The sequence below is a fragment of the Myotis nattereri genome (assembly GCF_964212035.1).
Source record: "Myotis nattereri genome assembly, chromosome: 2".
NCBI lineage: Eukaryota > Metazoa > Chordata > Mammalia > Chiroptera > Vespertilionidae > Myotis > Myotis nattereri.
In genome coordinates this window covers 104,801,398-104,868,583 of record NC_138076.1, presented here as the reverse complement: position 1 = coordinate 104,868,583, position 67,186 = coordinate 104,801,398, and the positions used below count along the sequence as shown (strand labels likewise).

The 67,186-nt window shown below is 38.5% G+C and overlaps 1 protein-coding gene and 1 pseudogene across 3 annotated transcripts; both read right to left on the bottom strand.

Annotated features, from left to right (window-relative positions):
• Positions 1 to 27,357: 27,357 nt before the first annotated feature.
• Positions 27,358 to 47,332, bottom strand: UFM1 (ubiquitin fold modifier 1). 2 transcript variants are annotated; one of them, XM_081083502.1, is made up of 7 exons: positions 47,280 to 47,332; positions 47,150 to 47,206; positions 37,633 to 37,690; positions 34,060 to 34,099; positions 31,355 to 31,387; positions 29,720 to 29,782; positions 27,358 to 29,053 (listed from the first exon to the last, which is right to left on the bottom strand). In XM_081083502.1, coding segments are annotated over exons 1-7 (369 nt in total). In that variant the 5' UTR covers positions 47,282 to 47,332; the 3' UTR covers positions 27,358 to 28,937. The 2 variants fall into 2 exon arrangements, with proteins under 2 accessions (XP_080939628.1, XP_080939629.1); XM_081083503.1 differs by lacking the exon at positions 29,720 to 29,782 and having other exon boundaries at positions 27,358 to 28,921.
• On the bottom strand, positions 43,061 to 43,426 carry LOC308513437 (transcription and mRNA export factor ENY2-like; annotated as a pseudogene). The gene has a single exon. The product of its transcript is annotated as a transcription and mRNA export factor ENY2-like (transcript).
• Positions 47,333 to 67,186: the final 19,854 nt, after the last annotated feature.

Below are 67,186 nucleotides of genomic sequence, written 5' to 3'. Positions count from 1 at the left end.
TGCAGCCGGTCCAGGTGAAGCCGTCCCGGATGCCTGTGGCTGGCCAGAGGGAGGGGATCCTGGGTGCCTGCAACTGGCCAGAGGAAGGGAAGCCCGGGTGCCTGTGGCCAGCCAGAGGGAGGGAAGCCCAGGTGCCTGCGACCAGCCAAAGGAGGGAATCCTGGGTGAGCGGTGAGGCAGAGGCTGTTAGGGGCAATCAGGCCAGCAGGGGAGCAATTAGGGGCGATCCAGCAGGCAAACAGAGGTGGTAAGGGGTGATTTGGCAGTCAGAGGTGGTTAGGGGTGATCAGACAGGCAGAGGTAGTTAGGGGCGATCAGGCAGGCAGGCAGAGAGGTTAGCAGTGATCAGGCAGGCAGGCCAGCGGTTAGGAGCCAGTGGTCCCAGATTGCTAGAGTCAGTCAGATATCCCCCGAGGTGCAGGCCAGGCTGAGGGATCCACCACATGAATTTCATGTACCAGACCTCTAGTATACATATATTAATATATACACTTTCAATTATTATTACTTTCAATTATTATTTTCTATTTTTTATTAGTTTTGTTTTTTACTTTTCTTCTTATATACTCATTCTCTTTCTACCTCCTCTATCCTGAATTGTGGCCATTTTCCCATTCATTCAATTCATTTACCTTATCTTCTGGAAATAACCTCTGCCTCATCAGGTTCAGCTTCCCTCCTTCTTTTCTGGGTGTTTGTTTGCGTTTTTTGGATTAGTTGTTTGTTTTTTGGAGTTTTCTCCCCATATAAATATATTTTCCCCTTCTTTCTTCTTTTCTCTCTTACCTTTTTTTATTTTCTCAATATAATTTGTGCACTCTTTTCTCTCCCCTAATTCTTTTTTCTCTGGTGGTCACCTTTACTTGGGGTTATTGGTGTTGTGAATACATTCGTATTTGGTGCCCTCTGTGTTGTGTCTTGTTTAGTTGCATTTTGTGCCTTTTAAGTCAATGTAGTGGAGTGAGCCACATAAGCACACACCCTGAGAGGATTTAAAATAGGAAGTCAAAGAAACAACCCCCATACAAAAGGAAAGGAGGAATCACCAGAAAAGGAAGCAAACAAAATGGAGGCAAGCAATTTGTCAGAGAAAGAATTCAGAGCAATGGTCATAAGGACGCTGAAACAGATGGAAGACAAATAAAAAACACATGTAAGAACCAAGAGGAAATGAAGAAGAACCAAGAAATGAAAAATGAAATAGCTGCAATAAAGAACACAATAGAAAGCATCAACAGTAGACTAAAAAGAAACTGAGGACTGCATCAGTGAGCTAGAAGAAAAGGTAGAAAAAAATACCCAAGATGAGCAGCAACTGGAAAGAAAACATAAAAAGCAAGAGGAGAGTCTAAGAGAGTTTGGGAAAACATGAAATGAAAAAACATCTGCATGATAGTGGTGCCAGCAAGAAGAGAGTCTAAGAGAGCTTTGGGACAACATGAAATGAAAAAACCATCTGCATGATAATGGTGCCAGAAGGAGAGGAAACTGAGCAAGGAAGAGAAAACCTGTTTCAAAAAATAATAACAGCCCTAACCAGTTTGGCTCAGTGGATAGACCATCAGCCTGCGGACTCAAGGGTCCCAGGTTCGATTCCGGTCAAGGGCGTGTACCTTGGTTGCGGGCACATCCCCAGTAGGGGGTGTGCAGGAGGCAGCTGATCGATGTTCCTCTCTCATCGATGTTTCTAACTCTCTATCCCTCTCCCTTTCTCTCTGTAATAATAATAATAATAATAATAATAATAATAATAATAATAACAGAAAACTTCTCTTATATTTGGGGGGGAAAAAACCACACAAATCCAAGAAGCTCACAGTCCCAAACAAGAAGTACCCAAAAGACCAACATCAAAACACATTATAATTAAACTGACAAACACCAATGACAAAGTAAGAATCTTAAAGACTGCCAGAGAGAGGCAGAAAGTTACGTACAAGGAATCTACCACCAGACTGTCTACTGATTTCTCAACAGAAGCACATCAGGACAGAAGGGAATGGAATGAAATATATAAAGTCATGCAAAACAGGGATTTGAATCCAAGAATTCTATACCCAGCAGGGCCATAATTCAAAATTGAAGGAGAAATCAGGAACTTCACAGACAAAAAAAAAAAAAAAAGACAAAGGGAGTTTATTACTACCAAACCAACAATGAAATAAATGCTAAACAGATTGCTGTAAAGAAAAACAAATGGAGGAGGAGAAGGAACACAGACATAAAGACTAAATATGGTGACAAACAAGAACTTATCAATAATAACTTTAATTGTAAATGGATTAAATACCCCTATCAAAAGACATATGGTACCTGAATGGATAAGAAAACATGACCCATATATCTGCTGTCAACAAGAGACAAACCTCAGAACAAAGGACTCACAGACTGATAGTGAAGGGATGGAAAAAGTTTTTTTCAGGTGAATGCAAATGAAAAAAAGCTGGGGTAGCAACACTTATATCTGACAAATTAGTCCTCAAAGTGAAGGCCATAACAAGATATAAGAAAGGCCACTTCATAATACAAAAAGTAACAATTCAACAAGAAGATATAACTCTGGAGAAACCAAGAGAGCAGCATAGGCAAACATCAGAAATTGCTGCCTTGCACAACCACTTCAAAACTACAACTAAAAGACAAAACGGACATCATCCAGAACCACAGGAAGGCTGGCTGAGTGGAAATTCTACAACTAGAAGGAAAGATAAAAGCACACTGAGACTCAGAGGAGGTGCAGAAGTAAAGTGCAGAGGTACAGAGGCGCATGGGAAAGGGATGGCAACTGAGGACGTGGTTGTCTTTTTCAATCTGGAGGGAGACACAAGCTCCCGACTGCTCTGAACTCCAGTTCTGGGCAAGTCTCTGGGGACCCAGACTCATACAGGAGAAACTGGACTGTCTGACATCGGGCAGAACTCGAGGGCGGCTTTCTCTCAGAGGTGCTTGCAGCGATTACCGTGGGACACTGAGGCACGGGGCCTCTTAGGGCATGACTGAGGATCAGCCACAGCTGTTTGCTCCGCCCTGTTGATTCCCTGAGACCTGGCCCAACCCAAGCTATGTGCAGAGGCTTTTGCATATGAATGGCCTGGCTCTTTGCAATCTAAAATTACCTAACAAACTGCAGCTGGGTCAGAGAGACCCAGAACATCCAAAAGAAGGCCCAAGGCCCCTGCATTGCTTCACAGCTGGGCGTCATCTGGGCACCTCCAAACCCCAAACAATGAAGAGGAATCTGCAGATCTCTTCATAGCTCCTGCTGGGTAGCCTCAGGCAGAGGCTAAATTAGCACCTCATTAGAGATCCAAGAGCCAGTGTACCCAGTGGTCAGAGTGGGACCATCCAGATTACAACTCCTCAGATCCATAGAGACACACTCAAGGGGCAGAATCAGTGAGCACCAAAGCCCCACTGAAGCAAGTCTTGCCCCATAAGGGTGTCTCCAGCAGAGAAGTTCTCCCATGTAGACACAGCTGATTCTCACAGCCAATTGGCCTGGAGGTCAATTCCTCCCAGTGATACCAACAACAATCAAGGCTTAACTACAACAAGACTATGCACAAAGCTCACAAAGGGGTGCACCAAGAGTGTCCACCTCAGGTAATTGGGGAGGCTGAGCCACTGGGCCCTATAGGACACCTAGCACACAAAGCCACTCTATCAATACAGGGAAGCAGCCAAAATGTGGAGACAAAGAAACAGGTTACAAATGACAGAAATGGAGGAAAGCAAACTACTGGATATAGAGTTCAAAATCACAGTTAAAAGGTTTTTCAAGAATTTTCTAGAAACTGCCCATATATTTAGTGAGACCCTCAATAAATCTAGTGAGACCCTCGAGGATATGAAAAAGGACCAACTAGAAATTAAGCATACACTGACTGAAATAAAGAATAATATACAGAGTTCCAACAGCAAACCAGAGGATCGCAAGAATCAAGTCAAAGATTTGAAATACGAAGAAGCAAAAACAACCCAACTGGAAAAGAAAAAAGACTCCAAAAATATGAAGATAGTGTAAGGAGCCTCTGGGGCAACTTCAAGTGTACCAACATCTGAATTATAGGGGTGCCAGAAGAAGAGAGAAAGCAAGATGTTGAAAACCTATTTCAAAAAATAATAATAGAAAACTTCCCCTACCTGGTGAAAGAAATAGACTTACAAGTTCAGGATGTGCAGAGAGCCCCAAACAAAAGGAATCCAAAGAGGACCATACCAAGACACATCATAATTAAAATGCCAAGAGCAAAAGATAAAGAGAGAATCTTAAAAGCAGCAAGAGAAAAACAGTCAGTTACTTACAAGGGAGTACCCATACGACTGTCAGCTGATTTCTCAACAGAAACTATGCAGGCCAGAAGAGAGTGGCAAGAAATATTCAAAGTGATGAATAGCGAGAATCTACTACCAAGATTACTTTAGCAGCAAAGCTATCATTCAGAATTGAAGGTCAAATAAAGAGCTTCACAGATAAGAAAAAGCTAAAAGAGTTCACCACCACCAAACCAGTATTATATGCAATGCTAAAAGGTATTCTTTAAGAAGAGGAAGAAGAAGAAAAAGATAAAGATAAAAATTATGAACAACCAATACATATCCATCAACAAGTGAATCTAAAAATCAAGTGAATAAAAAATCTGATGAACAGAGTAAACTGGTGAATATAATAGAGTCAGCGCCATAGAAAGGGAGGGGACTGACAATTCTTGGGGGGAAGAGGTGTGGGAAGAGACTGGACAAAAATCGTACACCTATGGATGAGGACAGTGGTGGTGGGGCAGTAAGGGCAGAAGCATCGGGTGGAGGGGAACTATGGGGGGAAAAACTGTAATAATTTGAACAATAAAGATTTATTTTAAAAAAAGAAGAAGATATAACTCTGGTAATCATATATGCACCCAACACAGGAGCACCCAAATACATAAAAAAATCTGGAAGATATCAAAGGAGAGATTGACAGCAATACAGTCATAGTAGTGGACTTTAATACCCTGCTAATACCACTGGATAAATCATAAAAGAAACATCAATTGTAAATGACACACTAGATCAGATGGAATTGACATCTTCAGAACATTTCACCCAAAAGCCACAGAATATACATTCTTCTCAAGTGTACACAGATCATTTTCATAGATAGACCACATTTTGGGACACAGGAAAAGTCTATTCAAATTCAGTAAGATAGAAATTATATCAAGCATCTTCTCAGATCACAATGGCTTAAAAGTAGAAATCAACTACAATAAAAACAATGAGAAAAAAAAAATCAAACACCTGGAGGCTAAATAGCATGCTAGTAAACAATGATTGGGTTACCAAAGACATCAAAGAAGAAATAAAAAACATCCTGGGAACAAATGACAATGAAAACACAACACTCCAAAATCTATTTGACACAGTGAATGCAGTCTTAAGAGGGAAGTTCCTAGCTCTACAGTCCTACCTCAAAAAAAAAAAAAAAAGAAAGAAAGAAAGAAAAAAAATGGTAATAAATTATCTAACCCTACAACTCAGAGTTAGAAAGAGAGCAACAAGAAAAGCCCGGCACAATCATTAGGAAGGAAATAATAAAAATCATAGCAGAAATAAATGACATAAAGACCAAAAAACTATGAAATATCAACAAAACCAAGGCCTGGTTCTTTGAAAAGGTTAACAAGATTGATAAACTTCTAGCCAGGCTCACCAAGAAGCAAAGAGAGAGGACCCAAATAAACAAAATCAGAAATGAAAGAAGTAAAGTAACAACCGATCCCACAGAAATAAAAATGATTATGAAAAAATACTATGCACAGCTCTATTCCAGCAAAATGGACAACTTAGATGAAATGGACATATTCTTAGAAAAATACAAGCTCCCAAAACTCAATCAAGAAGAAGAAAAAAATCTGGATAGCCCAATAACTACTGAAGAAATTGAAGCAGTGATCAAAAATCTTCCAGTAAAACAAAATCCCTGGTCCAGACCACTTTACAGGGAAGTTCTACTAAGCATTCAAAGAAGAACTAAAACCTATTCTCCTCAGACTATTCCAAAAAATTAAAGAAGAAGGCACACTTCCAAGCCCTTTCTATGATGCCAGCATTGCCCTATTTCCAAGACCAGATAAAGACACCATGAAAAAAGAGAACTACAGGCCAATACTCTTGATGAACATAGATGCTAAAATCCTCATCAAAATTGTAACAAATTGTACCCAGCATAACATTAGTAACATCATACACCATGACCAAGTGGGATTTATTCCAGGGATGCATGGCTGGTACAATATCTGTAAATCAATAAACATGATAGAGCACATAAACAAATTGACAGACAGAAATCACAAAATTGAGAGAAAATGGCGGAGGTATAGACGGACCTGTCCCGTGCCTTGTCCTGGAGCAGATAAGGGTGAGCAGCTGAAACGGGTTACATACAGCCCGAATAAGCAGAAGATATTCAACTGGGAGAGAGTTTGCAGCCAGGAAAGAAAGAGGACTCCCAGGGAAAGGGGATGGTTGGAGACTGCAGCTGAAATCTCTTCCCGAGCGCCGGCTCAGCCGCAAAGACCGCGCCATCTTGAGTGGCTGTTATTGGAAGCGTATATATCCAAAGCCCTGGCATCCAATGCATCCAGAGATCGGCTACTAACCCAGAAACAATGGATCTCAAGCAGCGCAACTACGTGGACTTAGAGGAACTCTGCTTCTCCTCACAGAAAGCAGAAAGAGAACTACATAACCAAACGCCTGGAGAAGAGAGATCATAGTGAGACAAAGAACCAGCGCACATATAAAAGAAAAACAGGCATCACCAGAAAAGGAAGAAAACGAAATGGAGGCAATGGAGGTAAGCAACCTATCAGAGAAATAACTCAGAGAAATGGCCATAAGGTGGATGAAAAGAATTGAAGACAAATTCAACAATATGTGTAAGAACCAAGAGGAAATGAAGAAATCCAGGAAGAAATGAAAAGTGACATCACTGCTATAAAGAACTCAATAGAAAGCATCAACAGTAAACTAGAAGAAGCAGAGGACCGCATCAGCGAGCTAGAAGACATGGTAGGAAAAAATACCCAAGCAGAGCAGCTTCTAGAAAAATATAATTAAAAAGCAGGAGGAGAGCCTAAGAGAACTCTAGGACAACACGAAACAAAACAACATCCGAATAATAGGGGTGCCAGAAGGAGAGGAAAATGAGCACAGAAGAGAAAACCTGTTTCAAAAAATAATGACAGAAAACATCCCTGATATAGGGAAGAAAAAACTCACACAAATCCAAGAAGCTCACAGAGTCCCAAACAAAATTAACCCCAAAAGAACGATGCCAAGGCACATTATAATTACATTGGCAAACACCAAAGACAAAGCAAGTCTCTTAAAAGCAGCCAGAGAGAGACAGAAAGTTACCTACAAAGGATCCCCCATCAGACTAGTGACTGATTTCTCAACAGAAACACAACAGGCCAGAAGGGAATGGAATGAAATATACAAAGTCATGCAAAGGATGGGTCTGAATCCAAGAATACTGTACCCAGCAAGGCTATCAATCAAAATTGACGGTGAAATCAGGAGTTTCACAGACAAAAAAGGTCTACAGGAGTTTATTACCACCAAACCAGCAATGCAAGAAATGCTAAAGGGTCTGCTGTAAAAAGAAAAAATAGGAAACAAAGAAGGAACACAGGAGTAAAGAATAAAAATGGCAACTAACAAATATCTATCAATGATAACTTTAAATGTAAATGGATTAAATGCCCCAATCAAAAGACATAGGGTTACTGAGTGGATAAGAAAACATGACCCATATATCTGCTGTCTACAGGAAACCCACCTCAGAAAAAAAGACGCACACAGACTGATGGTGAAGGTATGGAAAAAGGTTTTTGAGGCCAATGGAAGTGAAAAAAAAGCCGGGGTAGCAATACTTATATCTGAAAAATTAGATCTCAAAGTGAAGGACATAAAAAGACATAAGGAAGGCCACTTCATAATACTAAACAGAGCAATCCAACAAGAAGAAATAACTCTAGTAAACATATACGCACCCAATATAGGAGCACCCAAATATGTAAGAAATCTTCTGGAGGAGATCAAGGGAGAGATTGACAGCAATACAATCATAGTAGGGGACGTTAACACCCCATTATCACAATTGGACAAATCCTCTAAACAAAAATACAGCAAAGAAACATCAATCCTAAATGACTCACTAGATCAGATGGCATTAATTGACATCTTCAGAACATTTCACCCCAAAGCCACAGAATATACATTCTTCTCAAGTGCACATAGGTCATTTTCAAAGATAGACCATATATTGGGTCACAGGCAAAGTTTCTTCAAATTCAAGAAGATTGAAATCCTATCAAGCATCTTCTCAGATCACAGTGGCATAAAACTGGAAATCAACTACAATAAAAACAATCCCAAAAAAATCAAACACATGGAGACTAAATAGCACGATATTAAACAATGACTAGGTTACCAGGGAGATCAAAAAAATAAAAAAACATCATGGCAACAAAATACAATGAAAACACAACATTCCAAAACCTATGGGACATAGCAAAAGCAGTCTTGAGAGGGAAGTTCATAGCTCTACAAGCCTAATGCAAGAAACAAGAAACAATGAGAATAAATTACCTAACCCTACATCTCGAAGAGTTAGAAAGAGAGCAACAAGAAAAGCGCAGTGTAAGAAGAAGAAAGGAAATAATAAAGATCAGAGTGGAGATAAATGACATAGAGACAAAAAAAACAACACAAAAGATCAACAAAACCAAGAGCTGGTTCTTTGAAAGGATAAACAATATTGATGAACCTCTAGCCAGGCTCACCAAGAAACAAAGAGAGAGGACCCAAATAAACAAAATCAGAAATGAAAGAGGAGAAATAACAACAGACCCCACAGAAACACAAATGATTGTTAGAAAATACTATGAACAACTCTATTCCAACACACTAGACAACCTGGAGGAAATGGACATATTCCTAGAAAAATACAACCTTCCAAAATTTAATCAGGAAGAATCTAAAATTCTCAATAGGCCAATAACTATGGAGAAAATTGAAGCAGTAATCAAAAAGCTTCCAGCAAACAAAAGCACGGGCCAGATGGCTTCACAGGGGAGTTTTACCAAACATTCAAGGAAGAACTAAAACCTATCCTCCTCAGACTATTACAAAAAATTCAAGAGGAAGGAACACTTCCCAGCTCATTCTATGAAGCCAGTATCACCCTAATACCAAAACCAGATAAAGACAACACAATAAAAGAGAATTATAGGCCAATATCCTCATGAAATAGATGCCAAAATACTCAACAAAATCCTAGCAAATCGGATCCAGCAGTACATCAAAAAGATCATACACCATGACCAAGTAGGATTTATCCCAGGGATGCAAGGATGGTACAATGTCTGTAAATCAATAAATGTAATACATCACATAAACAAATTGAGAGAGAAAAAACCAGATAGTCATATAAATTGATGCAGAAAAAACATTTGACAAAACCCAACACCATTTCTTGATAAAAACTCTCAGCAAGATAGGAATAGAAGGATCATACCGCAACATAATAAAAGCCATATATGACAAACCCACAGCCAACATCATAATCAATGGGCAAAAACTAAAACCATTCCTCCTAAAAACAGGAACAACACAGGGATGCCCCCTCTCACCACTCCTGTTCAACATAGTACTGGAAGTACTAGCCGTTGCGATCAGACAAGAAGAAGAAATAAAAGGCATCCAGATTGGAAAAGAAGATGTGAAACTGTCCTTATTTGCAGATGACATGATACTGTACATAGAAAACCCTAAAGACTCCATCAAGAAATTATTAGACTTAATAAATGAATTCAGCAATGTACCAGAATACAAAGTTAATGCCAAGAAATCCATGGCATTTCCTTACATCAATAGTGAACTTACAGAAAGTGAGACTAAAATAGCAATCCCATTTACCATCGCACCAAGAAAATTAAGATACCTAGGAATAAACTTAACTAAGGAGGTAAAAGACTTATATGAAAAAACCTACAAGATACTGAAAAAAGAGATAGAGGAAGACCTAAACAGATGGAAGAACATACCGTGTTCATGGATTGGTAAGAATCAACTTCATCAAAATGTCCTACTACCAAAAGCAATGTATAGATTCAATGCAATCCCCATTAAATTACCAACGGCATATTTCACAGATCTAGAACGAACGTTCCAAAAATTCATCTGGAATAAAAAAAGACCCTGAATAGCTGCTGCAATCCTGAGAAAAAAGAACAAAGTAGGTGGGATCTCAATACCAGATATCAAACTGTATTACAAAGCCACTGTTCTCAAAACAGCTTGGTACTGGCACAAGAACAGACATATAGATCAATGGAATAGAATAGAGACCCCAGAAATCGACCCGAACCAATATGCTCAACTAATATTCGACAAAGGAGGCAAGAGCATACAATGGAGTCAAGATAGTCTCTTCAATAAATGGTGTTGGGAAAATTGGACAGATACATGCAAAAAGATGAAACTAGACCACCAACTCACACCATACACAAAAAAATAAACTCGAAATGGATAAAGGACTTAAACGTAAGACGGAAAATCATAAAAATACTAGAAGAATCCACAGGCAGCGAAATCACAACCATATGCCGAAGGAATTTCTTCTCTGATAATGCTCCTAAGCAATGGAAACTAAAGAGAAAATAAACAAATGGTACTACATCACAATAAAAAGCTTTTGCACAGCAAAGGAAACCATCAACAAAACAACAAGAAGACCCACTATATCGGAGAACATATTTGCCAATGTTATCACTGATAAGGGTTTAATCTCCAACATTTACAGAGAACTCATGAAACTTAACAATAGCAAGATAAACAATCCAATCAAAAAATGGGCAATGGACCTAGAAAAACACTTTTCAAAAGAGGGCATACAGAAGGCCGAAAGACATAAGAAAACATGCTCAAAGTCACTAATTATATGAGAGATGCAAATCAAAACGACAATGCAGTATCATCTCACACCTGTCAGAATGGCTATCATCAACAAATCAAAAAACAACAAGTGTTGGAGAGGATGTGGAGAAAAAGGAATCCTTCTGAACTCCTGGTGGGAATGCGGGCTGGTGCAGCCACTGTGGAGAACAGTATTGAGCTTCCTAAAAAAACTAAAAATGGAACTCCCATTTACCCAGTGATCCCACTTCTAGCAATATATCCCAAGTAGCCAGAAACACCAATCAGAAAGCATATATGCACCCCTATGCTCATAGCAGCACAATTCACAATAGCTAAGATTTGGAAACAGGCTAATTGCCCATCAGCAGATGAGTGGATTAAAAAACCATGGTACATCTACACAATGGAATACTATGCTGCAGTAAAAAAGAAGGAACTCTTGCCTTTTGCAACAGCATGGATGTAACTGGAGAGCATTATACTAAGTGAAATAAGCCAGTCAGAGAAAGATAAATACCACATGATCTCACTCATTTGTGGATTATAGAGAACAACATAGACTGATGAACAGAGACAGATCCAAAGACAGAGAAACAGCGATCAGACTATCAATCCCCAGAAGGAAAGTAGGGGAAGTAGGGGGTAAGGGGAAGAGATCAACCAAAGGACTTGTATGCACCCCTTATAAGCCAATCCAACGGACATGGACAACAGGGGGATGAGAGCATGAGTGTGTGTGTGTGTGTGGGGGGGGATGGGAGTTAATGGGGGGGATGAGGACACATTTGTAATACCTTAACTAATAAAGAATTTTTTTAAAAAATCACAAAGTCATATCAATCAATGCAGAAAAAGCATTTGACAAAATCCAACAACCTTTCTTGATAAAAACTCTCAGCAATGTGGGAATAGAGGGATCATACCTCAACATAATAAAAGCCATATATGACAAACCTACAGCCAACATCATACTTAATGGGCAAAAACTAAATCCATTTCCCCTAAGAACAGGAACAAGACAGAGATGTCCACTTTCATCACTCCTATTCAATACAGTACTGGAAGTGCTAGCCATAGCAATCAGACAAGAAGCAAATCAAAACAACAATGAGGTACCATCTCACTCCTGTCAGAATGGCTATCATCAACAAATCAACGAACAACAAGTGTTGGAGAGGATGTGGAGAAAAAGGAACACTTGTGCACTGCTGGTGGGAATGCAGACTGGTGCAGCCACTGTGGAAGACAGTACGGAGTTTCCTCAAAAAACTAAAAATGGAACTCCCATTTGACCCTGTGATCCCACTTCTAGGAATATATCCCAAGAAAACAGAAACACCAATCAGAAAGGATATATGCACCCATATGTTCATAGCAGCACAATTCACCATAGCTAAGATTTGGAAACAGCCTAAGTGCCCATCAGTAGATGAATGGATTAAAAAATTGTGGTACATCTACACAATGGAATACTATGCTGCTGTAAAAAAGCAGGAACTCTTACCATTTGCAATGGCATGGATGGAACTGGAGAGCATTATGCTAAGTGAAATAAGCCAGTCAATGAAGGAAAAATACCACATGATCTCACTCATTCATGGATAATAGAGACCATTATAAACTTATGAACAATAATAGATACAGAGGCAGAGCTGCCTCAAACAGATTGTCAAACTGCAGCGGGAAGGCCAGGGAGGGTTGCTGGGCAGGAGGGAGGGGGGTAAGAGATCAACTGAAGGACTTGTATGCATGCATATAAGCATAACTAATGGACATAAGACACTGGGGGGTAGGGGAGGCCAAGGGATTGTCAAGGGCGGGGGGAAAAAAAGGACACATATGTAATACCCTTTGTAATACTTTAAGCAATAAAACAATAAAAAAAGAAGAATATATAAAAGGCATCCAAATTTGGAAAGAAGAAGTAAAACTTTCTTTATTCACAGGTGACATGATACTGTACATAGAAAGTCCAAAAGACTCCATCAAAAAACTATGAGACTTAATAAATGAATTTGACAATGTAGCAAGATACAAAATTAACACCCATAAGTCTATGGCCTTTTTATACACCAATAATGAACTCACAGAAAGAAACAACAAAAAACAACAACAACAACAACAAAAATCACATTTACCATTGCACCAAAAAAATCAAGATACCTACGAGGTAAAAGACCTGTACTCAGAAAATTACAGGACATTGAAAAAAGAGATAGAGGAAGACATAAACAAATCAAAGAACATATCATGTTCATGGACTGGTAGGATCAACATCATTAAAATGTCCATACTACCCAAAGCAATCTACAGATTCTATGCACTCCCCCTTAAAATACCAATGGGGAGTTCGTATTTCAAAGATCTAGAACAAACTCTCCAAAAACTCATCTGGAGTAAAAAATGACCCCAAATAGCCACAGAAATCCTGAGAAAAATAACAAAGTTTTAGGGATCACAATACCAGGTATCAAGTTATATTACCAAAACATGGTTCTCAAAACTGCCTATTACTGGCACAGGAATAGACATATACACCAATGGAACAGAAAAGAGAACCCAGAAATCTACCCAAGCCATTATGCTCAATTAATATTTGACAAAAGAGGCAAGAGCATACAATGGAGTGAACATAGTCTCTTCAATAAATGGTGCTGGGAAATTTGGTCAGATACATGTAAAAAAATGAAACTAGACCACCAACTTACACCATATACAAAAAGAAACTCAAAATGGCTAAGGACTTAAATGTAAGATGGGAAACCATTAAAATGTTACATGACTCCATAGGCAGCAAACTATCAGACGTATGTCATAGCAATATCTTTACTGAAACAGCTCCTATGACAATGGAAACTAAGAAAAAAATAAACAAATGGGACTACATCAAAATAAAAATATTCTGCACAGCAAATGAAACCATCAACAAAACAACAAGGAAGCCCACTACATGGGAGAAAATATTTTCCAATGCTATTTCAGATAAGGGTTTAATCTCCAAAATTTATAGAGAACTCACACAACTTAACAAAAGGAAGATAAGCAATCCAATCAAAAATTGGGCAACAGACGTAAATAGACACTTTTCGAAAGAGGTCATACAGAAAGCCAACAGACATATGGAGACATGCTCAAAGTCACTAATCATCCGAGAGATGCAAATCAAAACAACAATGAGGTACCATCTCACACCTGTCAGAATGGCTATTATCAACAAATGACAAATTCTGACAAGGATTTGTAGGTGCAGCCACTGTGGAAAACAGTATGGAGTTTCCTCCAATAGTTAAAAAGGTAACTCTCATTTGACACAGTAATCCCACTTCTAGGACTATATCCAAAGAAACCAGATATACCAATCAGAAAGGATATGTGTACCCCTATGTTAATAGCAGCACAATTTACAATAGCTAAGATTTAAAAACAGCCCAAGTGCCCATCAGCAGATGAGTGGATTAAAAAACTGTGGTACATCTACCCAATGGAATACTATGCCGTTATAAAAAAAAAAGGGGGGGGGAACTCTTACTATTTGCAACAGCGTGGATGGAACTGGAGAGCATTATGCTAAGCAAAATAAGCCAGTCAGAGAAAGATAAATATCACTCATATGTGGGATATAATGATCAACATAAGCTGATGAACAAAAACAGATCCAAAGACAAATGGCAGGGGGAGGGGGGATTAGATATCAACCAAAGGACTTGTATGCATGCATATTAGCATAACCAATGGACACAGACACAGGGGTGGTGGGGTCTTGCCCTTGGGGATGGGAGGGTCTTGGGCAGGGTCAATCAGGGAAAAAGGAGACATATGTAAAACTTTTGAAAAACAATATAAAGCTTCTGCACAGAAAAATAAACTATTAACAAAACAAGAAGAGAGCCCATTGTATGGGAGAAGATATTTCCAAATGTTATATTTGATAAGAGTTTAATCTCAAAAATTTATAGGGAACTCATACAACTTGACAAAAGGAAGATAAAGAACCCAATCAAAACATGGGCAAAGGATAATGATTTGGAAGTGAACATAGAGAAGGCCATGAGGTATATGAAAAAATGCTCAGTCACTAATCATCCAAGAGATGCAAATCAAAACGACAATGAGGTACCATCTCACATGTGTCAGAATGGGTATCATCAACAAATCAACAAACGTCAAGTGTTGGTGAGTATGTGGAGAAAAGGGAACCCTTACACACTGCTGGTGGGAATGGAGACTGGTGCAGCAATTGTGGAAAATCTTATGGAGTTTCCTGAAAAATTTAAAAATGGAATTCCCATTTGACCCAGTAATGGAGACTGATAAGTATCACAGAATCTCACTCATTTGTGAATAACAATGTACAACATAAACTGATGAATGAAAATAGATCCAGAGACACAGAAGTCTTGAACAGACCATCAAACTTCAGAGGAAAGGAAGGGGAGGATGGAACAGAGGTTAAGAGATCAACCAAAAGACTTGTATGCATGCATACCGTAAGCATACAGACACAGACAATAGAGACATGAGGGCCTGTGCTGGGAGGCAAGAGTGGTCTGGAAATGTCAATGGGGAAAAATGGAGACATATGTAATGTTTTCAACAATAAAAAAATTTTTGAAAAAGAAAAGAGAGAAGGAAAAAACAAAATAAAATAAGAAAAATTAAAAATAACAATAAAAAGAGACAAAAAGAGGATAGAATGAAAGGAAAGAGAAAAATTAGAGATATGAAAGAAAAAAGAGAAGAAGAAAAACGGGGAGAAAACAAATAAACACAAACCGAAAGGAAAAGCCTCTCCCCTACACACACAAAAACCTCAAATCACACACACACACACACACACACACACACACACACACACACACACACTCACAAATATTTGGGTCTGCTATTTGTGGAGCTCACTGTATTTTGCTGTGATGTTGAATCTGGCCCCTTGATGTGTCTATCCTGGGCCTCCAGGATCATCTCTGGTGCAGGTAAATGTGAATCACTTGTTGTTTCTGGCCCTGTGCAACCTGATTGAGGACCCATAAGTTGAGGCCCCTAGTAGTCCAGCAGGCAGGGCCTCTTTAGCCCAGAGACTGATTTTGCTTGGAGTCTCATGCCTTGAGTGTACTTGTTCTGAGCTGTTCTCCCTACCCCCATGCAGCTGGACTCTGGGGGTATCTTTGTCTTAGCCAGGATTGTTTGATCAAACTACTGTTGGGACTGCTGCTAGTAGCTTGTAGGACACAGGGTAGGGGGTGGGGGTGGACACTTCATCTCTTTTTCAATGCCTCAGCCCTGTTTGGCGTGCTGGCTCTTCCTTGCTGCCACCTGCAGAGGCACAGATTTTCAGCCCTGGGCTGTTCCCCTGAACCTCATGTTGCTGCAGGTTGAGTCAGAAGTAGCTGTTTTGCCCTTAAAACAGTGGCTGGCAAATACATGCTATATGAGCTGTAAAATATTTGCTATTATGATTCTGAACATAAAACCTGTCCTCAAAGAGTATTAAAAAAACTGCTAGAAAGACAAAGAATGTGTAACAAGAAAATATAACTAATATTGAATTCAGAGTACATTAGCAATAAATACACTAAGACTAATAAATAGGAAGTCTTTCTGAATTTTTGAAGAGAGGCAGACCATTTCAGGCCTAAGCCTAGGAGACATAAAAGACTTCATTGAGGTGGTGGGCTTGAGGGATAAATAAGATTCAAGGTCACTGTTCTTAGTTTGCTGTATTTGGCATGGAACAATTCTCTTTTGTATGAAGCTATCCATACAGAGCGGCCATGTAAACTGTTAAGCAGCACCAGCTTCTGAGGAGCATACTATCAGTTGCACTCCCATTGTGACAACCATGAATATTGTACATACTTTCAAGCATCTCCTAGCAGAGTGGCTCTGAATCTTAAGAACCTCTTGCAGATGGAGAAGAGTAGAAATAAATATTACAGGCCAAAGGAAGAAAAAATAAAGAATAGCATGACCAAACAGATGGATATAAGAATGCCCCAAAAGGAGTTATGTTTCAAGGTGTAGGATGAGGTAAAGCAGGGATACAATTCTGATAAAGACACCAGGGACCAGAATATGAAGAACACTAATGATAGTTTAACATATTTACCTTTTTCTCCATTTGTTTGTTGTTGAGCTGTATGAGTTATTTATATATTTTGCATATCAAACCTATGTCAGAGATTTTGGTGGTAAATATCTTCTCACATTTGGTTGATTGCCTTTTAGTTTTGTTGGCAATTTTCTTTGCTATGCAGAAGCTTTTTAGTTTTATACAGTCCCATCCTATATAATAAAAGGGTAATATGCAATTGACCCTAATGGCAGAATGACCAGGAACAACCAGTCACTATGATGCACACTAGCCACCAGGGGGAAGATGCTCAATGCAGGAGCTGCCCCCTGGTGGTCAGTGCACTTCCACAGGGGGAGCACAGCTCAGCCAGAAGCCAGCTCATGGCTGGCCAGCACAGCAGCGGTGGCGGGAGCCTCTTCCACCTCTGTAGCAGCACTAAGGATGTCCGACTAACGGCTTAGGCCTGCTCCTCACGGGCCATTAGTCAGACCTCCCTTGAGGAGTCCTGGGTTGCCAGAGGGATGTCTGACTGCCAGCTTAGGCCCGATCCCCTGGGGAGTGGGCCTAAGCCAGCAGGTGTATATCCCCCGAGGGGTCCTGGACTGTAGAGGGAGCAGACCAGGCTGAGAGATAACCCCCTGCCCAAGTGCACAAATTTTTGTGCACCGGACCTCTAGTTCATTTATATTTGCCTTTACTTCCCTTGCCTATGGGTCAATTTCATAAAATCCTTTCTAAGACCAAGGCCATAAGTTTAGTACCAATGTTTTCTTTTATGTAAGTTATTGTTTCAGATCTCATATTTAGGTCTTTGATCCATTTTGAGTTAATTTTTGTATATGTAGAAAACCAGTAGTGTCATTCTTTTATAGGTGACTTGACAATTTTTCTGACACCATTTACTGAAGAGGCTTTCTTTTCTCCACTGTATGTTTATAGATCCTTTCTCTAAAATTATTTGCTCATGTATACACAAGTTAACTTCTGGACTCTGAATTCTGTTCCATTGGTCTCTGTGTCTTTTTCTGCCATTACTCTGATGTTTTATCGTTGCTTTGTAGTATAATTAAGAATAGCAACTCATCTTTTCTATATCTTCCATACAAATTTGAAAATATCAGCAAAGATAGCTGCACCCCTATGTACATTGCAGTATTACTTACAGTGGCTATGACATAGAAACAACCAAAGTGTACTTTGAAAGATAATTGGATTAACAAGATATGGTGTATATACTGCTATTTTCAACAACATGGATGGATTTTAAGAATATGCTAAGCAAAGTAAGTCAACCAGAAAATCTTAAGAATCATATTATTTCACTCATATGTGGGATATAAAACTGACAATGGCAAATGAACAAGCAAGGAAAACTAACAAAAACTCAGACACAGACAACAGATGGAATCGTGGGTGGGGAGGAGTAAAGGGTAAAGAGGGTCAAATATATGGCAAAGATTTACTTTGGGTAGTGAGCACACAATGAAATATGAAGATCATGTATCACAGAAATTTGCACTTGAAACCTACATAATCTTATTAACCAACTAGTGGCCCGGTACAAAAAATTTGTGCATGGGGATGGGGTGTCCCTCAGCCCGGCCTGCACCCTCTCCAATCTGGGACATCCTTTTCACAATCTGGGACCACTGGCTTCTAAACTGCTCACCTGCCTGCCTGCCTGATTGCCCCTAACCACTCTGCCTGTTGGCCTGCTTGCCCCCAACTGCCCCCCCTTGCTGGCCTGCTCGCTCCCAACTGCCCCCCCACCGGCTTGATCACCCCCAATTGCCCCCAACTGCAGGCCTGCTTGCCCCTAACTGTCCCCCCAACAGCCTGCTTGCCCCCAATTGCCCTCCCCTCATGGCCTGATCGCCCCTAACCACCTCTGCCTCAGCCCCACCACCATGGCTTTTTCCAGAAGGATGTCTGGAAGGTCTCCCTGTCTAATTAGCTTATTACCCTTTTATTAGTATAGATGTCACCCCAATTAGAACAGATGTTTTTCCAGAAGACCTTCCAGATAAAGCCAGGGCTGTGAGGGAAGCCTGGGTCCCGGGTGCTGAGGGTCAGAGGGAAGCCCAGGTCCCAGATGCCAGAGGAAAACTGGTGCCCACAGCCGGGGGAAGGAAGGCCTACTCTTGCACGAATTTTGTGCATCGGGCCTCTAGTAAATCCTATATAATAAACAGCTAATATGCTAATTAGAGCTAACAGCCGAATGACCATTCAGATGACCTTCTGGACGAAGCCGGAGCTGCCAGGGCCAGCTGGGGCTGGAGGGGCTCTGAGGGCCGAGCCCCTTGCATGAATTTCATGCATCGGGCCTCTAGTTTAATAAAAATAAAACAGCAAAATTAAAATAAAGGAAATTAACCAATTCATCAACTCTGCATTATCCCCCTATTTCTCAGTTGCTTGAACTGAGTGGAAGCAATGTAAGCTTTGGTGTCAAACATGGGTTTGATTCCTACTTCTGCCATTTACCTGGTATAGCAGTCATTTAATCTCTCACATAATCCACAACATAAAAGATATATATGGATCATTGTGAAGAATTAAGAGGTACATTAGATAAGAGGGAGCAGTGTCTGAAACATAAAACCTGCCCCCAAAATCAGACTTTGCTGTTTGAAGTTTTCTTCTGTTCTGCCATTCCTCCAGGTTACTAATTTGTACCTGGATAACTTTCCATTTCATATTATTTTTAACTCTAACTAAATCCACCCAATTATCAAGTTTAGAGATTGGGAAAGAATGTAGTTTACTCAAAGTGTCTGGAAAAAATTATATTGTTCAAGACTCAGTGGAGGTGCTATTCTTAAGGCCACCCTGAGAGTGGTTCACTTAGAACACTTATAACAAAGCATCATAGAGAGCCAATGATTCTGTGCTGGTGTCTAGTAAGAGAAAGAAAATTATTATTTTGGCAGGCAGGATGGATATCCTTTTCTATACATGGTATATTACATTTTTTTTCAATTTTACTGGAGAGTCTTTAGAGGACGATTTTTAAAACCTTCTATTTTGATGTCTCTATAACAAGCAGTTCTGTACCTATAATTGACTCCACTACTTCTATTTGTTGTTTAAAATGAAGTATCTATGTTAACTGCTTCTCCTTGCTTACAATTTGTTCTTTTAGAGCAGCGGTTATCAACCTGTGGGTCGCGACCCCTTTGGGGGTCGAATGACCCTTTCACAGGGGTCGCCTAAGACCATCGGAAAACACATATATAATTACATATTGTTTTTGTGATTAATCACTATGCTTTAATTATGTTCAATTTGTAACAATGAAATGGGGGGTCACCACAACATGAGGAACTGTATTAAAGGTTCCTGGCATTAGGAAGGTTGAGAACCACTGTTTTAGAGGATACTTTGGGGCTCATGCTTTTTAAATATCAAATGGGTAGTTGCATGATGGGCACAGTTTGTTATAGTTTTGTTAAGTAGTGTAGGCAATGGAAAGCTGTCTAGCTACTAAAAAGAAAAACAAAAAACAACTTTTAATTTGTCTGAACGATATTTTGTGTACAGTAAAATGTCCAAGATCAAGAAATTTCACAAACATATCCTTTCAGTCACTGTTGGAAACTCAAGCTGATGACTGTTTAGGGACAAATCATTAAGGTGTCTGAATTAGTAGTCAGAACTTCTGTTCTTTACAGCTGCTTATTTTTAGAGTATTGCTTTGCTCTTTGTGTTTCCAAGGGAGGACCTAAATTACAGAGAAATTCATAGTGATATTTGCTGTTTAATAGCACTAGGTAATGGATTGTTGAGAGACACTACAGTGGAAGCGGGGGGAAAATAATGTGTTTTATTCTTCTATTTTCTCTTCTGTTTATTCCAATTCATTCAATTAACTGTTTTAAAATCATGGAGCTTTACTCAGTAATTTGATTGGACTTGTGAATTGTAATAACACATCCAAATTTTTAGGACACGTTTGGTAAATCAAGCATTTAACCTATAGCCAGCAAAACTACACTGATTAATAGCATAAAATGGGCATTATATGTTGAGTTCTGTCTCCCTTGACTAAAAAAAAAAAAAAAAAAAAAAAAAGAGTCAAATCCTAACCTCTGATACCTCAGAAGGTGACCTTATTTAGAATTTGGGTCATAGCAGATGTAATTAATTTAGTTAAGATCAAGTCAGTAGTGGGGGGTCCTAATCCAATTTGATTGGTATCCTTATGAATAGAGAAAATTTAAACAAAGAGGCAGATAAGTATATATATATAAAAAGACACAGGGAAAGATTACCATCTATAAGCCAAAGAGAGAGGTCTGGACTAAATTTTCCTTTACAGACATCAAGAGAAACCTTGACACCTTGATTTTAGACTTCTAGGCTCCAGAACTGTGTGACAATAAGTTTCTGTTGTGTAAGCCACTGAATTTGCGGTACTTTGTTACAGCAGCCTTAGCAAATAAATACATAGGCTTACACTTTCAAATTGGTAAGTCTTTCTTTACAAATCATATTGTTTCACTGATATAATGAAATTTTGTCAGTCTGGGTATTATTACAAGATCTATTTCAATTGAAAAATTAATTTAAAGACACTGTTACTCTACTGATAGTTTAATTGAAAGTTCTAAAAAGTATAATTATTTGTCAGCATATTGTCACCACACTATACTATATTCTACCTATTTAAGTATCTTTTTAAATTGAATTTATTGAGGTATAGGTTTCAAGTGTACAACTCAATAAAATATCTACACTACAATGTGTGCCCATATGGTTCTTTAGTTCCCACCAGGCAGCATTTGAACAGATCAGGTCCTTGACTTCAGATTTTCTCCTGCTTCTTAACTGGGACAGTTGCATCAAATTAAATTTTTGATATCTGAACACCAGCCAAGACACATCTCCACCAATTTTACCACTCTTAACTCTCTTATTGCCTAATATCTACCATGCTTAATCTTTCTATTACCCATGTATTTCTGATTCCTGACCAGTCTTCCAGTTTAGAATTTTTAGTTCCATCTTCATGCCTGAATTCCAAGCTCTACTTATTTTGTCCCTCTCTTTTGGTCACTAACTTACTGCCTGGCCTTGACTTTGTTTGTTTGTTTGTTTTACTTACAGTTTCTCACTCTATCTCCAGATTCATTCACCTTGGCCTCAGGCAGGCATCCTCTGCTCTTTACTAGGGATCATTCAAATTATCCAATGTTGGTTCAAGTTTTTTGAGTAGAAAGCAATAAGGAGGGTTTGTCAGGCCTTAAACAAGAGATGAGAACAGCCAATGAGACGTATGAAAAATAGTTGAAATAATTAGAAACTGCTGCCCAAGCCTCATGACTTTTAACAGAAGGGCAGAGAACAGGTCTAATTCATCTTTGTAACCTTGATAAATAAATGTCTGAATAAAGGAATGAAAGAATTTTAAATAGAGAAATATGAAGAAATATGGATGTAACTATAGAGGTTTCTATTCATGTCATCCTCTACTCCTTCCCAAAGGCTTTATGATATACTAGTATAGAAGAGTTAGAGAGTAGGTCAGGATAAATAAGTAGGACGTAGAGAGAGAGGGGGGCAGAAAAGGTAGCAATGTGGTAATTATCAGCTTTTTGAGTTTTGAACTAGACCCATTTACCAGTGCCCCATTTAGAGAGGCTGTGTGTCCTGGGGCTTCATCGGTAAGGTTCGATTTATACCTTTGCTGCGTAATAGTTGTGTAACCTTGGAAAAATTAGCAAATCTCTTTGAAAGGTCCAAATTCTTAATTTAAAGTATGATGAAAACACATTATTGAGCTCTAGCCAGTGTGGCTCAGTTGGTTGGAGCATTGCCCATACACAGAAAGGTCATGGGTTTGATTCCTGGTCAGCACACATACTGACCAGGGTGGGTTGGGGTGGCTATGGGAGGCAACCAATCGATGTTTCTCTCCCTCTCTCTCTCTTTCTCTCTCTCTCTCTTCACCCCTTCTCCTCTCTCTAACAATCGATGAATATGTCCTTGGGTGAGGATTAAAAAAATATTATTGACCTCATGAAGTGCCTGATACATAGTAAAAACTCTATAAATATTAGGTATCCACGTCTGTGTGTTGTTGTTGGTTTTTTTTGTGCTTTTTTAGTAAGAAAGATGTTAATAGTGATTATTTCTTTATAAGACTTTAGGTTTAAGGCTCAAAGTGCCACATGTATCCCTTTCACATACCAAGAAAATAAAACAAAAAATGATTTAATAGTTCAACAAATTTATTTTTAGGCATCTTGTAATACTAGGTCAGCCAAACTGACAATGTTGTATAAGACAGTCCAGCAGATTATACAAATTTATCACAGAAGTCACAAAGGATTAAGACCCCTGTGACTCACTCATTTATTCAATTGTCTCTTACATTTCATTACTACTTAATTGACATATTTAAGGAGAATTTTAAAAGCCCAGTTCCATTCATATGTTTATCTAGAAAATAAGAGAAGCTAGCATCTCCATTTAAGACATCAAAATGCTTGTGGCACTGATGACAAATATCACATAGTTTATTTCTAAAACAGCTCATCAGTTGTAAATTGTGCACTTAAGAACTTATTAAATGCAGTGTTCCTCAGTCAAATAAATATTGACATAATGTATCACAATATGCTCTCAATAACAACTTTTATATTGCTAACAATTTTTGCCAGAAAATCAGAGATTTATGACCAAAACTAGCTCTCTGCAGCTGTCTGTCAACCTCGGCCAGTGTTCTGTATGATAAAATCACATCCTCTAAAGCAGATAATAGAGACATAAACCTACTTTTCAACTGTTTGCAATTATTTGTTGCTATAAATGTGTGTGTATTTACTAAGAGTCTATATGTGTGTTTATGTAGATTATTGAATGTTAAATTTCTCAAGCAAAGTGAGATCATAAAAATGTTCAATAAGTTTGAGGACCTTTCAATATCATTCTATGAAAATGATGGGAAACATGTATTGATTTACAGGGTGGACTTTGTAATCATATATACCCAGGAGCAAATCTCATAACTTTGGATACATTAACCTAAATCTTGGCTTCCTTAACAGCAAAAAGTTAGTACCAACATTTTATGGATAAAGAATTAAATAATGTATGTCAAGTACCTAGTACTGTACCAAGCACATTAAAAAACGGTGTGCTGTAAATCTTCACTTCTATATAATTATTACTTTGGTAGATTTTGCTGTTTTGATATGTATACAATTTAGGGAGCCCAGGAAAAGGGATTTTATTCATAATTCATGTCCAGTATTTAGCAATCTACGGTATAGCTAATAATTCATATATTTGTTAAAAAATATAAGATGTTTTGAATTTTAAAGTGATTAATACATTTCTGAGACAGACAGATTAAATCCCCTGCTATAAGAAATGATGAGAAATATGAATATATTGGATAATCAAATATTGTGGCTAAAGAAGTTATTACATTTGAGTCACATGTAGTTGCGATTTTTAAATCTTTCATTCTTTTATGTAGTCTTTTAGTTATAAAATACTTACTATCTACTTTGGGCAAAACGTTTGGAAATAGCTTCAGTCATGATCTTAATGCTTTTATAAAATGTATAGTTTAAATCAGAGATAAACATTATGATTCTGTATTTTAACAATTGCTATAATGAAGGAATGTACAAAATGCAACTGTTGCTTAGACAGCTGAATACCCAACTTCTTGAAAGGAGGAAAGGCCCAATGGCTTTTCAACTTGAAGAATGAGTGTTAGGTTCCCAGGCAGGTAAGTGGAGAAAGTAAAGTTATGAAGGCGTAAGAACATGGCACATTGAGAAACTATTTCTTGGTCAGGGTAGCTGCATATGAATTGGAAAGGAAAATTTAAGAGTAGTGATAACAAATGACTCTGTACAAAGACCAGTTCATGAAGGCCCTCACGTCATGAAAAGGATAGACTTTTATCCAGTAGAATGTTAACCAGTTAAACTACATATTCCATGCTCATTATAACAGTGCAAAAGAAGAAATATACCAGAAGATGAGGGTTTAAATTACAGTTGAGATGGCTGAGATATATTTTTGTAAAATAAATCAATATAATTTTGTGATTCATTTGCTATGGTTAGAGCAAGAAAAGAAATGAGTTCCAAATATCTGGCTTAGGCAATTTGGAAGATGAAGATAACAGACTGGATAGACTGAGCCTTTTGAAAATGTTTATTTCAATTAATGGTTTAATTAAATAGCCTGGTTTAAATAATTTATCAATCTCCAGCATTAACTCTCAGAGAGCAGTTCTAGAATTTCTGTATTACAGGGGCTTATGGGTAGTATGGTTGGAAAACCAGGTTACTGGGGGACTAATATTTATAGTTACATCAGCAAGATACATGATCAAAAATCAAATTGTCTGATGGGGCTGATAAATATAGGCTAATAGTCCTATTCCCATTATGTCACCCTATGGCAGTGATTCTCAACCTTCCTAATGCCACGACCCTTTAATACAGTTTCTCATGTTGTGGTGACCCCCAACCATAAAATTATTTTCGCTGCTACTTCATAACTGTAATTTTGCTACTGTTATGAATCATAATGTAAATATCTGATATGCAGGATGTATTTTCATTGTTACAAATTGAACATAATTAAAGCATAGTGATTAATCACAAAAATATGTAATTATATGTGTTTTCCGATGGTCTTAGGTGACCCCTGTAAAAGGGTCGTTTGACCCCCAAAGGGGTTGCGACCCACAGGTTGAGAGCCTCTGCCCTATGGAGTAAGGCCAGAATCATAATTATCTTCATTTGACTGGATTTTATTTAATTCCTTATAATTTTATCATATTTATACCTTGTATTAAGTAATACTATTCATGATCATTGCACATATATTCAGTACTCTGAAATGTGAATTTAAGCCTTACACATTTCTTTTATATTTTTAAATGTATTATTCAATTCAGAGCTAGTATGTTGTAAAAAATGATACTGAAAATGTCTCCCAGTATGAAGACTTCAAAGGATCAGATTTCAAATCTCAATCTCTTAAGCCTTTTTTTCCTTCTGTAAAAGAGGGATAAAAATGTGGAATTACTGTGAAGAATAAGTGAAAGTATCAAAATACTGGACACATAGATGTTCAATACATTTATTTTAAATGAATTACATATACAATTCATATCTAAACAAAACTTCATACATATATGAATTATATACATAAATTATATACATACATAAACTACATATACATGCTCAAATACATCCTATATAATAAAAGGGTAATATGCAAATCGACTGAATAGTGGAACGACCCCTTGCTATGACATGCACTGACCACCAGGGGGCAGATACTCAATGCAGGATCTGCTCCCTGGTGGTCAGTGTGCTCCCACGGGGTTGGGGTGGGGGGGAACCACCCAGCCACAAGCTGGGTTGACGACTGGCAAGCGCAGCAGCGGTGGTGGGAGCCACTACTGCCTTTGTGGCAGAGCTAAGGGTGTCCGACTGACGGCTTAGGCACACTCAAACCGTCAGTTGGACATCCCCTGAGGGCTCCCGGACTGCTAAAGGGTGCAAGCCAGGCTGAGGGGATGCCCCCCACCCCACCCCTCAGTGCACAAATGTCATGCACTGGGCCTCTAGTACATATATAATTTATGTATATAATTTTCAGTTTTATAGATTTGGGAACATTAAATTATTTAACTTAGAATTGCTCCATTAAAGTATATTAATGCTGCCAAGTCACAAATATTTCAAGGTTCTTAGGTAAAAGACATATTTTCAATCTTAATTTGGGGAGAGGGAGGCTTAAACAGGCATGTTTCTTCCAGTGACTTTTCTTTCAAAAAACAAATTTTTAGAAACAAAATATCCAATAAGTATTAGCCTTGAAGCACTTTAAAAGGAGGCTTAACTATCAGTTAGTGAAACAGACTGTTAAGTAGCATCTTCGCACTTACCTACTAGACAACCAAAAATTGGAATGCATACTTTCCAAGATTCTACAACATATTCTAGTTATTTTGACTCCTTAGACTTCATTTTGTTCACCTATAAAGTAAAAAAGTTTACCCAGCTACACAGAAGAACTCACCAGGATGTAAACAGAAAAGTGTATTATTTCAGATTTAATGAATCAGAACTTTAGGGGTGGTTTCCATAAATCTGTATTTTTAATTCCCTAAGTGCCTCTCATAATCACCCAGGCTTGGGACCAACTAGCCTAAACAATCACTATAACCTCTCCCCTTGCCCCTCCCAAACATAGGACTGGTATTTGGAAATATATGCTCATTCTATGACCTATGGTCATTAATCACTTTTGTCTATTGTTTTTCTTCATTTCTTATGTACTGGCTTAATAAGTGTGCTAATTAAAAGCTTTAGCCTAGCCAGTGTGGTTTAGTGGTTGAGCGTCAACCTATGAACCAGGAGGTCCATGCTTTCATTTCTGGATTGTGGCCTCGATGCCTAGTAGGAGGTGTACAGGATGCAGCCAATAGATGATTCTCTTTCATCATTGATGTTTCGCTCTCTCTCTCCCTTTTCTTTCTCTCTGAAATCAATAAAAATACATTAAAAAATTTGTGCTAATAAAAAAGTAAAATATGCCTTAGGGTATAACAAATTGTGTTTTCATGAAATATTATGTGCCAATAATGCATTTAAACAAAATACTTCAAAACATGCTGCACAAAGAACTTACTGATTATATTTATTTAATAACAAAATGTCTAAGTAAATGTTTTTAAGAACTTACAATAAAATTTTCAAAACTCAAAAACAAAAATATTAAACAAATTATAGTAGAGGATATTATAAACTTATTTATGTAATACAGCAGGCAGACTTTGTGCTAGAAACAAAAGATGGGATCTAAATTAAACAAGAAATTCAGGGAATGGATACTCAAATTTCTGGTTAATTGAGGCTTAAAATTAAGGAGCAGGGGATATTTAAGCATTGAATTTTATTTATGAAAATAAATACTTTCTCAAACATCAGAAGTATACTTCTCTGCTTCAGAAAATATTTTTTCCCTTTTATAAACCAGAATCCCACTGTTCATTTATCAGATATATGAACAGTATCTGGTTAATTTCTTAAACTTAACTACCAATGTCACCCTTCAGATGCTGATGCTGTTACATTTCCTAATGTTTTTCTCCCAATGAAACAAGGGAACATGATAGGGAAGATGCTGAAATATGCTTACATAAAAACTGGTCTTAGAGATATTTTATTTATGAATAATTCAGCAAATATTTATTGAAAGCCTCCTACATTTCCAGGTCTAGAAAGAGCAAGACAAACACAAGGCCTGCTCCAGAGAGCTCACCATCTAAAATACAGCAAATTGAGCACTGGTTCTGAATCACTAATGAGCCTTCATTTCATTTTAAAGATTTGGATATTGGTTTCCTCTGTAAGGGCAAATAAAAACATTCCTTATGCATATCATTCTTTAGATTCTCATAAAGGGAATTATCAAATCTGTATGTTGAAAAGGCTTATAATTTGCTTTTTCCAATTGCCTTCTGCTACTTATGACAACATCTAGTATCCCCTTCTGTTCTCTCAACACAACACAACACAGCCTCTGCACTTTTGCCTATCCAGCTGTCTTTTGTGACAGCTTTCTTTCTGTTCCCTTTCACTGTTGTCTTTTGCTACCTGGGCTTCCCCATCTTCCCTTTCTTGGCTTCTTATTCACTTGATTTATCTTAACACTTCCTTAAAAGTTGGGCCTTCAGTGAGTATAATTAATTATTATTTTCCATTAGCATTTTCTTGACCTTTGTTGTGATCTTCAGATCTTCCTTACAATAGTCTCTTCCTGAATGTGGTTTCCAAATATCCTTAGAAAGACGTTTCTTGAAAATTCCTGTTTTAAAGTCTGTATTAAAAGAGACTGATAAAAGAATGCATTACTCAGCAAAGGATGCTTCTACTTTATTTTCAATTCTTACCATTACAAGAATTGGATTCTGCAGGATCATAGTTAAAACTCTTTGGTGAGGGCTATCAAGTTTACACATAGGGGCTAGGTCAAGAAATTCAAATTTTGGAATTTTGGTTCTCTGATATTAAATTAAAATTTATATAAACACATGAAGCTTGAAACTTAAAAAAAAATACCTAAATGTAAAAAGTTAAGACATTTAAGTATTCATTGATATGTCTATATCCTTTATCATAAACAGTATAATTGAGAATTAAGAATTCAACTATTTTTTCCCTCCCCCCTCTGCTTCCCTCCCCACTTCTCCTTCTCCCCTCAACTATTTTTGAGTCTGCAAATCAGATCCTTCAAGTAATCTGCCCTGTATAATCCATAAGCCTTTTAAAATTTTACCTGAAAGACAAATAAAAAGATTCAACAAATTTAATCTTCCAAATGTTCTCAGAATTATCCTCCAGTAATAAAACACAGTTGGGTAATCCATTTACCCCAAATGAACCAGCTGTGTGTGCTGTGAGGTAGCAATGAAAGACTAGGATCTTCTGTAAAAATGATACTCTCAATGCATAAGCATTCTCTCTTCACATGAAGAGTGAGAACAACAAGAAGAGACAGGAGTAACCTTTCATTATTTCATCAATTATTGGTGTTTTCATAGTATTTTAAATGCCTGATTTCAGTTTTACAACAGCAATACCCAATATTTATTTTGAAAGGTAATTCTATCTTTAAGTAGAGGATATTAACAACTTCCAACACGATCTCTAGGAATAATTCGCAGTTCTGAACCATGCTTTAGGAAAACATTTCCTACACAAACAAACAAAACATAAAGTTAGGTGTTTAAAAAACAGGTTATCATAACATTCCAACAATTATTATATACAATAAACAAAACATTGTAAAAAAACAACAATAAAGCACTGTAAAGTAAGCAGGTACAAAAACACAAACATCATCAGAAACTAATTCCATGCTTTTAAAGCCTTGTTGCTATTCCACTCACATCTTTACAACCTAATCATATGTCTGAAAATTTTAAATATGAACATTAGCCATAAAAATGCTAACTAATACACTCAGCAAATCATAATGTAAATCAGTTTAACCATCAATACTTGCTTTAGTACACAATAAAATACCTAAATACAGCAAAAATAATGAATCTAAATTACCAAAAGTGAAAAAAGTTTGGAAACCCTGACCTATTTTGGTTCAATTAAATGATGAGATTTACTTTGTGTCCCATAAAGTACACCTTTCAACTTTTAAGGGAATACAACTGGTAACATATTACAATAAGCGATAATTCAAATTAATGTAAATTGAACATTTCTAGAATAAGAAAACAAAACCTTTAAACCTAAATTTAAAGGCATTTATGCTATAAAATGCCTCATGGTTTTCAATTAATAACCTTTTCAATTTAATAAAATTTATAATATACCTAAAACGACTGATTTAAATTTTAAAAAATTACAATTTTAAATCTCTCTTCATTTTCTATATGGCCAAATTTCAATCCCAAGATCTACGAGAACAATGTAATTTTGCTATAAGACAGAAGTACTTTAGAATATAATTTAAACATAAATACTACTCAAGATTGAGGTTCATTATATTAATGCATGCTTAACTTTAAAAAAGGTACATTTAAAAAATATATAAAACTGCCTGTTAAAAAGGTGAAGATGACCCTGCTTGCCCTAGCCAGTTTGGCTCAGACGATAGAGCATTGACATGTGGACTAAGGGGTCCTAGGTTCGATTCCGGTTAAGGGCACATGCCTGGGTTGTGTACTCGATCCCTGGTTGGGGGCGTGCAGGAGGCAGCTGATCAATGATTCTCTCATCATTGATGTTTCTCTCTCCCTCTCCCTTCCTCTCTGAAATCAATTTAAAAAAAAAGATGACCCTGCTTTCTTGTTAGGACACCAATATATAGCACTGTATAATGTTATATTTGAACCTCTGAGTGTGGACTAAGCCCTCTGAAATTTAAATGACTGTACCTCTTTGAAATAATAGCACTTGTGGAATGCTCACTATGGGTAAGGCAATCTTTTAAGCAGTTTACATATATTGCCTCACAACTACCTTATGAGGTAGGTCAAAACCATTATTCCAGTAAGAGTACAATCTTACCTTTAGAATTTTGTTATGAGTGTTAATATCTTTAACGCTTATTAGTCAGGGTTTCCCTTAGTCAAAAGCATAATAACTAATACACATAATGAAACAAATTATTATTCAGACCCATATGTGAAGGCTGGCATATAATCCCTAAAAGAACATCTATAATCCTGGTAAAATCCTATCCAGTCCAATCAACTGACATATATAGCTCCACCCACATCTCCATGAATTTCAGATAGATACTTACCAGCAGTCTGTGCAGGATTTATTCCTATTCCATCTAGAAAATAAATTATAAAATCATCTAAATTATTTCTAAAGCTAAAATGGTTCAATAGTAATGAGACTGGCCAAAATATTGCTGCTGTATATATAGGCACAAGACAAATAATTTAAATATATATATATATATATATATATATATATATATATATTGATTGCGGAGAGGAAGAGAGAGAGAAAGAGAGGAGAGAGAGAGAGAGAGAGAGAGAGAGAGAGAGAGAGAGAGAGAGAGAGAAACATCAATGATGAGAGAGAATCACTGATCAGCTGCCTCCTGCATGCCCCGTACTAGGAATCAGCCTGCAACCCGGGCATGTGCCCTGACCAGGGAATCAAACCGTGACCTCCTGGTTCATAGGTCGAAGCTCAACCACTGAGCCATGCCTGCTGGGCAAGCCAAACAATTTAAATCCAAAAACATGAATGACAATCTTTTGGATAAATTATCTATTGAAATCTATTACTATTGTGCATCACACACAGTGGTAGATTAAACAAGAGTATCTGTCAATGCAATGATCCTGATAAGGTCTACAAACGTAATTTTTAAAAATTCTATTATGCTATACAAAGTGAAAAATACACCTCAGGTATGTCATTAATCACTTAGTTATTGCTCTGAGGCTTACAAATCTTAAGACCAGAAGAGCCCATAAACTCATGTAATTCAAATTCCACTTACACTTGAAAAAAGTTTATAAAGCACCTATGAATCTAAAACATTGTAGAAAGTAGGCTAGCTTTCTTCTAACTAGAGAAACACTTCAATGTGACAGTATACAGAATATTTTAGAATGAGAAATTTTGTCATATCTAAACTAAATCACACTACTGTCTATTAAACCCATTTTCATAGCCTATCCTAATGGCACAGAAAACCACTCACTAGCACCTAGAAATATTATGGTGTATTCCTGAAAAATAGTTAAGCCCTCACTGCCATCTTTACTCCTCATCTTATATCAGTACTAGAGGCCAGGTGCACAAAAATTTGTGCACTCGGGGAAGAGGGGGGGTCCCTCAGCCCGGCCTGTGCCCTCTCGCAGTCTGGCACCGCTCGGGAGATAACGACCTGCTGGCTTAGGCCTGCTCCTGGGTGGCAGAGGGCAGGCCCAATCCCTAGGTGCAGCCCCTGGTCGGGCTCAGAGCAGGGCCGATTGGGGAGTTGGGGCGCCGCCCCGTCATTCACAGAGCAGGGAAGATTGGGAGGTTGTGATGCCACCCTCAGTCATGCTCAGGGTAGGGCCAATTGGGGGGTTGGGGCACCGTCCCCTGTCACACTCAAGGCAGGGTCGATGGGGAGGTTGCGGCGCCACCCCGTCACGCACAGAGAAGGGGCAATCAGGGGGTTGGGGCACTGCCCCCGTCACACACAGAGCAGGGCCCAACAGGGGGTTGGGGCACCGCCACTCTCACACTCAGGGCAGGGCCGATGGGGAGGTTATGGCTCTACCCCATCACACACAGAGCAGGGCCCATGGGGGCGGGGGGGTTGGGGAGCTCCCCCCTATCAGGCACAGAGCAGGGCTGCTCAGGGGGTTGGGGCCCCGCCCCCTGTCACACACAGAGCCGCAGGGAGATCAGGGGGTTTGGGCGCTGCCCCCTGTCACGCTGATCCCGGTGCTGGGAGGCATATTACCCTTTTACTATATAGGGTAGAGGCCTGGTGCATGGGTGGGGCCAGCTGGTTTGCCCTGAAGGGTGTCCTGGATCAGGGTGGGGGTCCCCAGTGGGGTGCCTGGCCAGTCTGGGTGAGGGGCTGAGGGCTGTTTTCAGGCTGGGAGTGACTGAAGTTCCCAACCGCTCCTTTTTTTCTTTTTTTTTTTTTTAATTCTGGGCCAGCTTTACCTTGAGGCTTGGCTCCTACTCTTAGGCCTCCGTGGCTGAAAGTAGGTTTCTGGCCTTTGCTTACAATGTTGTGAATCTGCTGGCTGAAGTCCGGCGGTATTTGTTACAATGTTTCTTAAACTGCCTGCTCAGAGGCCTGCAGCCGCAGGCGGGGAACATTGGTTTCCTCCAACGATCCTCCTCCGTCACTGAGGCAAGTTTCAAGCTGCCTGGCTGCCGGCCGCCATCTTGGCTGACAGTTAATTTGCATGTCTCGCTGATTAGCCAATGAAAAGGGTAGCGGTCGTACGCCAATTACCATGTTTCTCTTTTATTAGTGTAGATTTTCTCATAGAACTAGGTTCATCAAACTTAATTATTAGTAGTGTTTTAAGATATTCAGAATTTAAATTATATATCTAATTGGATAAAATCCTCATCATTGCAAGTATGTAAGAAATAGATTTCATCAGGAAAGCAACTACAAAGTACAGCAAAAGTACATTCCTATTTAACTACCTAAATTCTATAAGCATTTATCAAAAAGCTTATTTTGAAAAAGAAACACCTGGTAAATAAAGGTTATTTCAGTAATAATCTGGCAAGAAGTGATCAGGATATAATAAGATATTACAAAATGCTATCCTATACCAAAAAGCATAAAGAATCTGAAAAGAGCTAGCTATGGACAATAACCTTGACTTAGTATTTACAATTATGTATTTCATTCATGTTGATATAAAATTTGGGTTTTTTGCATTGAAGTTAAATTAATTAATTTGACTTATTTTAAATAATTTCTATAGTTCTAAGGTAATAAATAATTTTTAAATGAATTCTTACCATTGGTAATAATTGCACTTGTGGCTGCAGAAACTTTAAACTAAAGGGGAGAAGAAGAAAAAAATTTCTATACACACACATCTCTATAAAAGATGGTTAGTTTAAAAAGAATGGTGTACAGATCATTCTAAAATGTGACTTTTCTTTCAGGATAAGTCACATCATAAAACAAAGGGCTAATGTAATTTGCTGTATTTTTTAAAAACATTATTTCCCTCTAAATACTACATTTCATTCTAAAGAATACCATGCACCTTATTTTACTTACTGCAAAAACAAAACAAAACAAAAATTCACTATCAATGAATCTATGACTCAATCAATGTTTACTCTTTTGGACTTAGAATTGTTGCTTTCTTTCATAAGCAAAAATAAAAGCAAAACAATTGCTTAGAACCGTGGTCAGCAAACTGCGGCTCGCAAGCCACATGCGGCTCTTTGGCCCCTTGAGTGTGGCTCTTCCTAAGCCTAGGAGTACCCTAATTAAGTTAATAACAATATACCTACCTATATAGTTTAAGTTTAAAAAATTTGGCTCTCAAAAGAAATTTCAATCATTGTACTGTTGATATTTGGCTCTGTTGACTAATGAGTTTGCTGACCACTAGCTTAGTATATTCCTAAAATTTCTTTGTAGAAATAGTAAGTTAAAATAAATGCTCTATTGTGTTTAATGGGAGGCCAACCAAGGCTTATAGTCCTTCCTCAAATTCTCCTTTCATGTATTGCTGACTTAAATCTCACACAATGGCAATACTCTATACCACCAGAAAATAATAACTAAGTTCAAGTATTGCAGGTGATATCAAGATAATTATGTGATTGCCACATGGCTAACAGTGATAGTAAGACTCCAGATCTATTTTTAGAGATGTTGTAAAAGATGTGTTTTCTAAATCAATGAAATGTGGTAAGAAACTTGTTGTAGTTAAAGTCAGAATTCTTCTCAATGCTCTAAAGACCAGCAGTTATCCAAGTATATTCATGTCTTCATAATTCATTAATTTTTCCAGCAAGTATGCCCTTCTATGCTATGGACAAGTTTTGTAGATATTATAGTTGAGTTTGTTGTAACCAAATAAGTTTGAAAACACGACGTTATATTGATATTCTTTTCAAAATTTTCAAGTATGCTGCTAATACTTTAACTCCAAGAAGAAAATAGTGAATGAAGTATTTCCCATACTTTTTGGCCAATGATCCCAGTTTTTCATGGAATTGTTTTCTTTTTCTTATTGGTGGTTCTAGTTCTCTAGGAAAAATAATCTGGGAAACACTGTTCTAGGTATTTATAATGGTCACATATGCATAATTGAGGAAAACAACTGAAAGCTTATTTTAACTTATAAATGGAAGAATCCCATGTTAAGAATGGAATTATGCATAAAACAATTGTTATAGGATTATGTACCTAACAACAAATTTTACTGTCTATATGGCACATTCTTAGTTGTAAATGTCCTTTTACAGATTTAAGAATTTTAAATAAACGTAATTTAAAATATCTTAAAAATTACTAAAAGGTTGTACTACTTAATAAAACTTTGATCAAATACCCAAATTAATTATAGGATATGTCAGATTTCCAAAACTTGAATATTACAAAGTTTCTCGTTCAATACTGAGTGTGTCTTATTCTTAGATTATGACCATTTAAAGATAAAACAGGTTTCTTAGTCACATCCATATAGTGGCAACATATTTTATGAACAATAAAAATCAAAAGCAAACAGCTGATACCACTTTTCCCTTTTCCAGAATGTAGAAGCAACAGGAAAGCTAAAATTTGGGGAAGCATCACTAGTAAAGTAAATTATATTAACTACTAGTTTCGTCCCAAATTACTGACAAGTTTCCTCTTGGGTGCAAAGTGTATTTTATGTTTCTCAGTTTTCATTTATTTTCTTCCTGATTTCATAAGTCTTAAAATTTACAATGTGAAGCAGCTCTTCTCATGCTTTGACAACTCACTACTTAAATTAACCCAGTCATGTAGTGGGAAATTTTATTATATTTTTATTAAAAGAACTTTACTAGGGATTTAAATCCACATTCTCTGGTTTGTCAAGTCAAGTCTTGTTCCTACTGAAACATTCTACAATGTCATCTTGCGAAAGGCCTTCTCACTGTTAACTGAAAGTCAGTACTTTTCTAAATGTATAACACCCGTGATTCACAATAATTATAAGCTATATTAAAACTTTAACCAATACATGTGATTGGGTGAAGTTATTAATTTTCCACTGCATGTTTGTTAAGATGTTCTTATCCTCACACTAAACGACCAGGATGACATCAATGTCTTTGCCTTATAAAAAACACATTATAAAACAACTATAAAATAGAAAAATAAATGTCATTTTTATAAATAATTACATTCTGTAAGTAATAATAAAATAATTAAATATTATTGTTATAATAAATAAATATTGCAAATTTATAGTAAAATAAATTACTGCAAATTATAAATACAGATCTACTTCTTAAATTAGAATCTGTGGAGTCTGCTATGTCCCAGGCCAGGTATATTTCTTACAAGTGACCTGTATAGCAAAAAATAATGATGATGCTATATTCAGATTTATTTCCCATTTCTTTTAACTTATTCTTTCTACATGAAGAATAGATCAAATCTGGCTATACAACATGTACTACCATTTTTCAGTTTAATTCTAAATGAGTGATAAATAATGTCAGTGGTCCCTGACAATAGTATGAGGGGCTGAGTGCTGATGAGTTGTTTATTTTCCATTAATCACTTTAATAAAGGATTATAGGTTAAGCTGGTTTCTTATTTAACTAAAATTATTTTCCATAATTATAATTTTTTTCTGAAGATTCTGAACCAAAATTTAGATTTGAGTTCCTCTGTACCAGTATAGCACTTTTAACTTTACGTACTTCCTTTTACAAAAAAGAAATTTGAGGAAAAGAAACTGAGAAGCTTGCCTATGTCATACAGATAGTGAATGACACATTTACAATAGAAATCTTAAGTCTCCAAGTTACATTTGGGTGCCATTTCTACCCAAGCTACTCTTCCCCATGGCATGTCCAAAGAGTTGCTTTATAGATTTCTCTAATGATAATTTTGAATGGAAATTTTTCTCAAAAGAGAAAAGCAAAGTATTTTTTAAAAAGCTAGACACTTTTAAAAATAACTTTTACTGACAGACCACATACACAAAAATTTTGAAAAATATGACAGATATTTTAAAAATTATAATTCTAGAATAAAAGGTAGCAAAAATGAATATACACACTAGAATGATATGTTGGTGCTTAAAAAATTTTACATATAATTGAATATTTTCAATTTCAATAAAAATTCCTTATATTTCTCAATGGCTGCATTGGATATGTCAATTTAAACTCATTCTTCTTATATCTGTCAGTAAGTCTTAACTTTCATTCTACTTATATCTGTTAGTAAAGCTTAACTTTTTGATAGCATTAACCTAGTAATAAACCCACAGAGAAGTGGTGTGTTCAAATTGCATGCAAAATTTAAAGTTTTTTGAGATACACTGTCAATCTGTATTCTATACAGGTTGTTCCAATTTCTATACTTACTTCTTCTGCTGCAAACTTTAATACTGCTGTAAAAGGTGTACTTTCAGGAACACTGAGTCTGAAAGAAAAATTAAAAATAATTCTTTTAAAAGCTGTTTTTTTAAAGCTCTTTGTTCCTCATATCAGCAATTTTAGCAGACCAAAATAAATTTGTCTTTTGAGTTTAAAGATTGTGTATTTTTATTGCATACTACATTATGAACTCTAAACAACAACAAACAAAACAAACAATTAGGCTTAAATTAGATTCTGCCATAGCTCTACTTGAATATCAACACCTATATAGGAGCAGATTTATATATTCTTAATACTTAGATACAAATAGGTCTTATCAATAACCTATACAGTGGGGCCTTGACTTACGAGTTTAATTTGTTCCGTGATGGAGCTCGTAACTCAAATTACTCGTATGTCAAATCAATTTTCACCATTACAATGACACGTGATGCTGGGCTGATGTTGTGGCATTCACTGTGACGTTCGCTGCGTCAACTAGCGGTGGGGTATCTGAAGCTGGCTCGTAACCCGAATTTTAGCTTGCAACTCAAAAAATCGGCTGAGAAACAGCTCGTATCTCGAAAAACTCGTTAGTTGGGACACTCGTAAGTCAAGGCCCCACTGTATAGAGCCCTAGCCAGTGTGGCTCAGTGCATAAAGTGTCGGCCTGCGACTGAAGGGTCCCAGGTTTGATTCCGGTCAAGGACACATGCCTAGGCAGGCTCGATCCCCAGTAGTGGGCATGCAGGAGGTAGCCGATCAAATATTCTCTCTCATCATTGATGTTTCTATCCCTCTCTCCCTCTCACTTCCTCTCTGAAATCAGTAAAAATATATTTAAAAAATAAAATAACCTATATAGGAGTAGATTTATACATTTTTAATACTTTGATACAAATAGGTCTTATCAACAACCTATATAGGAGAAGATTTATACATTTTTAATACTTTGATAGAAATAGGTCTAGGATATGGGATGCTGCTTGTTTCCAGAGATGGATTTCAAAAAGTTGAATCTCTCCCTAGTATTCAGTCCACACAACTTTTTACTCAATGCAGGAAGGTCATTTTCATTACAAGAAAAGGTTACCTGTGGAAGCATCACCAGATCATAAATGTTTTCATAATCCTTTCTGTGCACTTTTAATAATCAAGTCTGAAAGAGTAGACCAAGTTGATGAAAATGAGTATGTTTACTATGGCAAAATGTAAAGTCATTTCCCACAAAACTCTTATACCTCCTCAGATCAAGGGCTTAATAAAATCTGAAATAACATTTGGAGAGTGATGCATGATTTTGTTACTGACTTATACAATGTCAAGTGTATTACAGATTGCTGATAAATGGTCAATCTATGAATTTTCCAATTTAAATACTTAAAAAAAACCCTGACATTATATCCTTAAGAAGCACTTAAAGGCAGAAAAATATAACAAATACAATATTCTTAAGGTAAAGTGAGTTACAATCATTAAAGACAGAAAAACAGATTCTTTTTCACAGCAGGAAAAAGAGACTTACAAGCTAACATTTGGCTTTGAAACTTCTCTATTTGTAACCACTGTGTTATTCTTTAATGTTTTAATACCAACTTCCATTATGTAACATTTTCACATATAAATCCCATTTCTTAGTGTACAAATTGAATAGAAAAATTATTATATCTGACACAGTGCATTATGACTTCAGTATGTGTGAATAGAGTTTGGCTGCCCCAACTCCTCTAAAATCCAACTCAAACAGCGGTTCTCAACCTGTGGGTTGAGACCCCTTTGGTGGTCGAAAGACCCTTTCACAGGGGTCGCCTAAGACCATCCTGCATATCAGATATTTACATTTACAATTCATAACAGTAGCAACATTACAGTTATGAAGTAGCAACGAAAATAATTTTATGGTTGGGTCACAACATGAGGAACTGTATTTAAAGGGCCAGAAGGTTGAGAACCATTGAACTAAAAAGTGAAAATAGTTATCATTGTTTTTACCTTTCTTTACTTTTCTGGGGTAGGGGGTGGGGGGAAGAAGGAAAGAAAAAAAAATTCTGAAGTGCTGAAATCCAAGATCAACAGTAATTAATACAAATGCAAGAAGTCGGGTCAGAAGGTTGAATAGGGCTTTGATATTCAGAAGGCTGAATATGTGCATTGTTATTACCTGCTATTGATTCAATGACCGAAGGCAACCCCCCCAACCTGATAATCTTTCACTGTTTACTAAACATTACCTTTGATATGTCTGTTTGCATTCCTAAAAGGCAATTTTTTATTCTAGTAAATAAAATGAAGATGAGTGCGGAGATTCAGTGGAGCTTAGTCACTTGAACTAAGTTCATATCTGGCTTCCCCCATAATTTCCAAATTTATATCTCTTGTCTGTGTGGACGAAAGGGGCCACATGCTGACCTGACAAGCTCAGGGGAGGCCTGCATGGCAGTTTTGCAGACCTAAAGTAACCACAAAGGATGGTCTAAAATTAAACCTTAACTAAAAGCAGTTATCGTGGGCAGTTACATCCTAAGCTGGTATCTTCACTGATAAGGTCAACCTTTACCGTAACTGAGCCTATCTGTCTTTTTGCATCTAAGATAACATGTCCTTGGGATGTCTGGGTAACTTGTGACTTCCCTTTTTATGAAGCCCCTGGGGCAGTCAGGTGTGCTGGGTCCAGGACACAGATACCACAAATTCCTTCATTATCATGTTAATTGTTCCTGCACCCCCCCCCCACCCCAAGTACGTGTACATCATTTTACTTTTTATCCTATCACAGAGGTCCCCCCCCCCGGCCCCCCCACTTCGCTTAATCCCACCTCCTTAAATCTGTCACCAATGAATTTCATGTATAAATACGGATGTAACCCTGCCATTCTCTGGAGTATTATCTCAATTCGTTGAGGTTCTGCTTCCCGGCATATGTCGACAGTTTGGCTCAAATAAACTCACAAAAATTCTTTACAGGTATCAATGGTTTTTTTACGTTAACATCTTGTATGTTAATTTGCACATCGGCTCTTTCTCCAGGCCTTTGAACCCAGGCCACGCAGGCCTTGGCCTCACACTAAACGGTAGGCATTGTTTAAAAATTATCTAGTAAGTTGGCAATATGATAGTTTACAAAGTAAGGAACAGAACTGCAAGTATTTTTGCATTACATTCATAGTTTAGGTCCTGAGATTCATCCTCAAAATGACAAGCTCTAAATCTTAGGGTTTCGATTCCCTTTTTAAATGGAGACTGGCAACATCTTTGTAACTAGATTTCATATTGATATTCATTAAAATAAACTTCCACTTGTACAGTTGGGATTATGCAAAGACAATGCAATAAAACAGAAAAAAAAAACTTTTTAATGTTCAATGTGGCAGAAAATTACAGAGGAACTCAGAGTTACTGTGATGCCATAGACTTTATCTAGATTTGAATTTGTGTTTGCCAGTAGCATCATTTTGTAAAATGGCAGTTACACATTATACTGGTGTTTTAAAAAAAGGGGGAGAGCGGGCGCACTGTTGTGTATATTAAAGTGAATTTTAAAAATAAATCAATGGCAAATCTGTTTTTTAAAAAAATGTATATTTCATATAAAGAGAACTATGACACAACAAGTGCTGTTATAAAGAATAAGAATAAAATTTCTATAGAAAATGAAAGAAGGACAAGATGAATCCCCTAGACAATTATAGAAATCTGCAGAGGTAAATTTTATTTTTATTTTTAAAGAGTATTGTTTGTCAGGAAGTGGACTGCATTCCCGTCAAAGAAAAGAACATGTGTAAAAAGCAGGGAGAGTTAAAAAGACTTGCTTTTCAATTTAGGAATAGGGTGGCTGATGATTTGTTAAATGATGGTGGTAGTAAGAGGGGAGAAGAGGTGGGAAGTCTGGAAAGACTGGAATCAGACTAAAAGAGGCAAATGTTGTTTTTAATTCATCCTTTATATAAAGGAGAATGTTTGATTTCAACATTTCCATAACCTAGTAATGACACCAACAGTGACTGTATCAACAAACAAAAACACAGAAAACTCTGATATTGCCCAGAATAAATTTAGAACTGAAATATCCTTCATAGAATTCAACTATTAGTAATGTTAGAAACTCAAAAGGAAGTTTCTCTATCAAAGTATGTTTATAAGTTAAAGAATGTTTTCACACGAATCTTAGAGTTGCTTTTACTAATACTAGTTACTATTTACTTTGAATAGAAAACAGGATAACTACCTTTTACATACACAGGTACATATATTATTCATACTTTATATGCACAAACACAAGTATACACACTAAACAATCGGTATGCCTACTAAATTCATCCAGTCACCCATATTAATTGAACTGGTACAATGTTCCAGCCACTGATGCTGTCCTGCCCTGTCCTCTTTCTCTCTCCATCCTTCTCAGAATTTCTTTTTTAAAGCCTATTTATATGTTTATGAGAATAATCCAGTATAAAGGGAGAAATCAAAGATGAAGAGTGCTGGGGTCCAACCCCAGCAGGTCAGATGCTGGGGTCCAACCCCAGCAGGTCCAGGGGTCCCCAAAGGTGTGGACCGAGTCGGCGAAGAAGGAATGACACGGAGACAGTGTTCAGTTGATCAGCAGCCTAGCCAGGATCTCTAGCCAAGTTCTGGTCAGGATCTCCAGTGAAGTTCTGGTTAGGATCTCCAGCCAGGTTCTGTGTCCATGTTCTTTTGCTAGGTTCTCCAGCCAGGTTCTCCAGCCAGTTTCAGTCACCAGGTTCTAGTCAGGTTCTCTTGCCAATTTCTGTAGTCAGGTTCAGTCCAGGATCTTTTGCCATGTTCTCTCGCTAGGTTCTGTCTCTAGGTTCTGAGGCCAGTTTCTGTCCAGGATCTTTTGCCATGTTCTCTCCAGCGAAGTTCTTCTGTCTCTAGGTTCTGTGTAGGTTCTGTGTCTAGGTTCTGTGTCTCTTGGTTCTGTCTTCTAAGTTCTGTCTCCTGTTGTCTTGTTACATCTGTATTTATACCAGTTGATTCCAATCCTATCAATCTCTATTCCAAAGGTTAGGGTGTTTCTTATCTCTATTCCAGGGAGTAAAGATTATGTAGCTTAAGCATGATTGTTTGTAGTTAAAGTGATTAATTACCCACCTGGCACTTAGTTAAGGGGTTTTATTCCCTCCCTAACTTCAGGGGAAAATCCCTACCTGGGGAAACAACCTTTCTCAGAGAGGTAACGTTGTTTAAAACACATAGTGCCAAGAAGGTGAGCAAACATATTAAGAACAGTATGCCATATATGCCAGGTCCCTTGAAACAGCAAGGATGGACAGGCTCCCGGCAAATTCCCCCCCCCCCCCTTTTTTTAGATATTTATTAAAATAACACATTTAGGGGAAAAAATCAATATAATGTATACATCATTACTGAAAACTGTATACCATCATACAAAAAAGGATTTTATTTTGGGAAAGCGATTCCTAATTTATGGCAAGTTTTACTTTCAGAAATAAGACCACAAAACAACACAATCTAATTCAATCTTAAAGGCTGGCATCCTGAGCAAGGAATGTTCTTATTCTTTGTAGAAGCTCCTTCTTTACACTGTCAGGTACCAGGGCTCTGCCTTTTGGTGTGATTTCAGCCACCAAGTCATCAACAGTAACATGTTCTAGTCTTTTTCTTTAATTACCTCTTTACAGTGTGCCCTCAATTGATCCTTCCAGCCACATTCAATTAATTTAGCTCTCAGCAACTCTTTGAGTCGTTCTCTTTCTCCAGTTTCTATCAACTTTTGGTTAATCGCTGCTCTCATCTGCGCATCTTTGTTCATCTTGCTAACCACACTCTTCGGCTGCCTGGACTTAGAGCCTCAGTAACTTGGGCGACTAAGCACACAGAAAGCTAGAACACGCATTTCCGGGGAGGGGCCTTTAGACTCTCTGCTTTAATCTTGAGAAGACTGAAACAGGTAAGATGCAGAGCCCAAGTGGTACAACTGGCTTTTCATAAGTCATGCTGATGGTTTCTATTCCAACAGAATTGTAGACAGAAATTATAGGTATATACATATAGTGATAGCTTTATAGATGTGATGGAAAAATGAGAGAATTTTCCTCTGATGGCTTGAAGGAAACGAGGAAAGGAATTGTAAGGAGTGTGAAAATACATTTTTTTAAAAAAATCCTTTCAGAGAATAAAGAGGAAAACATACAAACTTGGAAAATGTAGCAGTGTTGGCTACTATTGAGCATAGTTATTAATTTTATGTCAAACTCATCAGTCTAATTGTGTAATTTTTTCCAGGAACATTCAGGTCTATACAGAAAAGTTCAGACTTGGTGTTTCACCAAGTGCTTGGAGTTTGGGGGGGGGGGGGGGAGTATCAGAGTTGAGGGTGTTTGCAAGACAGTGACTTTAAGCTGGATAAGAAGTTGGGTAAACAAGAGGGAAAATTTAAAAAGAAGTCTCATCAATGAATGAAAAGAAACATTTTAAATTAGAAATATTAAAGTAAATCAGAAGTAAGAAGACAATGTGGTTAACCATAGAAGTATTTAAAAATGACATTTTATAGGTAGAGCAATTACTTGAGATTAGGCAAAGAGATTAATTTGGAGATAAAGCAATTAAGAGAAAGGCTAGGAGGTTACATGGGTCCCAGAGAGCTAAAGGAGACTGATAACAGCTGCAATAGTTCAATTAGGTAGGCCCCGATAATAATTATTTAACTAATAAACATTTATCTATATATATAAAAGCCTAAGCCAGCGGTTCTCAACCTGTGGGTCGCGAACAATGAAAATACATCCTGCATATCAGATATTTACATTACAATTCATAACAGTAGCAAATTTACAGTTATGAAGTAGCAACAAAAATAATTTTATGGTTGGGGGTCACCACAATATGAGGAACTGTATTAAAGGGTCGTGGCATTAGGAAAGTTGAGAACCACTGGCCTAAGCTACTGTTAGGACAGGACCACCTGCAGTAGCTATGATGTTCACTGACCACCAGGGGGCAGATGCTTTAATGCAGGAACTTCCCCCTGGTGGTCAGTGTGCTCCAACAGCCAACCTCCTACAGTCCCTCCCCCTGGCCAGCCAGATTGCCCACCAGGCTGAGGGACCCCACCCATGCATGAATTCATGCACTGGGCCTCTAGTCCTATCTAATAATAGACAAACATGGTAATTAACCGTACCTCCGACACGCTTCCCATTGGCTAATCAGGGTGATATGCAAATTAACTGCCAACCAAGATGGCAGCTGGCAGCCAGGCAGCTGAAGCAAACAGGAGGCTTGCTTGCTTCAGTGATGGAGGAAGCCAAGGTTCCCCACCTGCTGCTGCTGGGCTCTGAGCTTGCACTCTAAGAAACAATGTTGCAAGTATAGCAGCTAAACAAAACCCATGCTTTCAGCCAGCCGGCCGAGCTGGAGTTGCAACAGAGTTTCAATTATAGAACCCAAACAAACCCAGATCCCTGCTTTCAGCAGCCGAGGTCTCAGAGCTGCAGTCTGCTCTCAGTTCCAGTGACAGCCATAGAAGGTAAATAAATCCCAGAATAAAAAAAGAAAAGAAAAAAAGGAGAGGTTGGGAGCTTCAGTCACCCGCCAGCCTGAAAACGGCCCTCAGCCTCTCACCCAGACTGGCCAGGCACCCCAATGGGGACCCCCACCCTGAAGGGGGTGTGACCAGCTGCAAACAGCCATCATCCCCTCATCCAGGCTGGCCAGGCACCCAAGCGGGACCCCCACCCTGATCCGGGACACCCTTCAGGGCAAACCAGCTGGCACCGACCCGTGCACCAGGCCTCTATCCTATATAGTAAAAGGGTAATATGCCTCCCAGCACCGGGATCAGTGGAGCCACGAGGCCTCCCAAACCCGGGATCAGCGGAGCCATGAGGCCTCCCGAACCCGGGATCAGCAAAGCCGCGAGGCCTCATGCCCCGGGATCAGTGGAGCCACGAGGCCTCCCGGCACTGGGATCAGCAGAGGAGCAAGGCCTCACTGCCCCTGTGTCAAACAGAGCGGCGAGGCCTCCTAGCACCGGGATCAGCAGAGCAGCGAGGCCTCACTGCCCCGGTGTCCAGCGAAGCAGCGAGGCCTCCTGGCCCCTGGAGCAGCGTGACAGGGCCAGCGCCCAACCCCCCTGATCGCCCTGCGGCTCTGTGTGTGACAGGGGGTGGGGCCACAACCTCCCTATCCGCCCTGCTCTGTTCGTGAAAGGGGAAGGCACCCCAACCCCCTGATCGGCCCTGTTCTGTGCCTGATGGGGGGAGCTCCCCAACCCCCTGATTGGCCCTGCTCTGTGTGACAGGGTGCAGCGCCCCAACCCCCCTGATGGGCCCTGCTCTGTGAGTGACAGGGTGCGGCGCCCCAACCCCCCCACGGGCCTTGGTCTGTGTGTGACGGGGTGGAGCCGCAACCTCCCCATTGGCCCTGCCCTGAGTGTGACAGGGGGTGTGTCCCAACCCCCTGATCGGCCCTGCTGTGTGTGACAGGGGGCAGTGCACCAACCCCCTGATCGGCCCTGCTCTGTGCGTGACAGGGTACGGAGCCCCAGCCCCCCTGATGGGCCCTGCACTGTGCATGACAGGGGGTGGCGCCCCAACTCCCCAATCAGCCCTGCTCTGAGCCCGACCAGGGGATGCACCTAGGGATTGGGCCTGCCCTCTGCTACCCGGGAGCGGGCCTAAGCCAGCAGGTCGTTATCTCCCGAGGGGTCCCAGACTGTGAGAGGGCACAAGTGGGGCTGAGGGACACCCCTCCCCGCCCCCCCCCCCCCCCCAGCCAGTGCAGAAATTTTTGTTACCGGGCCTTTAGTATATATAAAATCCTATTGAAGACCTGTTCTTTGCTACATTTTATACAGCTTCCAACTGCAATGACCGCAATAATTCTTACCTGCAATCATATAAAGGTCTGAAGTATCGGGTTAGAAGGTCCATATTAGACCCATGCTAACTGCTAAAGGATAAGCAAAGACCCTGCATGAATAAATTGCCCTATTTCTGCATTTCCCACTTCTACTAATCACTCTTTTTTAAACCTAAACATCATTAGGATATGATTTAAGGCTCAGTACTTTGTGGTGCCCAAGTCGTGTGTCCCTTATACAGAAAAAGGATCAGAAGCCTGAAAGGAGTAAACATTCAAATAATTTCGATATCTGGATTGAGATGTCTTCTCTTACTTCCTCTTAAGGTGGTCAAAACCGTGAAAGGCCTTTCTAATCACGAGCAGACAGGGACTGTTTAAGGATTCCAGTAATCACCAGAGCCCTGTCCACAAAGTCCTTCCCAGCCACCACCACCAAATGAGTTCGGAGCAGCAAGTTGGCCCTTCCCTGGAGCTAGGGCAGGTTGACACTTAAGAGGAGCAGTCCGAGATGCCAAGTCTCAGTTACAGGTGGGAAGGGGAGGCTCCCGGAAGGGCGCGAGTAGGGGCGCAGGGAGGGAAAGGAACGGATGTGGGCTGCTGGGGTGGGAGTTGTGTGGGATGCTGGGCTCCATCCAGCCCGGATCTACTCAGCCACCGCAGGGGAGCTACTCACACTTTGTACGGCAGCCGCGGGTCCGACGTCAGCGTGATCTTAAAGGAAACCTTGGACCTGAGAAAAAGCGGAAGAGAGTTAAGGTCGGGCAGTGGCATCAGGATTGGGGAGGTTGCGGGTAAACACTTACATGGTGAAGCGGGCATGGACTAAGACGCCAACTTCCTTTAGCAGTCCCACTTCCGCCCTAGTCCCGAAGGGCTCCTCCACACTTAGGTCCCTGGCACGCTGGGGACCTCCAAAGTTGCTGTTGTCCAAAGCACTGCCTGAAAAATCGGCATCGGATGCTCATCTAGGCGGAGACTCCTAATTACAAATACCTACTGATTTAGCATTTACATATCTGAAAAGAACGTGTGTATTGTATGAAATTAATATTTTTACAAATGCTTTTATTTGCTGCCATATTTCTGTCAGGCATCACCAAGGTGAGTAGGACTTTTGGTCCCAGCAGGCCTTTCGGGGGAAGTCTGTGTATGCTCTGGGCGGTGAGCTGGCCGGCAGGGGGCGGGGCTCTCGGAGTAGCGCAGGTGCCCTGGGGGCTGAAAAGCACAAGTAGATTCTCACAGGACTGTAGTATTAGCAGTGATACCCGTGATGGTGTACTGTAAGAATTTTACACCATGTAATAAATACCTGGCTACTTAGGGGCACTGACCTCTTTTCCCTTAGGTTGTCAAGGCCAACAGAACAGTAGCCTTTTGATGTAAATGAGTCAAAAGTATACTTTTTAAAAAATCCAATTGGCAAAAAATATATATTTTTTGGTGTGCCACAGAACTTTAGTAGTTTATGTGGGCCATGAGATGAAAACAGTTGAAAATCACTGGTATTGGTGTCCTTTTGCCTTTCCAGCAACCTAATCCTGTTATATCATTTAAATTTTTCATATTGTTTTCCTTCACACTTTGTAATACTGATGTCAATTTAATTTGCACAGGTAAGTGAGTAAGTAGGTGAGAAAGACAAGATTCTGCGCTCAGCAACTTGAAGTCTAGCTGGGAAGATTTAAACCAGGGCACTGGTTGCAGATCATTAGCCACATTTATTCAGTTTAACAACACATTTTTAATTATTTCCATGTTCCAAGCACTGAGGCTAAAAGCAAGAGATGTTGGGATTAATAGGAAAGGTACCTGCCAACCCTCTAGGATCTGTCAGAAGTTCTTGTATAGTGAGGGAAGAAGATGTGTTTCCTCTAAATATTATTACAAATCTCAGCATCTGTGTTTAAAAAATAAGCATCCCTATCACAATGTCTGCAATGCTCTTTTTAAGAAATATTGGATACAGATAGGCATTAAAATAATGAGGTGATCTAGTTAATCTTTAGAATATTATGTGAGATTATTTTCTTTACATTATATCCATCCCCATGACTTATTTATTTTATAACTGAAAGTTTGTACCCTTTGAACTTCTTCACCCATTCCCCCAAATACTAATCTGTTCATAATATCTACAACCTTGTTTATTTTTTTAGATTCCACATGTAAATGAATCATACACTATTTGTCTTTCTTGCTGACTTATTTCACCAAGTATAAATCCCTCAAGAAGGTTCCTCCATGTTGTTGCAAATAGATCATTTTTTTTTATGACTGAATAATATTACATTGTGTGTGTGTGTGTGTGTGTGTGTGTGTGTGTGTGTGTGTGATGTGTGTGTGTAGATCAAATTTTCTGCTGGGGCTGACTGGCAGACCCTGAGCATGGATGAATGATTACTCTGACACATGAGAGGGCTAAGGGACTGCTTAGCTTGAAAAACCAAACAGCCTCATTCACCTGCCTCCTTAGGCTTTTATTGTAGCAACAGCTTGAACTAAAATTAACTTCTAGATATTATCAGCAAGGTAAGTATTCTTGAGAAGACACATGCATCTGCAGTGTCCTTTAAGAAGGACGTCTAAAGACTAAGCATAAAGATTCCAGTAAAACACCTGAGGGCTCAGACTTGTTTGGAAAAGTCAAGGCAGGGTCTGTCACCTTCAGCAAGGTCCTCCAGTATCCCCTGACCTTTCAGAGATTTCCAAGCAAGTCCCGTGCTTCCCCACAATTTTCTTTAATGGATATCATGTTATGCATATTTAAGAGTTATGGGAATTTCATCTTTGCCATAATTTTGCAGCAAACTGCTCTTGTACTGTCACATCTCCCCATGAAAAGAAAGAAGATTCTGAGTAGGAAAGTAAGACTCCAACATTCTCATGACAGTCTTTGTCATAGCTTTAAAAGACATAAATCTTGCCATATTCTAGAAAGAGATATTGATTGATAGATTTGGGGATCAGCAGTTATAATATTAATAGCTGAAACAATGGGATTGGTTGGTGTGACTAAAGTATTTTAAAATAGCAATAAGGAGAAAACTGATTGTGTTTACCTGGTGTCAAATAACAAGAGATTAGAGTACATACTTATAGTTTCTATTTCTAAGAATACATATCATCTCACTCCACCACTCACCAAATGAGTTTTGAGGGCATAGAATAGCGGCAATGTTCAGGTCACACATCCCTGCACCCAGCAGCCGGACCTGGCAAGCTGACACTTGTTTATATTTTTAAACAACATTTTCATTTTACTTTTATAATTTTGTGATTCCATTTATACTAAATGCTTAACATAATACTTAGCATTAACACAAGATAAATTTTGATAGATTATTATTCTCATTGCCCAATGATATCAACACCCCTACAGGATTATAGGGTGAGAAAGGTAATAGAAGGGAAAAATTACCAAATTCAACACAATAAAAATATTCCCTTATTATTAATTGTTCAGGCTAAAATTTGTTTCCAATATGAAGTCTTTGGGGTTTAAGATCCTAAGATTTATATCCCAGTGTAAACCTTCAGGATTACATAATTGAACTATCTGGTGATTTTAGTCAGACATAAATACAATAAACTTAAGGTGAAAAAGTTTGGAAGAAAATTCATTTTTGCACCCAAATCTGACATGTTTTCTACTTTATTTAAAACTGTTTTACAGGAGACATATGATTTTACTTACATGTAGAATCTACAAAATGAAATAAACACATAAAATAGAAACAGACTTAGAAACAAATAACAGACAGACAGTTATCAGAGGGGAAAAGGTTAGGGGACTGATTTTAAAAAGGTAAAAGGATTAAGCACTACAAATTGGTAGTTGCAGAATGGTCATGGAGATGTAGATTATTTTACACATGGCGAATATAGTCAATATTGTGAGAACCATGTAAGGACCAAATGGGTGCTTTAAGATTAGTGGGGAGACCACTCTGTAAATACATGATTTTCTAACCATTTTGCTGAACATCTGAAACTAATGTAGAATAATATTGAATGTAAACTGTACTTGAAAAATAAATAACTGGTAAGATTTTTCTTTTAATTAGTCATATGTGTGTCTTTTTTATTTAATTTTTTTATTGATTAAGATATTACATATGAGTCCTTATCCTCACATTACCCCTTTACCCCCATTCATGCCCTCACTTCCCTGGTGTCTGTGTCCATTGGTTAGGCCTATATGCTTGCATGTAAGTCCTTTGGTTGACCTCTCCCCCTTACCCCCACCCTCACCTACCTTCCCTCTGAGGTTTGACGGTCAGATCGATGCTTCTCTGTCTCTGGATCTGTTATTGTTCATCATTTTATCTTGTTCATTATATTCCACAAATGAGTGAGATCATGTGGTATTTATCTTTCTCTGACTGGCTTATTTCACTTAGCATAATGCTCTCCAGCTCCATCTATGCTGTTGCAAATGGTAGGAGTTCCTTCATTTTTACTGCAGCATAGTATTCCATTGCATTGATGTGCCAAAGTTTTTTTTTTTTAATATATTTTATTGATTTTTTACAGAGAGGAAGGGAGAGAGATAGAGAGTTAGAAACATCGATGAGAGAGAAACATCGATCAGCCGCCTCCTGCACATCTCCCACTGGGGATATGCCCGCAGCCCAGGTACGTGCCCTTGACCGGAATCGAACCTGGGACCCCTCAGTCTGCAGGCCGATGCTCTATCCACTGAGCCAAACCGGTTTCGGCGATGTGCCAAAGTTTTTTAATCCACTCATCTTCTGATGGGCACTTAGGCTGATTCCAAATCTTAGCTATTGTAAATTGTGCTGCTATGAACATAGGGGGGCATATGTCCTTTCGAATTGGTGTTTCTAGTTTCTTGAGATATATTCCTAGAAGTGGGATCACTGGGTCAGATGGGAGTTCCATTTTTAGTTTTTTGAGGAAACTCCATACTGTTCTCCACAGTGGCTGCACCAGTCTGCATTCCCACCAGAAGTGCACAAGGGTTACTTTTTCTTCACATCCGCACCAGCATTTGTCCTTTGTTGATTTGTTGATGATAGCCATTCTGACAGGTGTAAGACAGTATCTCATTGTCGTTTTGATTTGCATCTCTCGGAAGATTAGTGACTTTGAGCATGTTTTCATATGTCTTTTGGCCTTTCTTCTGTCTTCTTTCGGTAAGTATCTATTTAGGTCCATTGCCCATTTTTTTTGATTGGGTTGCTTATCTTCCTTTTGTTAAGTTGTATGAGTTCCCTGTAAATGTTGGAGAATTAACCCTCATCAGTGATAACATTTGCAAATATGTTCTCCCATGTAGTGGGCTTTCTTGTCATTTTGTTGATGGTTTCCTTTGCTGTGCAAAAGATTTTATTTTGATGTAGTCCCATTTCTTTATTTTCTCTTTAGTGTCCATTGCCCTAGGAGCAGTATCAGTGAAGAAAATGCTTTAGCATATGTCTGCGATTTCGCTGCCTGTGGATTCCTCTAGTATTTTTATGGTTTCCCATCTTATGTTTAAGTCCTTTATCCATTTTGAGTTTATTTTTGTGTATGGTGTAAGTTGGTGGTCTAGTTTCATTTTTTTTTTCATGTATCTGACCAATTTCCCCAATACCATTTACTGAAGAGGCTGTCTTGACTCCATTGTATGTTCATGCCTCCTTTGTCGAATACTAATTGAGCATAGTGTCTGGGTCGATTTCTGGGTTCTCTATTCTATTCCATTGATCTATATGTCTGTTCTTGTGCCAGTACCAGGCAGTTTTGAGAACAGTGGCTTTGTAATACAGCTTGATATCTGGTATTGAGATCCCACTAACTTTGTACTTCTTTCTCAGGATTGCTGCAGCTATTCAGGATCTTTTTGAATTCCAGATGAATTATTGGTGAGTTTGTTCTAGGTCTGTGAAATAAGCTGTTGATTATTTAAAGAGGAGTGCATTGAATATCTTGATATTCTGGGTAGTATGGACATTTTAATGATGTTGGTTCTACCAATCCATGAACATGGCATGTTGTTCCATCTGTTTATGTCTTCCTTTATCTCTCTCTCTCTCTTTTTTTTTTTCAGTGTCCTGTAGTTTTCCTAGTACAGGTCGTTTACCTCCTTAGTTAAGTTAATTTCCAGGTATCTAAGCTTTATTTTGGTGCAATGGTAAGTGGGATTGCTTCTTTAATCTCTATTTGGTGTATAAAAATGACATAGATTTCTGGGCATTACTTTTGTATCCTGCTACATTGCCAAATTCATTTATTAAGTCTAATAGGTTTTTTTTTTTGATGGAGTCTTTGGGGTTTTCTTTGTACAGTATCATGTCATCTGTGAATGAATAATCACAGTTTTACATATTTTTTTCCAATTTGGATACCTTTTATTTCTTATTCTTTTCTAATTGCTATGGCTAGCACTTCCAGTACTATGTCAAACAGGAGTAGTGAAAGCGGGCATCTCTGTCTAGTTCCTGTTCTTAGATGAAATGGTTTTAGTTTTTGCCTATTGAATAGATGTTGGCTGTAGGTTTGTCATATAAGACTTTTAAAAATATATATATTTCTTTATTGATTTCAGAGATGAAGAAAGAGGGAGAGAGAGATAGAAACATCAATGATAAGAGAGAATCATTGATTGGCTGCCTCCTGCATGCCCCCCACTGGTGTTTGATCCCACAACCTGGGCATGTGCCCTTGGCCGGAATTGAACCTGGGATCCTTCAGTCCACAGGCCAATGCTCTATCTACTGAGCCAAACTGGCTAGGGCTGTCATATAAGACTTTTATTATGTTTTGGTATGGTCCCTCTATTACCACATTGCTGAGGGTTTTTTTTTGTTGTTGTTGTTGTGTGTTTTTTTTTTATTAAGAGAGGGTGTTGGATTTTGTCAAATGCTTTTTCTGCATCAATTGACATGACTGTGATTTTTATCCTCAATTTGTTTATGTGGTGTGTCACATTTTTTTGATTTGCAGAAATTGTACCATCCTTGCATTCCTTGGATACATCCTACTGCGTCATGGTGAATGATCTTTCTGATGTAATGCTGGATCCAATTTGCTAGAATGTTGTTGAGGATTTTGGCATCTATGTTCATGAAGACTATTGGCCTGTAATTCTCTTTCTTTTTCATGTCTTTATCTGGTTTTGGTATTAGGGTAATGCTGGCTTAATAGAATGAGCTTGGTAGTGTGCCTTCCTATTGAATTTTTGTAGTAGTCTGAGGAGGATAGGTTTTAGTTCTTCCTTGAATGTTTGGTAAAACTCCCCTGTGAAGCCCTCTCACCCCAGTCTTTTGTTTGCTGGAAGCTTTTTGATGACACCTTTGATTTCTTCTATCGTTATCAGTCTATTGAGATTTTTTGATTCTACCTGATTGAGTTTGGAAGGTTGTATTTTTCTAGGAATATGTCCATTTTCTCCAGGTTGTCCAGTTTATTGGAATAGAGTTGTTCATAGTATTTTTTAACAGTGCTTTGTATTTCTGTGGGGTTTGTTGTTATTTTGCCTCTTTCATTTCTGATTTTGTTTATTTGGGCCCTCTCTCTTTGCTTTTTGGTGAGCCTGGCTACAGGGTCCTCAATATTGTTTATCCTTTCAAAGGACCAGCTCTTGGTTTCATTGATCTTTCGTATCTTTTTTTTGGTCTCTCTGTCATGTATTTCTGCTCTGATCTTTATTATATCCTTCCTTCTCTCTCTGGGGTTATCTTGTTGCTCTCTTTCCAATTCTTCAAGTTGTAGAGTTAGATGATTTATTACCATTTTTTCTTGTTTTTTGAGGTATGACTGTAGAGCTATAAACCTTCCTCTCAAGACTGCTTCCACTGTGTCTCATAGATTTTGGATTGTTGTGTTTTCATTGTCATTCTTTTCCAAGATGTTTTTAATTTCTTCTTTGATCTCTTTGGTAACCCAGTCGTTGCTTATAATAGCATGATATTCAGCTTCTAAGTGCTAGAATTTTTTGATTGTTTTTATTGTAATTTATTTCTAGTATTATGCTATGTGCTCTGAGAAAATGCTTGATATGATTTCAATCTTCTTGAATTTGAGAAGACTTTGCCTTTGACCCAATATGTGGTTTATCTTTGAAAATGTCCCATGTCCACTTGAGAAGTACGTATATTCTGTTTCTTTTGGGTGAAATGTTCTGAAGATGTCAATTAGCTCCATCTGATCTAGTGAGTCATTTAGGGTTGCTGTTTTTTTGCTGATTTTTTTGTCTACATCCATGGTTGGCAAACTGTGGCTCACAAGCCACATGCAGCTTTTTGGCCCCTTGAGTGTGGCTCTTCCATAAAATACCATGTGCGGGAGCACATACAGTGCAATTGAAACTTCGTGGCCCATGCGCAGAAGTCGGTTTTCAGCCTGGGCGAGTCTATTTTGAAGAAGTACTGTTGATATTTGGCTCTGCTGACTAATGAGTTTGCTGACCACTGGTCTAGAGGATTTATCCAGTGATGTCAGTGGGGTATTAAAGTCTCCTAGTATGATTGTAATGTTTTCGATCTCTCCATTGATATCTTTCTGGAGGTTTTTTTTTAAATGTATTTAGGTGCTTCTGCATTGGCAGCATATATGTTTACCAGGGTTATATCCTCTTGTTGTATTGATCCCTTTATTATTATGAAGAGACCTTCCCTATCTGTTGTTATGGCTCTCACTTTGTGGTCTATTTTGTCAGATGTAAGTATTGCTACCCCAGCTATTTTTTTTTAATTTCCATTTGCCTGAAAGATATTTTCCTATCTTTTCGCTTTCAGTATGTGTGAGTCCCTTGTTCTGAGGTGGGTCTCTTGTAGACAGCATATATATGGGTCATGTTTTCTTATCCATTCACCCACTCAATGTCTTTTGATTGGAGCATTTATTCTGTTTACGTTAAAGTTATTATTGATAGGTACTTGTTTCCATTTTTATTTTTTGTGCCTATATTCCTTCTCCCCTTTTTATTTCTTCTTTTTACAGCATTCCCTTTAACGTTTCTTGCATTGCTGGCTTGGTAGTGATAAATTCCCTTAGCCTTTTTTCTGTTTCTGTGAAGCTCCTTATTTCCCCTTCAATTTTTAATGATAGTCTTGCTGTATAGGTTATTCTTGGATTCAGTTCATTGCTTTGTATTACTTTGTACACTGTCTTCCATTCCTTTCTGGCCTGATGTGTTTTCTGTTGAGAAATCATTTGATTAACAAATGGGAGATCCCTTGTACATAACTTTCTGTCTCTCTCTTGCAGCCTTTAAGATTCTCTTTATGACCTGAACATTTGCCATCATAATTATGACATGTCTTGGTGTGGGTCTTTTCAGGTTCATCTTGTTTGTGACTCTCTGTGCTTGTGTGACTTTTTTCTTCCCCACATCAGGGAAGTTTTCTGACATTATTTCTTCAATTAGGTTTTCTAACCCTTGGTCTTCTTCCTGTCGTTCTGGCACTCCTATTATTGGTATGTTGATTTATTTCATGTTGTCTCCCTTAGGCTCTCCTCCTGTCTTTTAATTTTTTTCTCCTATTGCAGTTTTATTTGGGTGCGTTTTGCTTCCCTGTCTTTTAATTCACTAATTTGGTCCTCCACTCCTCCTATCTATTGTTGAAATTTTTCATAGTGTTTTTATTGCAGCTATATCACTCTTTATTTCTTCTTAATTCTTACATAAGTTGTTGATTTTTTTCATCCATCTGGTTTATGAACTGTATGACCCTTATTCTGAATTATTTTTCTGATATTGCATGCCTCCGTTTCACTCAGCTCCTTTTCTGGTGATCTTCCTTTTCTTTCCTTTGTGGGTTTCTTTGTCTCCCCTTTTATGCTCTCACTGAAGAATCTAAGTGTCAAGGTGTGGGGGCTGCTCCTTGGACAGTCATGGAAGTTTCTACTCCTCAGGTGCCAGCGACTCCTTTGGTGGGCGCTGCTGTCACGGATGTTCGCAGCAGTAGTGGCTCCTCTGGCTGGTGCGGGTGAGCTGCTCACATGGCTGCTGCTCTTCAGACAAGAACAGCTGCTCACAGGGCTGTTGCTCCTCGGACAAGGGCAGGCTGCTCGCAGGGCTGCTGCTCCTCATATAGGAACAGGCTGCACGTAGCTGCTGCTTTTAGGGTGAGTGGGGGCAGACTTGTTGCGCCACTGTTGCTCCTTGGAAGGGGATGGGCTGTTTGTGTGGCTGCTACTCCTCAGATGAGGGCAGGCTGCGTGCGGCTGCTGGTCATCGAATGGGGGCAAGCAGCTAATTCAGTTGCTGCTTCTTGGATGGAGGTGGGCTGTGCACGGCTGCTGTTACTTGGAAGGGGCAGGCTGCTCTCATGGCCACTGCTCTTTGGACAGGGGCAGGCTGCACAAGGCTGCTGCTCCTCAGATGGTGGCTAGCCATGTGAGGCTGCTGCTCCTCAGATGGGTTCAGGCTGCTTGAGAGGCTGCTGCTCCTTGGATGGGAGAGGCTGCACTCAGCTGCTGCTCATTAAATGGGGGTGGGCTACATGGGGCTGCTGCTCCTCAGATGGTGGCTGGCCATTTAAGCCTCCTGCTCCTTGGAAGGGGATGGGCTGTGTGCAGCTGGTGCTCATTAAATGTGGGTGGGAAGCTCACGCAACTGCTGCTCTACTGACAGATGCAGGCAGGGTGTGGCTGTTGCTCCTCAGATAAGGGCAGGCTGCTCACATGGCTGCTGCTCATGTGGTCATGGCACCCTGGGCTAAAGGGTTGGGCCAGCCAGAGGGGATCACACTTTGGAACTCATAGGAGCCCGTGCCCACAATGACTGGAATCTTGGGGACTGTGGGACCACAACTGAGGCTGCAGGTCCTTGGTTGGGGTGGCTGTAGAGTTCCGGGTGGTGTCTGAGGGCACTGTGGGTGGAGGTGAGGCTGTGCTCCCAATCCCAGCAGCTCTCCCCTTCAAGAAGTTGTGGCCTTGCCCTAACCAGTTTGGTTCAGTGGATAGAGTGTTGGCCTGTGGATTGAGAGGTCCCAGGTTCTATTCCGGTCAAGGGCATGTACCTTGGTTGCAGGCACATCCCCAGTAGGAAGTGTGCAGGAAGCAGCTGATCAATGTTTCTCTCTCATCAATAACTCTCTATCCCTCTCCCTTCCTCTCTGTAAAAAAATCAATAAAATATATTAAAATTTTTTTTAAAAAGTTGTGGCCTCTGTGGTAGAACCGGCCACCCCATGACTATTTTCAATGGTAGCAGAGACTGCTTGGTTACACGAGCCTGGTCTGCTTTCCCCTGAAGGTCCTGCAGGATCTAACTGTCCCTCATTCACACACACACCAAACACACTCCCCTTTCACTTCATCACTCATTCACATGCTCTCCTTCACTGCCGCCATCTTCCTACCTCTGTAGTTGGGTCTGGAGTGTTATTGACCTGTTTGTGGATGGAGTCTCCTCTCCAGGTGTCTGGTTATGTGGCTCACTCTCTACCACATTGACCAAACAGGACAAAATGCAACTCAACAAGACATGACACAAAGGGAACAAAACACAGATGTACTTATGACACCAATAACCCCAATATAAGTGACCGACAGAGAAAATAGAATTAGGGGAAAGAAAAAAAATCACAAATGATATTGAAGAGAGAAAAAATGATAAGAGAGAAAAGAAACAGAAGAAAAGAAAAAAGAAAAAGAAAGAGGAAAACAAAAATATACATGGGGAGAAAACACCACAGAACAAACAGACAAACCAAAAAATGCAAACACCAAACACCCAGAAAAGAGGTTGGGGGCAGAATCTGTAGAGGCCAAGCTTATATACAGAAAATAAGGTTAAGGAGTTGGATGAGTATGGAGAGGACCCCAGTTTAGTATAGAGCAAGTAGAAAGAGGATGAGCGGATAAGAAGAAAGAGAAAGAGAAACAGAAAAAGAAAAAGAAAAAAATTTTAAAAATTAATTAAAAAGGATAAAATAAAAAACTTAAAATAGAATGAAGAAAATAAAGCAAAAAGAAATAAAAATAAAGAGAAAAAATGAATAAAGGAAATAAATAAAAAGGAGATAACAAAATAATAATAAGATTAAAAAAAGTGAAGTGTGGTTCCTTTCTGCTGAGTTTTAATGCCCCATGGGGCTTGTTTAAGATCCCACTCTTCTGTACTGTCTGCCACTTCTCAGTTTCCTGTTAGATTGTTGAATTTCCCAGTGGTCCACCGCTCCTCTGTTTGTGTCTATATCCACAGCCTTCACTGCCAGCTGGTGGGACCAATCTTTCCACTTAACCTGCCTGCCTGCTGTCAATCTTAATCTCTCAATCAGCTGTTTCTGACAGTGCTATAGTTGGGGAGGTTGCTGGGACTGAACGGCCTAGCCTCTCTTTAGCCCAGTCCCTGAGGGCTCTCAGGAACTATTCAGATTTTTTTTTTTTGTATCCTTTGTAACACTCAGGTTGTAGTCTGGGTGTGGCTTTATTGGTTGCCTGGTGACTGCAGGGAGGGGCTATCTCTTCAGGAGAAAATGGCTGCTTAAGTCCAGTGTGTCAGCAGGTATGTCTCAGTGCCAGACTCCCGGCCATCTCTCTCAGACCCTCTTCTCTCCCCAGCCTCTCCCCAGACTCCACAAGTCTGCACCTCTACCTGCACCTCAGCCATGGGTAAGTGATTATATTTGAAAGGTTCTATGAACTGGTCCTCTTCCATTGACCTATATGCCTGTTCTTGTGCCAGTACCAGGCTGTTTTGAGAACAATGGCTTTATAATATTACTTGATATCTGGTATTGTGATTCCTCCAGCTTTGTTCTTTCTCAAGATTTCTGCAGCTATTCAGGGTCATTTATGGGTGCATATAACATTTTGGAGTGTTTGTTCTAGGTCTGTGATATATGCCGTTGGTATTTTAATAGGGACTGCATTGAATCTATAGATTGCTTTGGGTGGTATGGACATTTTAATAATGTTGATTCTACCATCCATGAACATGGTATATTCTTCCACTTGTTTATATATTCCTCTATCTCTTTTTTCAATATCTTACAGTTTTCTGAGTACAGGTCTTTTCCCTCCTTGGTTAAGTTTATTCCTATGCATCTTAATTTTTTTGTTGCAATGGTAAATGGGATTGTTTTTTTTTAATATCTCTTTCTGAGATTTCACTATTGATGTATAAAAATGTTATGGATTTTTGGATGTTAAAATGTTGCCAAATTAATGAAATCTAGTAGTTTTTTATAGAGTCAATAGGGTTTTCAATGTACAGTATCATGTTTTCTGTGAATAATGAGTTTTACTTCCTCATTACCAATGCATATTCCTTTTATTTCTTCTTCTGCCAGGGCTGATCAGCAGACCCCAAGCGATGGATAAATGATTTTTCAGACACAGGATTGTAGTCTAAGAGAGGGCTAATGGAATGCCTGGTTAAAGGAACCAGACAGGCTCATTCACCTGCCTCTTCAGGCTTTTATTGTAACAGCAGTTTGAGGTAAAATATATCTTTTAGATACAATCAGTAGGGTAAGTAATCTTGGGAGGACACATGTGTTTGCAGTGTCCTTCAAGCAAGGACACCTAAAGATTAAGCATAAATATTCCAGTAAACACCCGAGGGTCTGCACGTGAACAGCCTTGTCTGGAAAGGTCAAGGAGTAATTAGGAGCTCTACCTCAGCCAACTTCCCTAAGTCAGAATTCCAATAAACAGGGGCAGGCCACCTTCAGCCAACTCCCCTGGGTCGGGATTTCCTCCTTACAAACTTTCCATCCAAGTCTCCTATGCTCTTCTCTGATTGACATGGCCAGGAATTCCAGAGCTATGTTGAATAAGAATGGTAAAGGAAGGCTTCCCTGTCTTATTCCTGTTCTTAGGTAAAATTTTAATTTTTTTCCCATTGATTATGATGTTGACTGTAGGTTTATCATATTTGGCCTTTATCATCTTGTGGTATGCTCCCTTTATTCCCACTTTATTGAGTTTTTGCCATTGTTGTTGTTGTTTTTAATCAAAAAAAGGGTTTGGATTGTGTCAAATGCTTTTTTTTTTTTGCATCTATTGATATGATCCTGTGATTTTCCTCTTGCAATCTGTTTATGTGCTGTATCACATTTGTTGATTTGAGAATATTGTACCTCCCTTGCATCCACAGAACAAATATCTGTCATGATGTATGATCTTTTTAATGTACTGCTGGATCCAATTTGATAAAGTTTTGTTGATGATTTTAGTGTCAATGTTCATCAGAGATATTGACCTGTAGTTCTCTTTCTTTGTTGTGTCTTTATCCAGTTTTGGAATTAGGGTGATGGAAGTGTTCCTTGCTCTTGAAATTTTTGGAAAAGTTTGAAGAGTAGAGGTGTTAGTTCTTTGAATATTTGGTAAAACTCCCCTGTGAATCTGTCTGGACCAAGGCTTTTGTTTGCTGGGAGTTTTTCTTATTACTGCTTCAATTTCATTATTAGTTATCAGCCTATTCAGGTTTTCTGATTCTTCCTGATTGAGTATTGGAAGGTTGTATTTTTCTAGGAATATGCCATTTCATCCAGGTTGTCCCTTCTGTTGGATAAAAGTCATTCATAGTATTTTATTACAACCCTTTGTATTTTTGTAGTGTCAGCTGTTAGTTTATCTCTGTCTTTTCTGATTTTGTTTATTTGATTCCTCTCTCTTTTTTTTTCTCCTTCCTGGTGAGCCAGGTTAGAGGTTCATCAATCTTGTTTATCCTTTTGAAGAAACAGCTCTTGGTTTTATTGATCTTCTGTATTATTATTATTATTGGTCTCTGTGTCATTTATTATCTCTCTGATCTTTATTATTTTCTTCATTCTACTTATTCTGTTTTTTTCCCCCTTATTTTTCTCTTTCTAATTCTTTTTTTTAAAATATATTTTGATTGGTATTAGAGAGGAAGGGAATAGAAGAGAGAGAGAAGCATCAATGATGAAAGAATCATTGATTGGCTGCCTCCCATATGCCCCCCACTGGGGACCGAGCCTGGGACCCAGGCATATGCCCTTGACCAGAATCGAACCCGGGACCTTCAGTCTACAGGCCGACACTCCATCCACTGAGCCAAACCAGCCAGGGCTCTCTTTCTAATTCTTTAAGTTGTAGTGTTAGATCACTTATTACCAGTTTTTTGTTTTGTTTTTTATTTTTTTAGGAAGGGCGGTAGTGTTTTGAACTTTTCTCTAAGGATTGCTTTGACTGTGTTCCATAGGTTTTGGATTGTTGTGTGTTCATTTTCATTTGTTTCCAGGATTCTTTTATTTCTTCTTTGATATCTTTTGCCATCCATTGATTGTTTAATAGTATGCTATTTAGCCTCCATGTATTTGATCATTTTTAGTGCTTTTATTGTAATTGAGTTATAATTTCATGCCACTGTGTCTGAGAAGATGTTTTATATTATTTCAATATTCTAAAATTTATAGAGACTTAGCTTGTGTCCTAACATGTGGTCTATGTTTGAAAATGTCCCATGTGCACTTGAGAAGAATGTATATTCCGTAGCTTTGCAGTAGAATGTTCTGAAGATGTGAATTAATTCCATCTGTTCTAGAGTGTAATTTAAGATCGCTGTTTCCTTGTTGATTTTGTGTCTAGAAGATTTATCCAGTGATATCAGTGAGGTATTAAAGTCACCTACTATGAGTGTATTGTTGTTCATCTCTTCCTTGATATCCTCCAAAAGTTATATATATATTCCAGTATTGGGTGCATATATGTTTACCAGAGTTAGAGCCTCTTGCTATATCTATCCTTGTAGTGTTATGAAGTGGCCTTCTTTATCTCTTGTTATGGCCTTCATTTTGAGGTCTATTTTGTCAGATATAAGTATTGCTATCCCTTCTTGCTTTACATTTCCATTTGCCTGAAAAAATTTTTTCCATCCCTTCACATTCAATCTGTGTGAGTACTTTGTTCTAAGGTGGGTCTCTTGTAGACAGCATTTATATAGGTCATTTTTCCCCCCATTCAACTACCCTATGTGTTTTGATTGGAGCATTTAATCCATGTAAGTTTAAGGTATTATTGATAGGTAGTTGTTGCCATTTTCATTCTTTATGCCTGTCTTCCCTTTATGTTTCTTCTTTTTACAATAGTCCCTTTAGCATGTCTTGCAATGCTGGCTTGGTGGTAATAAACTCCATTAGCCTTTTCTTGCCTGCAAAGTTCCTGATTTCATCTTCAATTTTAAATGATAGCCTTGCACGATAGAGTATTCTGGGATTCAGTCCCTTGCTATGCATCACTTTGTTTACTTCATTCCATTCGCTTCTGGCCTGATGTGTTTCTGTGGAGAAATCAGTTGATAGTCTAATGGGAGATCCCTTGTAGAAAACTTTTTGTCTCTCTCTGGCAGCCTTTAAGATTCCACTTTGTCAATTTAATTACAATGTGTCTTGGTGTCAGTCTTTTTGGATTCATCTTGTTTGGGACTCTCTGTGCTTCTTGTACTTGTGTGACTTTTGTCTTCCCAAAGTCAGGAAAGTTTCCTGTCATTATTTCTTCAAACAGATTTTCTATTCCTTGCTCAACTTCCCCTCCTTCTAGAACCCCTATTAGGATGTTGTTTCGTTTCATTTTGTCCCAGAACTCCCTTAGACTTTCCTCCTGATTTTTAATTTTTGCAGTTGCTGCTCTGCTTGTGTGTGTTTTTCTACCTTATCTTCAGCCCTCAGCTTTTTCTAGTCTACTGATTTGGTCCTCAGCTTTTCCTAGTCTACTGTTGAAACTTTCTATTGTGCTTTTTATTGCAGTGATGTCATTCTTTATTTCTTGATTCTTATACATGTTGGTAAATTTATCATTCATATATTTGAGCATCCTTATAACCATTACTTCAATTATTTCTCTGACAAATTGCTTACCTCCATTTCATTTAGATCTTTTTCTGGTGGTTCCTCTTTTCTTTCATTTGAAGAATGTTTCTTTGTCTCCCCATTTTTACTGTTTTTTGTAATTTTTTTATATATTAGATCAAACTGCTATGTTATTTTATTGATCTTATGTAGCAAATGTTTTGTGGGGCCCACTGGTTCAGTGTTTCAGGGTATCCTGAGCTGGGTATCCTAGTAAGGCTCCCTATTTGAGATATTTGGATTCTACTGATGTAGTGGAGCATTGAATGTTATTGTCCCATTCATGGATAGAGTTTCCTCTCAGGGTGCCTGATTATGTGGCTCACTCCCTCATACCAATAGTTGTGGAAGTGCTGACCAAAGGGCACAAAATGAAACATGTCAAGACATGACACAGAAGGAACAGAACATGAATGTACACAAGACACATATAACCCCAATAAAATTGACCACCATATAAAATAGAATTAGGAAAGACAACAGAAAGCAAGAATGATAGTGAGAAAAGAAGCAAGAATATGGATAGAAGACCCAACAAAAAAGCAAATAAACGAAAAAGCAAAAATAAAATTCACCCCAAAAGGGGGGAGGCGGCAGCAGAATCTGTAGATGAATAGCTTAAATAGAGAAAATAAGGTTAAGGAATTGGGTGAATAGGAAGGACCACAATTTAGAATAGAGGAGGAAGAAAAGAAATGAGTAGACAAGAATAAATAAATAAATAAATAAATAAATAAATAAATAACAAATTTTTTGAAAAGGAGAATAGAGGTGAGAGCAGATAGGCATAAATTTAGGAAGTGAAACAAGTTTCAAAATTAGGAGAAGCAAAGAGCAAGAAAAGAGATAAAAATTTTTGTAGTGAAGTAAAAAAGAAGGGGAACTAGAGTTAGTGTAGGGAAGAGGAAATTAGATATATGTATAAACCAACAGAGACTAGAATAATAACACATCAATAAAGCAGATAAAGTTCTATTTTTGAAGGGTAAAAAAGAAAGGAAAGAGAAAAACTGAAGTGGTGAAAGGAGGAGAAAAACAGGAGGAAAAACAGAGAAGTGAGGAATAAAAATAAAAAATAAAATTAAATAAAAAATTAAACATTTAAATAATAAAAATTAAAAATAAAATGATGAAGTGTAATTTGTTCACTTCAGCTAAGTTTTAATGCCCCATGGGAGCTGTTTTAGGACCAATCAGGTGGGACCAATCTGCTGTCTTTGCCTGTCTGCCAGCTGTCAGTCTTAATAACTCAAGCATCTGTTTCTGACAGGGGTTTAGGTAGGGTTGGTACTGTTTTGCTTTCAGGGAATAAGATGAGTGTTTTTTTCTGACCCAGAACTACTCCTCTGTGATTAGCCCAAAATATTAATCTGGTTTTGGTTGATCAGAGATACTTGTATGAAAACCAATGGGGGTGGCTGGCAACCTAGGGTTTTTATCAGTCTAGTTCCAAGAATAGTGGGGTGGACTGATGCCTCTTCCAACCCAGTCACTGAGGACTCTTTGGTGCTATTCACACCGGTGAGCTTGGCCTCTGCTTTTGTTTCCTATGTAAAGCTCAAAATGTAGGGTGTGGCATGCTATATCACCTGCCTTGAGACTACTGGGCTGGGCTAGCTCTTCTTTGGAGAAATGGCTACTGATGTTTGGAAGCTTAAGAATGTCCCAATGCAGGAGTACTGGTCATGTCTTCCTGGCCTGATTCCCTCCCTGACCGCTTCTCAGGCACCTCAAGTCTGTGCTTCTCTCCCTGCGCCAAAGCCTAAGATCAGTGTTTGCAATTGAAAAATTCTGTCTGGGTTTACCAAATAAAATCAAAGACAAAACAAAACCAAAACAACTAGGAAACTGAAGGTTTCTTCCCCCCTAGCACTGTGCTGCTTGGGCAACCATTTGCTGCACAGTCTTTTTCGGCTGTGGTCTTGGGTCATGATTCCCCAGCTGCCATAAGCTCTGCAGCATTTATTTTTCATAGTTGCATATTATGCCTGTCATCAAGGGACAGGCTTTGGTGCAATGCAGCTTTCTCCTCACCCTCTTGGCCTGCTGCCCTTCCACCCTTCTCAAGCCCATGTCCCCATTCTTCCCAGTCTCCAGGTGTCTTCTGCTTTTCATTGTTGTAAATTATCTCCTTATCTGTGTCTAATTCATTAATTCTGGGTGGATGTTTTCCAATTTATTTGTATTTCCACTCTAGCCCCAGGACAAGGTCCAGGACACATCTACCTATTTGGCCACTATTTTTTCCTCTTGTACATTTTTAATAGTTGCTATGTGGGTCTTGATTTTAGAAGAAAAGAACATTTTGATGTAGGAATAATAATACTTATTTTTTAATTTTAGCTTCACCCTTACCTAGGACACAGTTATTAATTTCTGAATTTTGGTATACTAACTTGTTAAAGATAAAAGGAGTTAATATTAACAAACTATATTGAAAATAATGAAATATTGTGAAATTATCTAGCACTGAAACTTAGATTTACTTTTACCCTCTATTTGTCTTATCTCCATTTCCATACCTCCTCTTTCCCATACAGTATAGTGTAAACATCATGAGTGTTTTAGACAGAAAGACATTGTTTTGAATCTTGATTTTGACACCTTCAATAATGTGATCTTGAACACATCACTTCCTCTATGTGAAATTTAGTTTTATCATTACCTATAAAACTAGAGGCCCAATGCATGAAATTCATGCAAGAGTAGGCCTTCCTTCCCCAGGCTGCCGGCATCGGCTTCCCTCTGGTATCTGGGATGTTGGCTTTCCTCACAGCCCCGGCTTCATCTGGAAGGTTGTCCGGAAGGACATCTGGTCAAATTAGCATATTATGCTTTTATTATTATAGATAGGCATGCAGCAATGCATTGGTTTTGTTAGGATTAAATAATAATTTAATTATTATTTTTATTACTTAATTTATTATTATTATCATTATTAATTTAATAGGCCAGGAATGTAGAAAATATTTCTAATGTTAATTATTCCTTTTTTTGTGTTACCTTGAGGAAATGTAGAAAAAGCACACTTAAGAGATCTACATATGATCTTGATTTTGGTACTATTCTATTCTATACTTTTGCATGAGTTTTCTATTATGTCATGGCAAAATTCCAGTGATGTCTACATGCAGTTTTATATTAATAAATAACAGCAACATGAAATATCATTTATGACTTACTAAGTTGACACACTTTCTTCTTTGCTGAAGTAAAAGAAAAAAACAAGCTTCAATAAGATGAAAATGTTGGTGATAGTGAAATCCAAGGATTTCTGAATTCCCAATTTATTTAACACTTTTTCTATTTTTCTTTTAACTGCCTCAAAACTCTACACACTACAAAGTCTATTTTTAAAAGCAATTGATGCTGCTTCCCTAGCTGGTTAGTCTCAGTGGATAGAGCGTCAGCCTTCAGATCAAAGGGTCCCAGGTTCAATTCTGATCAAGGGCATGTACCTTGATTTCAGGCTCCTGCCCGGCCTGAACCCTGGTTGCAGGCAGGAGGCAACCAACTGATATGGTTCTCTCTCGTCATTGTTTCTCTCTGTCTTTCCCTCTCTCTTCCACTCTCCCTAAAAATGGAAAACTATCCTTGGGTGAGGATTAACAAAAACAAACAAACAAAAAAATTAAAAATAAATAAATAAAAGCAATCAATGCTGTATAATCTGTTAATAATGATGGACATTATAAGATCCAAGAAATTAGAATTTGTCTTTATTTTCATTCAATAACTTGTTGATTCCATTGTTTGCCATATTTTATTCATCCATAAGTCATAAATAATATCTTTTCTTTTTTTTTTCTTTTTTTTAAAAATATATTTTATTGATTTTTTACAGAGAGGAAGGGAGAGAGATAGAGAGTTAGAAACATCGATGAGAGAGAAATATCGATCAGCTGCCTCCTGCACATCTCCTACTGGGGATATGCCCG

What these genes read in the sequence shown, in the direction of transcription:
- UFM1 (XM_081083502.1), bottom strand. An exon ending in TAAAGTTTGCAGCAGAAGAA is followed by an intron (nt 34,100 to 37,632) that starts GTAAGTATAGAA and finishes TCTCCCCTTTAG; the next exon opens with TTTAAAGTTTCTGCAGCCAC. An exon ending in AAGTGCAATTATTACCAATG is followed by an intron (nt 31,388 to 34,059) that starts GTAAGAATTCAT and finishes TTTATTTTCTAG; the next exon opens with ATGGAATAGGAATAAATCCT.